The sequence below is a fragment of the Gastrolobium bilobum genome, unplaced genomic scaffold, assembly GCF_033153095.1.
Source record: "Gastrolobium bilobum isolate Gb01-03AN ecotype WA unplaced genomic scaffold, APGP_CSIRO_Gbil_v1 utg8041, whole genome shotgun sequence".
Classification (NCBI taxonomy): Eukaryota; Viridiplantae; Streptophyta; class Magnoliopsida; order Fabales; family Fabaceae; genus Gastrolobium; species Gastrolobium bilobum.
In genome coordinates, this window is record NW_026897652.1 from 956,758 (window position 1) to 1,019,918 (window position 63,161).

The 63,161-nt window shown below is 34.4% G+C and overlaps 6 protein-coding genes, 2 long non-coding RNA genes and 1 other non-coding gene across 14 annotated transcripts; 2 read left to right on the forward strand and 7 right to left on the reverse strand.

The window, feature by feature from the left end:
- Positions 1–4,729: 4,729 nt before the first annotated feature.
- On the reverse strand, positions 4,730–5,919 carry LOC133309083 (mitochondrial uncoupling protein 5-like). Its single transcript, XM_061509825.1, has one exon. The coding sequence runs from the start codon at positions 5,712–5,714 to the stop codon at positions 4,740–4,742; it is 975 nt and encodes a 324-aa protein (XP_061365809.1). The 5' UTR covers positions 5,715–5,919; the 3' UTR covers positions 4,730–4,739.
- Positions 5,920–8,287: 2,368 nt separating this feature from the next.
- LOC133309033 (putative clathrin assembly protein At4g40080) lies at positions 8,288–9,625 on the reverse strand. The gene has a single exon (XM_061509773.1). It carries the CDS (start codon positions 9,417–9,419, stop codon positions 8,418–8,420), a length of 1,002 nt encoding a protein of 333 aa, XP_061365757.1. The 5' UTR covers positions 9,420–9,625; the 3' UTR covers positions 8,288–8,417.
- Positions 9,626–15,328: 5,703 nt separating this feature from the next.
- Positions 15,329–16,006, forward strand: LOC133309076 (protein MIZU-KUSSEI 1). Its single transcript, XM_061509812.1, has one exon. It carries the CDS (start codon positions 15,329–15,331, stop codon positions 16,004–16,006), a length of 678 nt encoding a protein of 225 aa, XP_061365796.1.
- A 3,458-nt stretch (positions 16,007–19,464) lies between these two features.
- On the forward strand, positions 19,465–27,147 carry LOC133309011 (uncharacterized). 2 transcript variants are annotated; one of them, XM_061509752.1, is made up of 8 exons: positions 19,465–19,684; positions 19,831–19,947; positions 20,588–20,814; positions 20,906–21,117; positions 21,244–21,346; positions 23,975–24,345; positions 25,037–25,523; positions 25,824–27,147. In XM_061509752.1, exons 1-8 carry the CDS (start codon positions 19,525–19,527, stop codon positions 26,982–26,984), a joined length of 2,838 nt encoding a protein of 945 aa, XP_061365736.1. In that variant the 5' UTR covers positions 19,465–19,524; the 3' UTR covers positions 26,985–27,147. The 2 variants fall into 2 exon arrangements, with proteins under 2 accessions (XP_061365736.1, XP_061365737.1); XM_061509753.1 differs by lacking the exons at positions 19,465–19,684; positions 19,831–19,947 and having other exon boundaries at positions 20,626–20,814; positions 20,914–21,117; positions 25,037–25,553.
- On the reverse strand, positions 25,227–28,399 carry LOC133309013 (uncharacterized). Its single transcript, XR_009751258.1, has 3 exons — positions 28,253–28,399; positions 27,208–27,308; positions 25,227–25,343 (listed from the first exon to the last, which is right to left on the reverse strand). It is a non-coding gene; the product is annotated as an uncharacterized LOC133309013 (long non-coding RNA).
- Positions 28,400–30,094: 1,695 nt separating this feature from the next.
- On the reverse strand, positions 30,095–30,166 carry TRNAQ-UUG (transfer RNA glutamine (anticodon UUG)). The gene has a single exon. It is a non-coding gene; the product is annotated as a tRNA-Gln (tRNA).
- Positions 30,167–36,303: 6,137 nt separating this feature from the next.
- On the reverse strand, positions 36,304–37,464 carry LOC133309077 (F-box/kelch-repeat protein At3g23880-like). The gene has a single exon (XM_061509814.1). The coding sequence runs from the start codon at positions 37,462–37,464 to the stop codon at positions 36,304–36,306; it is 1,161 nt and encodes a 386-aa protein (XP_061365798.1).
- Positions 37,465–38,085: 621 nt separating this feature from the next.
- Positions 38,086–40,048, reverse strand: LOC133309017 (E3 ubiquitin-protein ligase RING1-like). The gene has a single exon (XM_061509760.1). The coding sequence runs from the start codon at positions 39,825–39,827 to the stop codon at positions 38,715–38,717; it is 1,113 nt and encodes a 370-aa protein (XP_061365744.1). The 5' UTR covers positions 39,828–40,048; the 3' UTR covers positions 38,086–38,714.
- Positions 40,049–42,248: 2,200 nt separating this feature from the next.
- Positions 42,249–46,429, reverse strand: LOC133309027 (uncharacterized). 5 transcript variants are annotated; one of them, XR_009751262.1, is made up of 9 exons: positions 46,087–46,429; positions 44,799–45,820; positions 44,301–44,348; positions 43,998–44,076; positions 43,816–43,875; positions 43,414–43,535; positions 43,081–43,248; positions 42,578–42,759; positions 42,249–42,441 (listed from the first exon to the last, which is right to left on the reverse strand). It is a non-coding gene; the product is annotated as an uncharacterized LOC133309027 (long non-coding RNA). The 5 variants fall into 5 exon arrangements; XR_009751261.1 differs by having other exon boundaries at positions 43,998–44,348; XR_009751263.1 differs by having other exon boundaries at positions 43,816–44,348; positions 46,248–46,429.
- Between the last annotated feature and the right edge of the window lie 16,732 nt (positions 46,430–63,161).

Below are 63,161 nucleotides of genomic sequence, written 5' to 3' on the forward strand. Positions count from 1 at the left end.
AGCTACATCCAGACTAAGGCCGATCGTTCCACTATTATCAAGATTTCAACTGGTGCTTGAAGAAACTATTTTACAAGTGAACTTTTACAAGAGCTGTGATCTACCTGATCACCCTTACCCTTAACCTAAACCCTAGGATCACTTCCCTTGAACCAAACCTCAATTGAAATTTTACAAGGCTTTGATCAACCTCTTGATCACTCTTAACCTATACCATAAGATCACTCAAATTGAATCAATCATAGCAGAACTACCTGCCCAAATTTAGAATTACAAAAGAAATCAAAAGAAAAAAGATGAAGAAAAGAAGAATATATTGAGCTCTCTCTCAAGATATGCAAAATATATCCTACTTAGTGTTTAATCTTTGAATCTAAAGATTCTGAGGTGTTTCTTTGTAAAAACATGTTTCTCTCTTTATTATCCAAAAAGAATTTTGAAAGGTATTTATATACTTTTTCTCAAAATCAAATCCTAAAAAAAAATCTCTAGATTTATGCACTAGTTTAAGAAAATTTTCTAAAATATCTTTTTGAAAATAAAATCAAAATCTTCAAATTAAATTTCCAAAATTAGATAAAATCAAATCAAATCATTCAAAAAAGGAAATCAATCTCAAATCAAAAATCAAATCTAATCAATTGTTTTTTTAAAAAATTAATCTCAAATTAACTTTTTCTTTTTCAAATTAAATCAAATCTTTCAAAAAATAATAATCTCAAATTAATTTTTTCTCTTTCAAATCAAAAACCAAACCAAACCAAATCTTTTAAAAACATTAATATCAAATTAACTTTTTCTTTTTTAAATCAAAAACCAAACCAAATCTTTCAAAAAATCTATTTGGATTAAAAATAAAACTTTTAAATCTTCTTTCAAATCAAATCTTCTAAATGCAACCTTGAGAGATATTACTCAATAAAATCAATTCTCAACATTCCTAAGACTCTAATTAACATTACAAGCAATATACTCTTGAATCTTTCTTCACTTGAAAACTTTGACTTTGATGTGGACTTTGCACATTTAAATTACTTATTCACTTTTGCATGTTGCATTGATCTTCTAACTTTATTTAGGACTTGTTGCACTATCTTCTAATTTTTGCATCCATGTTGAGCTTGTTGGTGCTTTGTAATCATCAAAACTTAAAATATATAAGCTTGGAAACCTATGGTTCAACAAAAACATTATCTTCCCTCATTAAGTCATCATAGCCGAAGATTACCAGAGAATGGGATCAATGGAATTTCAAGCTTTCGTACAAAGTCTTGTTAGTTTCCAACAAAAAACAACCAATTAACAAATTTCCCATTTAAGACATATTATATATAATCATACAAGCATAATTTTCAGCCCAAAAATTCAGCAATGAAACCAAGAATCAAAGGGTGAAACTAACCTTTTAAATTGTTGTTTCTTAACACAAATGCACTCAAACCATCAAAGGATCACTTCCTACAAGTTAAACCATGAAAATAACCCATGTTTTTTTCCTGCAATAGTGACAATGGCAACGGTCTTTGAGGAGGGAAATGTCTCCAAAAACAGCCACCCAAGAGGAATCAATGGATGAGTTATGTTCCTAAGACCTAGGACTTCAACTTTGGTGAAATAGCTTTTGCGTGAAAATGGCTAGAAAATGAAGCTACAAGCTCTTCTCACTCTCCAAGGGCTGGTCGGCTTGAAAAGTAATGAAGGAGAAGAAGATCGCATGGGAGGAAGAGAGAAATGTGTTGACCAAAAAGTGGGTTCAAAATTATCTCTTAAGTGAATATCTAATATTTGTCTCTCACTATTACAATAATTCCTATTTAGTCTTATAAATTAGCCCACTTAAAACTTAACTTAATAAATATAACATTTTTAGTCCTAATATGACTTGTTTGACATAAATTGAATTTTTTTCATTTTTGAATTTTACCGATAAATTTCACTGAAGTGCAATTTATCCTGTAAAATCACTATTCACACTTTTTTTTAAAAAGTACCGGAATACTCTAAAACACATACTTAACTCAATTTTATCATTCATATTCATAAAATAAATCCTTAACTACTCATTTAGTAGGTTAGAGTTGTTATAATTGTTAGGGGTGTTAACATAGGTCATGACACACGGGGCGACCCGCGACATGACAAGAAAAATCGTGTTCAGGTTGACCCGCAAAAAAAATCGTGTCGTGTTCGTGTTGGGAAAAATGACACGTAAAAAATTCGTATCGTGTTCGTGTTGATCTATTCGTGTTCGTGTTGACCCATATTTTTTTTAATTATTTTATTTTTTATTTTTTTATTTCGACCCATTTTTTAATTTTTTTTTTGTCAATTACCGTTTTGACTCCTATTTTGCATGTTATTCGTGTCGTGTCGTGTCAACCCGCAAAAATTTCGTGTCGTGTTAGTGTTGAAGATTTTGACACGAATAAAAATTTGTGTCGTGTTCGTATTGATATATTCGTGTCGTGTCAAATACGTGTCGTGTCAACTCGTTTTGACACCCCTAATAATTGTCTTGCATTAGAGTCTATAAATAGGACGAGGAGTGCTGCTCTGCTTTGGCTTTTTGACCTAACAAATGCATTTTTTGAAATATTCCACTTTTTTAGTTCTTTAGTCAAATGTAATACTGGACTAATGTCGAAAGACGCGCATCAAGTGTCTGCACCTGAAGTCGCGCACAAAGTAGGTGGCATATGACAAAGATTGACTGTGACGCGCTATAAACACACCTAATCAGATTGAACGGACTTAAACGCGCACTTGGGTCTCACACGTCTCTACTGAGATGCGTACTTGATACTGGCGTGTCTTGATTGGACTGACATGAGACACACACTTCGTACTGTTATGTCTTGACAGGACTGACATGAGACGCGCATTTGGTACCAACATGTCTTGACTGGACTGACACGAAACAGGCACGTGTCAGGTGCGTGACTATATGTGTAGACCCTAATGATAGTCTTCCTGCTTTAATTCGGTAATACGTTTGACCAAAAAATTAAATAGAAAAATTATTTCGAAAAACACATTTGTAAGGCCAAAAAGCCTCGTTTTCTGCCAATGTCTAAGATGATATTCACTTACCTATTAAGAATGTTTATTGTTTTGTTTGGCACATATAAAAGTCTTACTCCTGAAAATTAACACATTTTATTGGCACATCATTGTTGGTCTCATCCATGATGTCGAAATAAGAAAATATCATTATGAGACGACTTGCATATGAGGCTAAAGGAATCAAAAGATGAATTATCGAGCTAGAAATACATTTTACAAACGAATATATTACGTCATTTATAACTTAATTATTTATCAATAATATATATAGATTAGTTAATGGATTAATAACTTATTAGTGTTAACAAATTATTAGTCTGTTAATAAATGTTTATATATTTTTAATTAATAATTAACCAGGTCAAAAATGGCACATACAAATTAACCCCAAATCTGTTGAATTTTTCTTTTAACAATTATTATGTACTTTAATATCATTGCCTTCATGTACTATACATGTGGCAAACAGTGGAACGAATCCTACCTTGCAAATTGGCAAACGCAGAGTCCACCCCGATCAAGACGTAACAACTTAGTCTGAATCGGTCAATTTATTTTAAATAATCACTGGGTTAGCATAAAACTGGTTGTATCCTTTATGATAAGGGGAAACAACAATCATAATCAAACACGCGTGGCACCAAAGAAAAAGTTTACTGAGATTAAACTCTCATTTTAGTTTTTTTTAGAGACATTCATGAAAATTGAACACATAACTTAATACAAATTATTTAAATTCCTTATCACAAGACCAACCCTAATGACTTAAACTCTCATTTTAGTATAGGTGTTACTAGTTAACAAAAAATAAAGAATATTACATAAGTATTAAAAACATGTTTTTTGATCAATTTAGTTCTTAATGCTATTAATATGACACATATTTCAAGCATTTATACAGTAGTTTTTATTTTTTTTTAGATTAATATCACTTATAGAATATTATAAAAAATTAAATTAAATATGTACTAGTACAATTAGGGATCCATGAAGAATAATCATGGAGAAATTTTTTTCCATGGCATGACTGGAAAAAGGGTCCGCACTTCCAGAGTCAAAAACTGAACGTTTTCGCGGAAGAGACGCAGAAACATCACCAACTAGACGAAGACCGAGACAACCATTTGAAGTTTAAACACTCAACAATAAGGAATTGGTACAAGTAGATCAGCTACGGAGAAATCCGTGGCGGAAATTTCAAAAAGTGGCTTTTTCGGATGATGTAAAGTTGTAAACGACTCGCGTCAACTACATCTTGATTTGGGATATTCAATTATTCATATCCCATTTTATGACCTTTGTAATTTTGTTTTATTGTTGTATTAATATTACTATATTAGATTAGATAACATTGGAAGAATGATCATATTGCCGGCAAAAATTTACTTGATTCTCATGTCTGAAATTTTTTTTGTCAAAATGCCATCTCACAATCTTGCTGGTCTGACAAGCGGGAATGGACTGGACACGTGTCAGCGTCTGAATGATCAACTATTTTCGCTGAGATGCCCAACTAGAATGACAGAATGCTGACACGTGGCAAAAGTACAGGCATGATATTGTCAAAAACATTAACTAAAAAAATCCCCAAATAAATTTTTTTTTGAAGAATTTGAAGGTCTTATTAGTATCATAACTTGTTCGTCATCATCAAATGAATAAATAATGAATGTGGATCAAAATTCCTTGAACAGCTTCCTGACTTGTTCAAGGGTGACAAAGAGGACAACAGTAAAAGGCCCCTGCCTTGACATTGTAGGGATGAATCCCTTGTAAAGGGCCATGGGCCCTTCAGCCCTAACGGTCTTGATTGCGCAATCCAAAGCCCCATTATAGGGTGGCGTTTCCCCTGCCACCACCTTCATGTTCATAACCCTAGTTTTTATCACATCCACGGGGTTCGAAGCCACCGACGCCACAAACCCCGCCGCGAAGCTCGCCGCTACGTGGGTCCCAAGCCCATCCTTAATCCACCCTTTCTCAAGAATGGTCTCCTTGAACTGGTCGTACGAAGCCAACTGAGAAGCCGTTACGATCATGGCGCGGTTCACCGTAAGCCCTGACCCGCGCCACAGGCTAACAATTCCCTCCTGATTCGACATGCTCCGTATTGCGTTGAACACGCTCTTGTAATTGCGCCGCTCACCCGCCGGGAGACGACCGTCGGCTTGCATTCGGACCATGGCCACGTCGGCGGGGTTCCCGACGGCTGCGCCGATCCCTCCGGCGACAAGACCGGCAGCTATCTTTCGGGAGAGAGGCATGGTTCCGAGTTCGGGATCGGTCCACTTTTGCTTGATGACGTCGTATAGACCCATGCGGGTTGTTGAATAGAGCGTCTGGCGGAGCACGGTGGCGGATACGCCGGAGAATAGAGCGGCGATGCCCTCAGACTGGACAATACGCATTCCGACGGAGATGGGTCCAGGAATGGTCGATGATGAGATGGGAGGAGGAGGAGGAGGAAGAATTGGAGAGTGTGAGTGAAAGGCAAAAGCTGGGCGTAGATTTTGCATTGGGTTGGGGTTTACAGAGAGTGAGAGATTCTCTCCCTGTAGCTGCATGCGAACTTTGATGAGGTCGAGTGGGTGTGTGGTGGACCCCGCAATTATGGAGGCAACACCACCTTCCAAAAATCCTTTGAGACCCATCGTTATGTTATGAATTATGATATATGATATAATGATGATGCAAATTGGATTTTCAAAAACACACAGACACTGAACACTGTGGTTACGTTTTAGTGAGGAATGAAGAAGGGATTGGGAAGCATTTTATAGTGAGTGAGTGTTTGTGAACAAGGGAGGGAAGGGTCAAAGAGTGAAGAGGGGAAATTCCAGGATCATGAGAAGAAACGCGCCGGCACAGGGTGGACACCTTCAAGGGAAATAGGGTAAGGTGTTTCTTTTACACCCTTAATGGGACTTTTGGGGGGGACGCATCACGCTTTAATACAACTAACTAGGGCAGGGTGTTCTTCTCCCCTCGTTATGTTCTTCTGCACTTAATTTTCAACTAAGGGAGGTCTTAAGTCTTAACTCTTTCATTTTTTATTATTTATTTTCATTTGGCAAAGCATGATATGATAGTTTTTTTTTTAATTATTTTATTTTAGAATAATATGAAAAATATATTATTATATTTTAGAATTAATTTTACCATAAATATCTAACATAGGAATTATTCAATCATTAAAGTTTTTAGACTGTAAAATGAAGGTGTTTCAGTTCAGTGGTTCACTTTGACGCCAATCATTTAGGACTGTTTTAAATAAATTCGAAAATTCTTCCTAGCTTCTTGGAGGGGCCTTTTTCCCTTTTTTAACAAAATAAAAAATAAATCGGGGTACATTAGCCACGGAAGAAACGAGTAAGTCTACATATATGTCATATATTAAACACACAAAAAACGACCAAAGTTTTAGATGGCTCTTTAAATTTTGTTTATGTGATTCAAATTTTGTTATTTAATTTAATATTAATAAAATTGTATATAAAATAGAGAAACACAAGTAAATTTTAACATGAAAATTTTTCTCCAATACGAAAAAGTAAAATCCACCGGACATTAGTTTAGAATCAAATGTCCACTGCGCGAATAATGGGTTACAAAAAGATCTAATTTTATCAATAATAATAGTACTTTCAAACCTTTCTGCAATGGTGATATTCAATTAAACTTTTCAATAGAAGTCTCACTCTTCTAATTTGGCCTGTGTGGATGGATCGGTGACCGACTCTAACCCATAATACTTTTAACCCGTATGAATTTTTATTATTGAGATTGATTTAGTTTTGCGAATTTTTTGGCCCTACTTCATATCAGCTGCTAAGGCCTAATGGGGTTGACCCAATTTACAGTTGTGTTCACATTTATGATCCATCCAACTGTCTCGGCGAGAAGAGCTCTCCTAATACGCGGCAACTAAACTGCTACACCCTACAGCCAATCGAATTAACTTTTATTTTATTTTAGCCATACAAATAAGTCTTGATTTGACCAATTGATGAAGGTTTTTTTGTTTTATTCAATGACACACAGATATAGATAGATACATACAAAAAGAGAAGACAAAGTAAGGAATTTTGATACAATTTTTTTAAAAAATAATTGCATTCTGCAATCCTTATGGTTGTTTTAATCGGAAAAAGTGGTAAAATTCTCAACAATGTCTTATAAAGGGGAAAAAAAAAGGATAATAAGAAGAATCATGATGCACATCACTAGCCAAATGCTTGGTCATCATGCGTTTTACCCTCTTCATATAGTGCCAAACTAATTTCGAATGAGAATTCTTTTGCTTTTGAGTGTGCTTATTTTTGGTTCAACTTCAATATTGTGAGTTATGGATTTCAGAAGAACACAACCCAACATGTTGATGCATTTTCAAACTAATTTTTAGGAATGTACACGAGTTAGTTAGAGAAAAAAAATTAAACCAATCAAAATGGATTGATTTGTTTTGGTGTAATTTGGATTTATAATTTTTTTTAATCAAACCCGAATTGAATCAACCCAATATTTTTTTTTTCACAATCATGGGCTTTGAAATTTATTGGTTCACGAGACCAAGTTTTGGGTCATTTACCTAAATATTTTGGATAACGTCCGGTTGCCTTGCACATATATATTCTTTTGTAATGCGTAACGAATGCCCTCGCCCTTTCGGCCTTTTATGGACTATCTTCTGGACTAGGCTTCTGCTACTAAAACCTGGTATCCACTAAACTAACTTAGCAGCATTTGCACTCACTTTTGCTGATTTGAATTATGTGTTCCTATTTTCAAGTGGGTGTAGTCTTTATTATAGTAGGATTGAAAATATTCTCCCGCTAAAGGATTATGGTGGGTGGCATTTTCTCTATATTGCCTTTTTATTTCTTAGGCCTTACTATAGATAACATGAGCCAAGTGGTGCCAAAGTTTTTATTTATTTTTAAACATTTCGAGGGCAGTGCTGAAGGTGTTTATTAATATTGGTTGGTGGTGAAATGCGTGGACCCCGAAAGTAATGTCGTGTGGTTTCCCTGATTAATTAAACGTGTTGGTATATCTTAGTGTATCATTTGCTATGCAGAAACGAGCTGGCATCTGCAGAGTCTAGCTGCTTCTTCCAATGCTTTTTCTATGTAAAAGTTTCCTTTCTACTTTTCATTTCCAGTAGATTCCTTTTTTTTTTCTTTCTACGCACAAATCATACAAGTTGTTCAACACTAAGAATTAATGCAAGACTTCTTATTTATATGCAATCCTACTTAGAAAAAAAAACTGTCCCTGTATGATCATAGTATAGCACAAGAAAAGGATAAATATATTGGGTATGCAAGTATGCTGTATTTACAGTACATAAAATGTTACAATAACCGTCCCGAGGGAAACCGGAGCAAATCTTGGGAATTCAGAACTCGACCCGAAAACCGATCTGACTCGCTCACCATGTGTTTTCTGACCGCCTTTTGCACCTTTCCTTCTTCCTTGTACACCTCAATCCCAGCCTTGTCCTTCACTTCTTTCGCTGAATCCCACAATCTCAGTGACTGTTCCACTTCCAACATCATCATAATAATCATCATCATAATCCTCTCTTTGCACTCCTCCAACCTCTTCATACAACAAACCAATTCAATCGCCTCTCCAAAATTCAAGCAACCCAATCTCTCCTCAAACTCACTCACTCGAACAGATAACTCTGTTTCTATCACAACCCAATCCTCACCCACCAAATTCACAATCTCATCCACCAACTTGTTCCCGTTGTTGGACACATCAGGATCTGGTCTTTTGCAAATTCCCTCAACCAGAGTCACCAGAGAATCAAACTCCGTTAACAAATCCGCGTTCGTAAGACCCGAAACTCTCTCTCCTCTGTCCGATGGAGAGTTTCCTAGGAAGAAACCTAGAATCCTGCAAGTACAGAGGAGTTGCTCGATGTGTTGTGCGAACCATCGGACCCAGGACGAGAGTTCCCACGATACGGGGTTGCTGTTGTGTCGGAAGTTGGAGAGGTTGAGGTAGTTTCTGCCGCCGGTGGAAGGGTACACGGAGAGCTGGTCCTGAAGGATGAAGCTCCCGTGCTTGATGATGTGGTGGACGGCGATTAAGCATTTGAGGGCCACGGCGGAGCTGTTGGTGCCCTGGAGCCTGTCCATGAGTACTTCCACGACGGCGGAGGCGGTGGCGCGTGAGCCATCTCCTGAGGAGAGGAGTGTGGAGAGGTGCTTGTGTGTGGGTGGGGTGAAGGAGTCGTGGCTGGTGGCGCGTAAGAGGGAGAGAGTGGTGCGTTTGGAGAGTAACGCAGCTTTGCTCTGAGAAGCTTTGTCCTTAATTATGCCTATTAGGTTTGTGAGTTTAGTCATTTTTACGTGTGTCTCTGTGCTTCCAGTTGAAACCCAAACCAAACACCAACTTAAGAGACACAGAGACACAGTCACCACTCCCGCATGCTGTTTGAAATTTCCTACAATAAAAAGTAGAAAGGGAGCCCCAATGTACTGTTTTCTTGACCTGGTGGGGCCTGATTATGAAAACCTATTGCTGTCTTTGCCACGATGGTGATCTTAAATTTATTACATTTTTATGCATATTCACATTTGCGTATTTTCAACACATCAAATCAGATACATACAAAACTGTTGATAATTGTTTGTATATTATGAAGTTGAAAAGTCACACAATTATGTATTATTGTATTGCTTTTATATTGAAATTTATAAATTTAACCAAATGGAAGATGATTAAAAAATGTAAAGAAGATAAGAAACGTTTGACCTAGTAGAAGTAGTTATATTCTGAAACAAGTCTATTAATCTTGGACTGGTAAACGAGTATACGCGGCACGATTGATTGTCCATACGCTAATAAATGAAGACGACCAACACGGATCCGCTCTTATTTAGACATTGAAAGAATACAAATCAAAGAGTTTATAAATCGTGTGTACCGAAAATAAAAATAAAAATAAGAATAGATCATAATCAATTGAGATATTGTCAAATGAATACAGTGGGCCCTAAAAAAAACAGGTAAACATCAGTTTCAAAAAAAAATTGTGTCATTTTAAGTGAGAGAAATAGATAGATAAATGAGAAAAGAGTGGACAAAAAATATAAAGGTGTGGGTTCCACCTCTTTGTGAGAGTGAAATAATATAAGTTGTGTCATTTAATAGGACAAACACTTTTTCTTATTATTAATGCGACATTTAGGGATATTGACCGTATTGTCCTTTTTGTGAAAATAATATACATGAATGTCATATATTTGAAAAAATATATCACATTATCACGACATCATAGTCGCTAAGGTATTCAGCTACTATTGACCGAACACGTGGCACTATCTCAGTGTCTGGAAAAGCCTAGGAGGCCTGATTGCCCAAAATAGCTATATTATGTAGCGACTTTGAGTTGGGTAAGACACTTGTCACTAGGGATGAAAGTGGGCTGGGCTGAGCCAAGCTTTGCTCTGAAAAGCCCAAGCCTACGCCAAAAAATTTCAATGTGGCCTGGCTCAAGCCTAGTACGAGTCTAACTGTTAGCCTGACTTGACTCATTTATAAAAAAAACAAATGGGCTGGCCTAGTCCGTTAGCCTGTTAATTTTTAACTTCCAAGCAGAACTATGAAACATCTTTACAAAATATTCAAATTCTGCTGCTAAACCAAAATTCATAATTTCAACATCCAAACAAAATCATGAATCACAACAAAACTCATACAATCTGTATTTAAGTCACTTTCAAAAGCAAAATGCTCAAACTAAATAACATATATTTCACCAAATTCAACAAACAAATTCATACTATATAAATTAAAATAACTACATGAATCCAACAAACACATCATGATGCTTATAGTAAGTATAATCTCTCCCAAAAACCTTTTAATATATTCATATATACAATCTAATATGCTAAGATGTTGGTTCCTCCTACATAAGAAATAAAGTCAGATTTCTATTAAAATATAATCAAATATAATTAAGTTATAAATAATTGCAATTGATTAAATTTATATCTTTTGTTTTTTCTTCAAGGCATACTTATTATATTTTATTTATTTAAAATAAATAGTACAATATAGGCCGGCCTGTAGGCTTATAGGCCAGACCTTGTGAAAGTGAGCCTACGACCTTTTTATTAAACAAGCTTTTTTAAGGTCCAAACCCGGCCTATTTTACGAAATATACTAGGTCAGGTCTAACCTGACGTTGGCCGAGCCTGTAGGCCGGCCCGGCCTAGTTTCACCCATTCTTGTCACTCATTTGATCAAAATGGCCATGATATGTAGCGACTATGGTATACTGATGATTCAAAGTCGCTGGGTAAGGAAACTAATTTGGTCACTGATAGGCAGCTACTTTGGTCTTATAAAGCAACTCACTATCATACCAAAATTGTTCTGTTATGTCTGTGTTATTTTTTAAATTTTATATATTTTTTACATTAATTTAAAATAAAAAATATAATATTAAGTATCATATAATTTACTGTAACTAATTCATCTAAGAAAAATAATTCATATCAAATAATGTCACAACACGAAATAATGTGACAGGTAGGATTATTAGGATATGTGAGAAATTTAAATATCATTTATCCCCCATTTGCACATTATTACATTTAAGAAATAATGTGACAACATGTACATCATTACATAATAATATAATTTTTTTCATTGCATAAGTTAAATTTATAAAGAAAAGCATGTGAGAAATCTTTTGTCATAAATAATTAATTTGTTCATCAGTTTGAGTTTTTCCTTTCTCTTTTTTTCAATCACTAAATGTTCAAATTTTATTATAATTAATTGCAAACAAATGATAAAACGAATCAATGGGAGTCAATTTGCATTGCTTTTGATAAATATTTCGTGGTTATTAATTATCATTCAAAAATCATTAAAGACCTCCAGAGTAGCAAGCCGTTGGTTTGAATATTAAAATGTAAAGGACATACCTTAAAAAACCCTTACGGAGTAACCGCTACTTGATAATTGTCACAACCAAAATATAGGTTGTAAGATAAATCCTTATTTTTGGGGTATCTGCCAACTCTCCAACTTTTCTGGTAGTGATGGTAGCTATCACCATAGCATTTGAATATTGGTGGTTACGAAAGTCGTTGCCATTAATTTTATCCACATTGGGATTCAAAATGCAAGTGGGATGGTCACTATTGCCTGAAAAATACTCCTTGTGTCACTTTTATAATCACGCCTTCTATATTCAATTCACATCCCTTGTTTTGTTTTACTCGCTAGTGGGCAGTGGGCACTGAAGTTGTGAGCTTGTGATACATGTAGCTCAACGGCGATCTACGCTGGACTAGGCTTTGTTGGAGTCGTTCTCTGGTTCATCCTTGATCCATCCGTGGGAATGTAAATAAATATTATTATGTCATCTTTAGACTAATTTAAACTTTTGTTACCCCCATGTTATTATGTGCACACTTAAGTAAGATTATTTTGGACCTAGGCTTATTTTGCTATGTTGAGATAATTTTGTTAAATCTTAGATGACATTTATAGAGAATGTTGCTATATATGCCCATTTTATTGGAAATTGCTTGTGATCACACCTTTTGGCATGCGATTGTGGAGATCATTTTCCATACGACCATAGTAGGTACCTTTTCCATTCAACAACTAACATTTGAATAAAATAAAAAATATCATATTCATTCATGGATTTCTATTGGCTGATCGCACCAAATAAACGGTGCAAGGGTAGTACACTAAATATTTCTGCCATTGTGATGTAATTCTTCTTTCATCTATGTCACATGTTATACTCGATTCGACCAATATATAGTTAAAAGTGCTTGTTCATAATCAACATTCTCTGTGGTCACATTTATTTAGAATAAAATTTTATTAAAAACAATAGTCTACATTGCCTAAATACTGGAGATTGTTAAATTTTAATAAAGTCATAAATATACTAAAATCAAGATTAATTGAATAACAAATATTGCGACACATTTTGATTTCGCCTAAATAGAAATCACGAATGTTATTGGGCCTCTAAGACTTCTTTCATGTGGGTTGTGGTGTTAAGCCTTGTGTGTAGGCTCAAAGTAATTTAGCCCATGTTATAGACACCAGGAGAACTCCATGTCCCTTACTACCATGTAGCGTAGGTGTCCTATTGATATTAGTACATTACAGAGAGTAGAACATCATAGATTAGAAGCAGATCCTCTTGTCGCCTACGCAAAGAGAGACGACCAATTTTGTTTTCTTATTGTTTGTGATTTTATTTCCAGAAAGAAATGGATTTATCACCAATTTCTTACAGAGGTAACCAAACCGAAACCTCTAATTTAATCATGTTACTATATACGCCATTAAATGAGTTGAAAATATTCTCCCTCGTATGTAAGAGTGTGTAAAAAAATCAAAAAAACTGAATTGAAATATGAACTGAATTAAGCTGCACTTAAAAAAAAAAATTGGTTTTTAAAATCAGTTCTTGAACATTGGTTTTTAAAAATTGATTTTTACTTTATTACTTTAGTTATTTACTTTTTGTTTTCTCTTATGCATTTTTCTCTCTTATGTTTACTTTATTCTATTTTTCTTTTAAATTTTTTATTGCTTTATTTAAAAAAAATTGTGGTTTTATTTATATTTATAATTTTTTATTTTTTCTCAATATTTTCATACTTTTCATATGGTTTTAGAACTGATTCAAAAATCTGTTTTAAAGATATGCAAAAGAACCACAAAAAATACTACACTTAAAAAATTTAATTTTTAAAATCAATTCTTGAATTGTTTAAAAAACTAGTTCTTAAACTGAAAATAGTTCATGAACCGAACCTTTTTTTTTTTCTCTCTTCTTTTCATTTATTTTTCTTTTTTCCTCTCTATTTCTCTTCTTTTATTTGTTTATTTTCTGTCTTCTTCTTTTTATTTGTTTCTTTATTTAATTTTTTCTTTTTTCTCTTATGTATTTTTTTTTAATATTTATTGATTTTAAAAACTAATTCGGAACTAGTTCTGAACTAAATCGAACTAATTATGAACTATTTTTAAACTGAATTGAACTTATAAATCAATTCAATTCTAAGAACTGAAATGTTTCTTAAATTCAGTTTGATTCGACAAAGAAATCAAACTGAAATGAACCATGCAAACCCCTACTTATATGTAGGTTAATTCTTGTATCTAAATCTTGTTTAGACTATCAATATTGCATCAATCTAAACTGGTTAATTACTTCTAACAATTAGTTAAACGCCTAGTATAAAATAAAACGGGGTCCCTTCTACAAAAGACCAGACATATAAAAAATAAAAGAAGTTTATCCGCGTGTCAGTTTTCAGTAACAGACACGTATTCAAAGGTAAAGCGGAAGACAAGAGTGGAGCAACCAGGCTAGAAAGCTAAAAACATCCACATTTTTTTTTTTTTTTTGCCTTCATACAACACGCTTTGCCCCCACAAAGTGTTCATGAACTAACATGGTTTTATGCATAACAAGACATGAAAATAAGATTTAGTGCTAGTTTGTGGGTCTGCTATAATTTTAATAAGTCCGACATATTGTTTTCCCTTTTATTTTGGTGAAGCAGGTATTCAGAAATTAAAAGCATAAAAAGATGCTCTCGCGTGTGTATATATATTATATAAGAGTTGAACAGTTGTATATGAATTTGGAGTTTTATGGTCCAAAATCTAATGGCCTAATGATTAAATGATGGCGAATTTGTGGGTTATGGCTGTACGGAAATCTCTATCCCATATTTTATGGCTGAAATCAAAAGTTAATCACTCAAAAATAAACCAAAAGAAAAAAGAAAAAAAAGACACCCCAATTATTTGCTTATTAATTATTTTCAGATATGGTTACTCCAGCGCGCTTCAGGTGCTTGCCTCCACAAAAGAAAAGAAACCCAAAAGAATAAAGAAAAGAAATGAGAAAGGAGAGCAAAGAACTATCATCAAAAGCGTGTGCATGAGTTGTTTCAGAATCCTGAAACGGGTTTGCATTTGATTAAACCTTTTAGTTGTCACAGCCCAAAAATATTGAACCTGATTGGTTAATTTCGAACATATATAATCGACACGTACGTTTCTTTGTGATCCATGAATTTGTGGATTTCATTTGAACAAGTGGTGATGAGGTCAACCGTTAATTTTTATTATTATTATTTTTAAGGGACAAGAATATCATCAACTCTATTTATTTATTTATTTGGTTACATCATTAACATATACAGTACTATTTTTAGTTCAAACAAACCCTAAACCATACACAAGAGCTATGGCCACTGGCGTCACCACAGTGGATTGCCAGAGACAAGTTCGATCATGGAGAATGCTACGTTCTCTCATGCAACTACTAATCCCCACTTGCAACTGTGCCACTAATATTATAGAAGACCAAGATGAAATATCAAACAAGTGCCTTCAAAATTCTAAGTATTCTTCACTCATCTTGAACTCCACCACCATTACAGGCACTATATTTGGATATCGCAAAGGAAAGGTTAGTTTTTGTATTCAGGAAAACCCCAACTCCACCAACCCAATTCTCCTCCTAGAACTAGCAGTTCCAACAAGCATTTTAGCTAAGGAAATGAGAGGAGGAACGTTAAGAATCATGCTAGAGAGTAGTGGCAACAACACAGGATATTGCAGCACCCTTTTGTTCACTCCTCTTTGGACTATGTACTGTAATGGTAAAAAGGTAGGGTATGCTGTTAAGAGAAGGCCCTCCAACACTGATTTTGAAGCGCTAAACTTGATGCGTTCTGTTGTTGTGGGCACTGGCGTAATGAACTGTAAGGATTTTGGTAATCAAGAAGATGATCAACTTATGTATCTTAGAGCAAACTTTCAAAGGGTTCGTGGCTCATCTCATTGTGAATCTTTCCATTTGATTGATCCAGAAGGAGACATCGATCAAGAGCTTAGTATATTCTTTTTCAGGTCAATGTAACCTCCTTTTTTTTAACCCTTCTCTTCCCTTTGTTTTTTTGAGCCGTGCTTGATTATTATATATGGTCAACCAGAATAGCATGCATGGCTTTATCCTTTGAACTCTTTCATTTCTTTTTTCTTGTAGTTGTGTTAGTAGGAAATCATGACCAGACTGATAATTTCGGAGAATGTTAAGCCGATAGGCTTTTTTTTTTTTTTAATTTTTATGAATATTATTAACTACTTGAAGTTACTTTTGTTCACTTCCGTTTTGCATAATAAAATGAAGGAGGAGTGTTTGTCTAAAATCTGAATATATAATGCATAGATTTTAATTCTTTTGGCCATAATTATTTGAAGGTAATCACCAATGCAATCCTCGTGCTCTTGATCATGAGTTTTTCCATTCTATTTTTCCCGTGCGTGGAAGCAAAATATAAATTAATTACTTTGTGCTATAATTACCTTGTATAATTAAGGATCGGTATATGTATCCCCTTTAAGCCTGAGCTAACTTTTTAATAGCTGATTTTTAGCTCAGAAGCTATCATATTCTTCTTTTTGAAACACAAGTTATTACTACGTGAACCAAAAGTTAGAAATGTCTCATGTGACTCATGGGTAAAAGGATAAATGGATATAACTTAATGATTGCTGAATGGTAATTTTAATATGCCTTTGGGAAGTTTCATTAACCGGTTTTATAATGCTTATGGATGATGGTTTTAAAGTTTAAAAAAACTTCACTTTGGTCAGTCTCTGCCCGGAATAGATTGATAAACCAAAAACTAAGCTAAGAGATTGATAAAGTTTGAAAAATCAAGAAGGTTTTGTAGATGACACAAATTTTATGTGTACACCAAAAATTAAATAAAATTATAGGTGCTAACATTAAGTCCAAACAGAAAGACAGGCACAACTTCCATTTCATGATAAATTAAATATTGTAAGTTCTGTGTCAACCCTTTCATGCCCAAGAAATGTCTATATATATTAATCAACTCTAATTTCAAAGTTCATATTTGGAAAGTTAGAACACTGGGCATCGTTTTAGAGCAATAAATTGAACACAATAATGAATATCCTATGTTCCACATATGCAGGGATCCAAAAGCTTTTTTACACGTAAATGACAGCTCATAATATTCTCCATGTTACCATTATTGCATAAAAGCAATCTTCGAGAAATTGTATGCATGTTTACAGCTTTAGCAATTCATATTTAAAACTGAAGCCGAAAAGAGTAGAACCCAAGTTTGGAGACAAGTATGATTAATTTATATAATATTTCTATTGTGATTATTAATCTTAAAAGATGTTGATTTAATTTGGAAGGAGATATTGAGAGGTAAGGTGAGTGGAAATATTCTGTAAGAAGCTTTTGTGGGGCATTTTCCTTCTTGAAAATCGGTATCTAATTCTATGAGTTGTTTCTGATTCATTATGTCGTTTGATTGGAAATTACAAATTAGACACACCAGTCACACCACTAGGCCCGTAGAACGATAGTACAGCATTTTAATTAGATGTAATTTTTCACTTCATCATTCCCTGTCTCTAATGTTTCACCAAATCCATAATCGAAAATACCAATAAACAACTATTTCTTTTTAGTTTATTTTGATCAAATGTTAATGTAAAGCTCTTTTAATATTTGGATTATACTGTATGGAGTTCACAGGATGCAATATAAGAATGATGATAAATATTATAGGAAAAAATTCAAAAAACCCCAATGATTTTGCTTATAACTCTTATCCTTTATGTTTATTTTTAACTCACTTATACTCCCTATGATTTTTTTCAAAGGCACTCCACGGGATGCAATATAAGAATGACGATAAATATTATAGGAAAAAGTTCAAAACCCCTATGACTCTTATCCTTTATGTTTATTTTTAACTCACCTATATACTCCCTATGATTTTTTTAACCAAATCAATTCTTAACACAGTTAAAAACTTAATTAATCCTTCCATTTTATTCTTCTTAGAAGTACAGAAAAGATGGATGACAAAAAAAGAAAAAAAAAATAAGACCAAATATGTTAGATATTTATAATATTTAAAATAAAAGTAAAAAAAAAAAGATTATTTAAATCAAAAAGAAGAAAATAGATTAAGGAGAAAAAAATGAAAAAATAACAAGTGACAAAAAAGACTAAAATATTTAAAAATAATTTAAACCAAAAAAAAGGAAATAGACTGAAGACAAAAATAAAATAGAAGAAAAAATAAGATACCTCGTCTTATTTCATCTTCTATTTATGAGAGTTCTTATATAGACATATTTTGTGTTGTATAAAATAGATACCAAATATGAGTGTTGTAAATTTTCAATATATTTCGTCTTATTTTTTTTATTTGTTTTTCCTCAGTTTGTTTTCTTCTATTTTTATTTAGACATATTCGGTTTTATATTTTATTTTATCTTTTTTGTCTTTAGTCTATTTTCTTTTTTTATTTAGATTAGTTTCATTTTTTTTTTTACTTTTAATCTTTTCTATTACAGTTTAAAGTTTCCATCATATTTGGTATTATTTTTTATTTTTTTTGTCCTCGGTCTATTTTTTTCTTTTTGATTTAAACATATTTGATCTTTTTTCTTCTTCTATTTTTAATCTTATTTTTTCTTTTTTTGTAGTTAGTTTACTTTTGTTCTTCTAAGAAGGATAAAATAAGCAGAATAATTTACTTTGTAATGATGTTAAAGATAAGTTTGGATGAAAAAAAACCATATGGGGTAAGTGATTCAAAAAAAAAAAAAAAACATAAGGGGGTAAGTAAATCAAAACAAAACCATAGGGGGTTTTGAATTTTCCCCAATTATTTTAAAAATAAAATTACATAATTTATATTAATTAAATTTATATGTTGATTTTTAGCTTCTTCTTTTTCTTTTTTCTTTTTTTAAAGATATCTTGGGATTAATTTTGTATTAGTTAAGATTAATTTTTATTTTTAGATATAATGGTGGAAGTTCGAAGTTATGACCTTATGCAAATTATTTAACGTCTTACCATTGATTCCATCCTAATGACTTTTGAGATTAAATTCACCTATAAAGTATTTTAATAATATACTCTTGTATGGATTTAGAGAAAATAATTGGCTCAATTGCTGATTATTCAAAGAAGAATGTATACTGAAATTTCAGTAATGCCAAAATAAAATTTTGTGCGTAAATTACTTATAATTGATTCAATCTGATCTAGCATTTTTTTTTTTCCGGAACTGTTTCTTACAGATAAGACAATGAAAGGTAATAATGATGGCTTATGACTTTCCAGGGGGTTATGCTTAACAAACGTAACTACTTTTCTGTGTTTTAGAATGTTGTTGTCCATACACCATATTCCTAAGGGGTCAAACAAGTACTCAACTAACTGTCTTCAGTGGCATGGTAGTTAGAGGCATGGAATATTTCACATTTTGCTCTCTTTACCTTCTGTTCAAATTTCCAACCATTGAACAACATGCTGCTCTTGTGCCCTTCTCATTCATTTATCTCTTGCTCTGCCACTATTTCAATGCTCTTATGGGAAGAACCAAAGTTTCCACCTTATTCTCTGCTAATAACCATTACACGCTTCCTTATTCCAACACCATAAGCCAAACTCTTGTAAACAAGCAAGATACCAAGGAAAATCGATTCCCCTCTTCAGTCCTAGGATTCTTGTGGCGCCTCATCTATGGAAGTATGTTTCAGCAGCATATCTTTGTTCTATACTTCTTCCATTTTCTCCTCCCTATATATACTTCCCTCTAGCTAGTTAGTATTTAAATTTATAGTGTTTTTTTTTTTTTTGGGTGCTCTACTTGTCTGGGATGAATTGAATTGCAGAGAAAGATGATGGGGGCTCACGAACTGAGGAAGAAGAGAAAGTCTACTCTTGGTTATACACCTTGGCCCAGTCTGAGAAAAACTTGGTCTTCGAGTACGTTGGGTCCACTGAAAGAGGCAAGTGTAATTGCATATTCATATTGAAATTTGTGGATAGAAAATGTGTCCTGAATGCATGTTTTGTAAGTTTGTAACCATTCCCATCATTTTGTAAAAAGGAAAAAAAAAAAAAAAAAAAAGTATCTAAACCATGGAGATATAAGCGAAACAACATGAAAACGCTGGGAGTGTATTAGGGGTGAGGGGTTTTGATAAATAAAAAGGCATTCAAAGCATGGTCATTGTAAAATTTTCTTGTTTATTTCCAATCATATTTACAATTGCAGAGCCATAAAATTTTATGAGAAGGGATGAAGGTAAAAAAATTTACAATAATTTAGATAGGATAACACGATAGTGGATTAGTTCATTGTCAAGTTTGAAGAACTCTTCAAGTTTTCTTCGTATCATGAAGAATAATAAAAATGAATACATTTCTCTAATAATGTAATATAAATATTTGCAAAAGCTTGACGGTGGCGATCAGTTGATCACTCCTCCTTATCCTTCCACCACTGCATGTCTGTCTATGTGTTGAGCTATGTACATCTAAACTAGACAGAAGATTCCAGTGTTTTCATTTTCTGGTTAGTAAATTAAACACCACCCTTTAGTTTTTTGCCCCTTCGTATTAAAGGTGTTCTTCAATTCTGTGCAGGCTTAAGTTTCACTGAAGCTGAGAGGAGACTGCGGGAAGATGGCCCAAATGTTCCACTTGAGTATTATTTTCCAAGCTGGTGGCATCTTCTATGGAACGCTCTTTTCCATCCTTTCAATCTCATTGTGATTATTTTATCTGCTCTGTCATTCATTACCAGTGATTATCCAAATGGAAGTATCATGCTCACATTGGTTTTTATCAGTGTCACCCTCCGTTTCTGTCAGGTATTTCTACATTAGTTGGTTGAATTGAATTGAATGAATGAGTATGTCTCTTCCCTTTTCTATAATCTTACACCTTTATTGTGCCTCTTAGGAATACAGCAGCTCAAAAGCAGCAATGAAGCTTTCAGAATTTGTAAGATGCCCAATAAAAGTTCAAAGATGTGCTGGTAGAGTTGTACAGACAGAATTAATAGTTCAAGTTGATCACAGAGATGTAGTTCCCGGTGACATTGTGATTTTTGAACCTGGGGACCTCTTTCCCGGAGATATTAGGTTGTTATCTTCAAAACATCTTGTTGTAAGGTATGTCAACTGGAGAATCTGCTCGTTTTATATATGATAGTGGAGACTTCTATAAGACATTTCCTCCGTCTGTCTTTTCTCTAGCTAACTAATTATCACATGGTGATTTCATGCCTTTTTTAACAGCCAGGCCTCACTAACTGGGGAATCTTGGACAACTGAGAAAACTGCCGATATCAGAGAAGATCACAGCACACCTTTAATAGATTTAAAGAACATCTGCTTTATGGTAACATATAACTCCCTGTCCGTAATTTGTTTTAATAGAAGTTATAGCCTCAGTTTACAAAGTTGCATCTCGTAAAGCCCCAACCAGAGGATTTAAGAGTACATCATGCCAAGAATGATTTGTTGTTAGACTACTAGTATTATGTCATGATTGCTTAGACATCTTTTATTTTTTATTCCTGAAAAATACATGACAACCAGAATTTTTTTATCAGAATGAGTTGTCATTATTATCGACTCTTGGATAGATAAGTGGTTTCTAGCTTGAATTTTGCCAAATTCTAGCTTATTTCTGTCAAAGTTCTTTATGTTGGAGAACACACGAGTGAAGTGGGAAGTCCCACTTGGAGAATTTGGAGGAGGTTGAATGTTTTATAAGCTTGGAAAGGATCAACATCATTGAATTGATTTGTTGGTGAAGTTTAGGGTTTATAAGTTATAATCCATGATTATAGCCCAAACGCAACTCGAAAGCCCAACACTCCTCCAATAACAAGTCCATGCCCAAATGACAAAGTCAATATTTTGTGACTGTGGAGCGTTATTCATTTTTTTCATACTTCATGTTAGTATTGAATCATGAAGTTTATTTTCCTGGCTTTTTGACCATTGTAGCCCTTATGTAATAATTAATTACTAAATTGGCCTTGATTATAAACTATTTCAAAAATTTAACCTCTCCAGAAAACATAACACTAATATGTCCATGATTGACCGTTGACCACCAAGCCTACCCGGGTATCACCCTCCCTACCCGGGTATATTTTGAAATTTTTTACCTACCCGGGTAGAAAGGGGAATACCCGGGTATATTTTTTGAATCTGGGAAAATGTTTGAATTTTTCACCTACCCGTATGGGTTCTGATTCTATTGCTCAAACATTTTTCCAAATTCAAGAAATATACCCGGATATCTTCCTCCCTACTCGGGTAGGTAAAAAATTTCAAAATATACCCGGGTATGCTTGGTGGTCAACGGTCAAACATGGGCAGATTGGTGTTATGTTTTCTGAAGAGGTTAAATTTTTGAAATAGTTTATAATTAAGGTCAATTTGGTAATTAATTATTACATAAGGGCTACAATGGTCAAAAAGCCTTATTTTCCTCCCTAGGAAAAAAGTAAGCTTAACACTGCCATACGGATATTTAAATCTTTAAAGGAGTATGTGATTGTGGTTTAGCTATAAAAAACATTGAAAGCATTGGAATTCAGTCTGAATCCTTCTTCAGGACAGAAACTGCTTATTGTTTAGCTATAAAATTTTTAACTGCATTGGAACTCAGTCTGGATGCTTTTGCAGGACAGAAACTGCAGAACAAATTGATAATGAAGAGGTTAAGGATGAAAACTCTATACTATTAGAACACTAGAATCCAGTGTTTATAAACCCGGACCTGCCCGGCCGGGTCGATTCGAAAATCGATAAACCAATCATATAACCGGTGCAACTTAGTCGATCTTGGTGAAAATCGATGACCCGACCCAGTTCTTAAAAACAAAGAAAACTGTTTCCAAAAGAAAATTCATAAATGATATCATTTTTAAAATTCACAAATGGTTTATTTTCTTTTGAAATATTTGAGTGATTTGTTGCTTGTTAACTTACATAGGTTATCTACCTACAACACTAATATTATCTTGTTTATGCACTACGTAAGGAATTTTGATTTAATTTATAGCTAGAGATGTCTTCTAGTGAACCTGAAGCACCAATATCACAAGTATTATATGTTTGTTTGATCCTTTGTTGGATAATGATGTGTGATTTATTATTTTTTATATTAATTTTTTTGAAATTGGTATTTTTTTTTACAGGTATTTGAGTATGTTTATAGTTTTTTTAATATAAATTATAGATTTATATATACTTACCAAGTCATGCAATTGAACCAGTAACTCCGTACTTCAACCGGATCAATAACCAGATCGGGTTTAATATCATTGTTAGAATCTGCTTGAGGCTAAAGAGACTCTTTTTCGAGTTTAGATGTATACATAGCACATCATACTTCTCTTTTGTTCGGCTAAAAGGGGTTTAATATCTCATAATCAATGACGAGGCATGGAGTATCATTGAATCTGTATATCAAAACAAAGCAACTAAATTGTTTTGATGATAGATGGAAACAAGGAACACCATATTAATCTTGAAATAGGGGTCCAAATAATGTCTCTCTACCTGAGGTTCCATTCTTTCCTAAATTAAATTATTCTTTTCTAAGAGCTGTATGAGTATTTCCATGACATGACTAGCAGTAGAACTAGAAAGTAGAAATTTCTTTCTCTTCTGACAAAGATAATTTATACTGAACATTATACTGAACATTATACAACCACAAGTAGGTTATCTTGTTCTACTGATATCGAAAGTACTTTATATCTTGGATCTTTCTCTTTGCATTAAGAAACCCAAATCACAGTAATACACTAATATTACTGTAATTAACTCATGAGGATCCAAATCCGTGTCTCAGATCATTATTTACTTACTTTAAAACTTTGTAGTTTCCTATATCTTTTAAGATATTGCGGCCTTCAAAATATTAAATTTCCAAACAGAGTTTGTCAGCTTATCAGCTTATTGATGGAGAATTTTTCTGAGAAGTGACTGGTTATGAACAATGCAGGGCACAAACGTGGTATCAGGTACAGGAACAGGCTTAGTTGTTTCAACTGGATCTAATACTTACATGAGCACCATGTTTTCAAAAGTTGGAAAGAGGAAGCCACCAGATGACTTTGAAAGGGGTCTCAGATGGATATTTTACTTGCTTATTTCAGTTATGCTAGTAGTAGTTACAATTATGTTTGTGACAGATTACATGACATCTCTTAATTTGAGCAACAGTGTTCTTTTTGCAATCTCAGTTGCATCTGCCCTCAATCCTCAGATGCTTCCCCTCATTATTAACACTTGCCTTGCAAAAGGAGCACTTGCTATGGCTAAAGACAGATGTATAGTCAAAAGTTTAACAGCTATACGCGAAATGGGATCAATGTAAGTATAAATTCACATTAAAAATCAACTGATTGATGATCTGAGCATTAAACTCATGCAATTTGCACAGATTTGAACCAACCTATCTAAAAATACAAATTCAAGTTTCCATCCTGACCCAGCAACCCCTTTCCCTGTCCCTACCATCAAATGTCAAAGAAAGAATAAAGGGAAATTGAAAACTACAATTCATGATAAGACTAGCATTCATTCTAATTTTTGTCGATTAAGCTCAATCTATCATGACAGAAATATAGAAATCATATATTAGAAACATAATGAATAAAAAAAAACTTGGAGTACTAGTCATTACAATTTTTGAGAGACACTGCATGCCACATGAAAAGGGCTAGTTAATTTCTTAGAACAAATAGAGAAACCAATAATTAGCTCTTTCTCTCTGCATTATCATGATGCTTGGGTCTAAACTGTGTTCTAACTTCTCATCGAATGCCCTAAAATATGAGTGGTGCTAAACTTCTAGGCTGTAAATAATTGAATCTTCCCCTAAGCCCCCAAAAGAACACAGAAATGCACACCAAAGTGAGAAGAAAAGGATTAAACAGCATCACTACCAATAGATGAAAACATAAGGCCCAGAAAGATTGCTAGGAATATTACATTAAGAGGTTTATTTTGTTTTAATTTAACAAATTCTTTTACTATGTACTTATATTTTTTAATGTTGCAGGGATATCCTTTGTATTGACAAGACAGGCACCCTTACAATGAATCGTGCAATCATGGTTAATCATCTTGACTGCAGGGGTTTACCTCAAGAAAAAGTTCTACGCTATGCCTTCCTCAATTCTTACTTTAAGACTGATCAGAAGTATCCTCTGGATGATGCTATTTTGGCATATGTATATACAAATGAATTCAGGTTTCAGCCATCCAAGTGGAGGAAGATAGATGAGATTCCTTTTGACTTCATAAGAAGAAGAGTATCTGTCATCATGGAAACAGAAGACATACGCTCGCAGTTCTTTGGCAGGTTCCTGGTGACAAAAGGAGCACTGTTGGAAGTCATGAGAGTTTGTTCTTTTATTGAAAATTTTGATAAAGATGAAATTTCCACCTTCTCTTCGGATGACTATCAAAGAATCTTAAACCTGTCAGAAGAATTGAGCACTGAAGGGTTAAGGGTTATAGCAGTAGCTATAAGGAAGCTGGAAATGGTGCGCCTTTCTTTGCTCCCTGTTTTAAATGTAAACAGTTTCTCCTTTCTAGATACTTGTCCCATTCCCTTCTTCTTCTGACCTTCTAATTTTTTACTTCTTTCTTTCTTTTCATGCCAATGACTATGATTTTGCATCTAGATAGCTTAATAGAATTAGGATCACTTTTCTGTCTTCTTTAAATTTCTCTCTCCTCATACACAATATAAGTTTACTAAAAAGTCCACATAAGAGAAGAGGGTGTACCTCACTGGCTGTGCCTGGCTCACTTACAATTTCAATTTATATGTGATATTACAGGAGCAAACATGCAAAACAAGTAATGGAAGCAAGAGATTTAACGGGGATTTGGAAAGAGACATGATATTCCTGGGCCTAATAACGTTTTTTGATCCACCCAAGGATTCAGCAAAGCAAGCTTTGTGGCGTTTGGCTGAGAAGGGAGTGAAGGCAAAGGTTTTGACAGGTGATTCGCTCTCCTTGACAACAAGGGTGTGCAGGGAAGTTGGCATAAGGACCACTCATGTAATAACGGGGCCTGAGCTAGAGCAACTTGACCAAGACACTTTCCATGAGACTGTTAAAAGAGCTACGGTGCTAGCTCGTCTCACCCCAACTCAGAAACTCCGAGTGGTGCAATCCTTGCAGACAATTGGAAACCACATTGTTGGGTTCTTGGGAGATGGAGTAAATGATTCACTGGCTCTGGATGCTGCTCATGTAAGCATTTCAGTGGACTCAGGGGTAGCCATTGCCAAAGACATGGCAGATATTATCTTACTTGAGAAAGATCTCAACGTGCTTGTTGCAGGAGTCGAGCATGGTAGACTCACCTTTGGCAACACAATGAAGTATGTAAAGATGTCAGTTATTGCTAACTTGGGAAGTGTCATTTCACTCCTCATAGCAACACTGATCTTCAAGTATGAGCCCTTGACTTCTAGACAGCTTCTTATTCAGAATTTCCTGTACAGTGTGGGACAAATAGCCATCCCTTGGGACAAGATGGATGAAGAGTATGTGAAGACTCCTCAGAAGTGGTCAGAGAGAGGCTTGCCCATGTTCATATTGTGGAATGGCCCAGTGTGCACTCTCTGTGATGTGACAGCACTTTTGTTTCTTTGGTTTTATTACAAGGCTTATTCTGATGTAGATGAGAAATTTTTCCATTCAGCTTGGTTCATTGAAGGTCTCCTCATGCAGACCCTCATTATCCACTTGATGAGGACAGAGAAAATCCCTTTCATACAGGACATTGCCTCTTGGCCTGTGATTTCCTCTACTCTTGTGATATCTGCAATTGGAATTGCATTTACATTTTCACCAATCGGGAAGGTCATGGAATTCACCCTTCTACCCCCCTCATATTTTGGATTTTTAATTGTTCTTTTTCTGGGATATTTTACATTTGGCCAGGTGATTAAGAAACTTTACATAATGGTTTATAAGAGGTGGCTTTGAATATCAAACTTTCATCCCAGTTTTGTTTGCAAGAGATGCTGTAATGAAATTGATATTATTCAGAAACTTTTTGTTTTGCTAGATGAGAGTATACATAATAAGGCAGAGTGACACATCCAACATTGTTGCACTTGCACCCTATAATTTCCAAAACAATAGGAATAGCGAAATTGGGGAAAAAAATATCCAGGAAATAGCTGCATTAAACAGTAGAAAGGAATACCTGACTATGAGTTGTATATTTTCCCTTGCCTCATTAATAAAAGCAGTTTAGAAGAGATAGTAGAACTGCAATCCTGTTGGCCTGATAAAGTTCCAAAGGATCTGCATTGTCAAATCTTTAATAGATTATTGCATAAGCTGTTTTGAAGTATTTCGGATCAATTTGGTAGCCATGCTTGTAATATAAAATTAAAACAATGATCGGAAATGTGGCAGCAGGATGCAATTTAAGACAATGATAAGCAATCATATAACAGTCAAGAATATAGGAAATGGTAAATTATTTTAAAGGCAATTAGAAGTTGAATGATACTTCTAAATATAAATGAGAACACTACTGGGTGGCCATCCTCATGATAGACAAAGTTAGTGTTTCAATCATTTAAAAAAATATTTGTTTGAACAAAATAGAAAACTAGATAATTCGGAATAGAGAAAGCAAGGGCAGTTTATAGCTACATGGTAGAAGGCTTCATTTTCATCATTAACATTACAAAGCAAAACATATTACAAACAAACAGGTATAGTTCATACCAACTCAAAACATGGAACATCATCCATTTGTAACTACAACAGATAAAGGAAAGTTGGTTTGGACCAGAAAATATACAATTAACAATTTTAACTTGTAAATATGTAGAAAGTCTCGGTATCTAATACTCCTTGAGAAATTTCTTTATTACTTCAAGCTTTTCCTTCAGAAAGTCAAATTTAGTTTTGGGAACAACTTGAGCTACGATATTTGCAAGCTTGGCATCATCAAGTTTCTCTGCTTATCTGTTTTATACTTCATATTGATGTGCTTAATTCTTCCATATTGGCTACGATTTTTAGCTATTGCAATGACGGATTCCATTTCTACATAAATCACATTTATCTTCATCTTGTTTTTACCGTCACACCAGAACGATAGAATCTTCCTCAACAAAATGATATACTCAGTTTTAGCTGAGGATTTGGCCATCACTCTTTCGTATTGTTGAATTCCTAGAGAAAATTACGCTACCAAATGAAAATATATAAAAAAAAAAAAAAAAAAAATGTACCTGGCATTACTCTTAAGATAACCATGAATCATGAATGCAATGTCCATTAACTGTCTGCGAGGAATAGATAAAATCCCCATTAAGAGGATTTTTCGCCGGCAACGAGGCAAGTAGGGTTCCTAAAAACCTGATGGAAATTCAAGGCAGATTCCCATGCTCGTAGGGGATTGATGTTCAGTTGGACTCGGGTTTATTTATAACCCTTTCTTATTTTCACAACTAAGTTACTAACTCACTGCGAATCAATCTCACTGTTATATCGATTATGTTGATTCAATAGTTATATTTATTTTCATCTTTGTATGTTCATGATTTCCCAAATTTAATACTTTATATTTATTTTCACCTTTGTATGCTTATGATTTTCCATATTTAATGTTTTCACTTTGAATATGGGGAATCATGACCATACAAAGATGGAAATAAATCATAACCATACAAATGTGAAAATAAAATATAAAATATTAAATTTGAGAAATCATGATCATACAAAGATGAAAATAAATATAACTGTTGGATCAACATAATCGATGTAACGGTAAAATTGATTGGTAGTCACTTGGTAATAACACAACTTAGTTGTCACAATATCCTTCCCATTTCTTTTATTTAATAATTTTACTTTGGATTAAAATTTTGAAATTCTATTTATATTTTATTTTTTTGTAATTGACACTTATAATGGAATATAATAATAAACTTGTTAGACATAATCTTATATTGGAATTAATCATTATCTCTTGATTTTCTCCCTAACATTTCTTCTTTTCTCCGTTGTGTGATTACTCCATACACACCACCTCGCATATGTTGAGAACGTGGTGTATCAGAAATGATGTGAGACCAGTTAATTTGTGGACTAATAAGGCTCCGTGCATACGACCTCATATTTTTGTAAGGTAAATAAATCAGAATGTGGGGTGCAGAGAATAACGAGACAAACTACATAGATGCGAAGTGATGTATAAGATTAAAATTATTATTTATAGATTTTTCACAAAAAAATTACTTTATAGAAAGCTACCTTATATACTCACTTTAGTATAAATGAGACCAGCATAATACAATAGCAAATCACTCCGATTTTGGCCTAGGTTCGTTGGACATGACATGACCGAAGACGGATACCTGAGGATTAATTGCGACAGAGCAACCAAGAAAACATGCGTCGGAGTAAAAAGAAATTATCCGAGGGACCAAAAGTTAATATATTTTTTGATTGATGATTTTATTGAGGAAATAAATTCAAGTATTCAACTTTGGAATCATTACAAATGAAAATAATATTAACTAACTTAATTGGTAGAGACGAGTGAGTCAAGTCAAATACTAGTTGAAATTTATTGCAAATTTTCACTTTAATATCTCGAGAAAAAAATTTGGGACTACCTACCTCGCAACTTCCTTTCATTGGTTCAGCAGTCACAAGAACTTGAAATTAGCTACTCTGGCTAGCCAGTGGACAATCATGTCATCGTCGATCTCTATCCTCTCCTTTTGACTGTCTCTAATTACTATAGCCAATAGGATATTTATTCATGGGAATACAAATCTCATATTACAGAATATTTGTTATCTCGTGTTATAGATATAAAGTATATTTTTTAAAAATAAATAAATATTAACATAAATTTTGATATATAAATATGAGAAATATATTATATCATATAATATGAAAAAAATATACTCCTCTAGTTATATAGAAAAAAGTATATTTATACTATAATAACTTTTGAACGCGTGAGTGTGGGGTGGGGTTGCCTTGTTTGTTTAGCCAACCACTCTATTTTGAACCTTTTTCAGAGTTGATGAGAAAAATGTATGAAGGAAATAAACCAAAAAAGGTCCTACCGGGAGTCGAACCCAGGTCGCTGGATTCAAAGTCCAGAGTGCTAACCACTACACCATAGAACCATTTGCCCTTTATATTTCATGGCTTATAAAAGTACCGGTTAGTTCAGAAGTTGTCCCACAATCATGAGTCTGAAGCAGGCAAAAACTGAAATAAGTTGAGGCTGTGAGCCACATTGCTGTTGAAGTTGAGTGCAAGTGTAGGAAGCAAATGAACATTTTCACTCAAACACTACATTTATTTAATTATTTTCTTCCTTATAATTTAATGATCCTGCATCCTGCTGTTTAAAAGTCGAATGAAACTTTCGGATCTAACTTTTTATAGCAGTAAAAATGTAAAATCAACAAAATGTTTATCTCCTTTAGCCATTTTTGGGAACAAAAAGAAAACGTCAGAAGAGAAAGAGTTAAGAATAATATTATAGTCAGAAAAAACAATAAAGTAAAATATGTCTAATTAAAATCAAAATACATACTTTTCTTACGACTAAACTCCATATTCAATAACACCTTGCTACCCCTGCAACATTCTTGAAGAAAACATGGATCACATGAAATCCAATTGTTTTCAATGGTTCCTCCTCTAAAATGGAGGAGGTTCTTACAAAAGAAATAAAAAATAAAACCTTAGCCCTTCACTTAAAAATATATAATCTAGTGAAAAATATTTGTCCTTTCAAAGGACAAAGAATTGTGTCATTTTAAGTGAAAGAAAAACACAAATTAATATCTTTTTATTTAAAATTTAAATTAAAAAAACACTCATTTTCTCTCCCATAATTTTCATTATTTATGTCTTTCTCTCACTTCAAATAACACATGTCCTTTAAAATACAACCATCAAACCCATAATTCTACCAAACAAATAGGGCTCCTATTTTGAGGAATGTTTGGAGTTTCTTCAAAGGGAAATTATGTGGGATCCACCAGTAAATTTGAGAAAGAAACGAATAAAATACCGAGGAAGCAGTGGGGATCATAATCCATTCGTAAAAATGTTTCATATAAGTTTGAAGCAGGATTAAACAAAAAATGGGGTTGCGAGATGAACATATATAGAATATAAGAGAATAATAATTATATATCACGGCAAGCTCAAGTAGGGGAAAAAAAAACACATGGGGTGAAATAACACAACCTTCTATGTATAGTTATATATTGTTGAGATATATATTCCCACATTAGTTGTATGTGCAACTAATGTGAAGTTTATAAGGCCTTGGACACTCCCACTCTTTGAGCTAGCTTTTGGGGTGGTGTATCCCAATGTTCTTTACATAGAACTCGGTGTTGGAGGCTGTTTGTGAAGGTGTGCCAATTGTTAAATAACGAGAGAGAAGAAAGGAACATTTGAAATAAACTGTATGTATATATTGATATGATGAAGAATGTACAATATATAGACACTCTAATGGGCTAAGCCCAAACCTAATACAAAAGAAATAAGGAAACCCTAATTACATAAGAAATAAGGAAACCCCAATTACAATATATTTCTAACACTCCTCCTCTAGCTGGAGTGTATAGGTCATATGCACCAAGCTTGTTACATATAAACTCTATTCGAGGGCCCCTCAAAGATTTTGTAAACACATCTGCTAATTGCTCATTAGAGGGTACAAAGCTAGTTTTAATTTCACCAACAAGAACCTTTTCTCGAACAAAGTGGCAATCTATTTCTATATGCTTGGTTCTTTCATGAAACACTGGATTTGATGAAATGTGTAGAGCTACTTGATTATCACAAATGAGAGTTGTCTGTCCAGTGTCTCCAAACTTAAGTTCTCTGAGAAGTTGTTTAAGCCAGATGAGCTCGCAAGTAGTAGTCGCCATGCCAGCACCTGATCTGGCAACTACGCTTTGTTTCTTACTTTTCCAGAAAATCAAGTTGCCTCCAACAAAGACACAATACCCAAAAGTAGATCTCCTATCAGTTGGACAACCAGCCCAATCAGCATCACAATACCCAACCACTTTATCATGACCTTTATCTTCATATTCAAGGCCTTTCCCTGGAGATGCCTTGATATACTTAAGAATACGAATGACCGCATTCCAATGTTCTTGACATGTAGAATTGAGAAATTGACTGACAACACTAACTGCAAAGGAAATATCAGGCCGAGTGACTGTGAGGTAGTTCAATTTTCCAACCAATCTTCTATACTTCTCAGGATCTGAAAAGGGCTCCCCTGATTTGGTAGAAGCTTGATACTTGGATCCGTAGGAGTATCAACAGACTTTGAATTTAACAGAGCAGTTTTTTCAAGAATATCCAAAACATATTTCCTCTGAGATATCACAATACCAGCTTTAGATTGGGCCACCTCGATTCCTAAGAAGTATCAAAGTTTTCCAAGATCCTTAGTCTGAAAATGACGACATAAGTGTTGTTTCAATCAAGTGATCCCATGCTGATCATTGCCTGTGATGACAATATCATCCACATATACCACCAGATAAATAGATCCAGAAGCAGAATGACGATAAAAGAGAGAATGATCAGCTACACTCCGAGTCATGCCAAATTGTTGAACAACACTGCCAAATTTACCAAACCAAGCTATTGGAGATTGTTTGAGGCCATAGAGAGACTTACGAAGACGACAAACAAGGCCTGACTCCCCCTGAGTAACAAATCCAGGAGGTTGCTCCATATAAATTTCTTCCTCAAGATCACCATGAAGAAAAGCATTCTTGATATCCAGTTGGTAGAGAGGCCAATGGCTAATAGCAGCCATGGCAATAAAAAGGCGAACAGTAGACATTTTCGTCACAGGAGAAAAAGTATCAATAAAATCCAAGCCAAAGACCTGAGTGAAACCCTTCGCCACCAAGCGAGCTTTAAGACGATCCACTTGACCATCAGGTCCAACCTTAACAGCATAAATCCATCTGCAACCAACCACAGATTTTCCAGAAGGAAGAGGCAGCAGGTCCCATGTGCCATTATGATGAAGAGCACTCATTTTATCAATCATAGCTTGTCTCCATCCCGAATGTGAAAGTGCATCACATATGGTCTTAGGAACAGATATAGAGGACAAAGAGGAAAGGCAAGCAAAATATGATGGAGAAAGACGATAATAACTAATATTGACTGTATACCTGGCCGGAGGGCGAGTATCGCGAGTACCCTTACGAAGAGCAATGGGAAGGTCACTATCCGAAGGTGGGACCAAAGCTGTGGGAGGAGATGCAGTTGAATGTGAGTCCACAGATACATCTAACGAACTATGCTCGATCTCATCAGCAGAAGAGGTAATAGAAGGAGAGTCAGCAACATGGACGGGTAAAGACGGAAGGTAAAGAAGGTCACTTGGGAAGGACGACTGTACAGAATCAGTATCCACAGGAGTAGTAAAGGATTCAAAAAAGGGAACTGATTCAAAAAAGGAGACATCCGCCGAGATAAAGTATCGACATAAAGTGGAAGAGTAGCAACGATAACCCTTATGAGACCGAGGATAACCCAGAAAAACACATTTATGGGACTTGGGAGCTAATTTATCCAAACCTGGACCAAGATGATGAACAAAACACGTAGAACCAAACACATGTGGAGTTAAAGGATATATAAAGCTTGATGGGGAAATAAAATAGAGTGAAGTACCTTATGATTGAGAACACATGATGGCATGCGATTAATGAGATAACATGCAGTAAGTATAGCATCACCCCAGAATGTGTATGGAACATTACCATCAATTAACAAGGCACGAGTGGTTTCAACCAGATGGCGATTCTTGCGCTCGGCTACACCATTTTGTTGAGGTGTATGAGGGCAAGATGTTTGATGAAGAATGCCATGAGATGAAAAGAATTGTTGAAATTGATGAGATAAGTACTCACATGCATTATCACTACGAAAAGTACGAATAGGAATACCAAATTGAGTTTTTATTTCATTATAAAATAACTGAAAAATAGAAAACAACTCAGACCTCTTTTTCATTAAAAATAACCAAGTACATCTGGAATAATCATCAATAAAAGTAACAAAGTACTTAAAACCCAAAGTAGAAGAATGACGACTTGATCCCCAAACATCAGAGTGGACCACAGAAAAAGGAGAAACAGCTTGACGACTAAGACGACTCAGAAACGTACTACGAGTATGTTTCCCAAACTGACAAGACTCACAATTTAAAGTAAAAAGAGATGATAAATGGGGAACCATCTTCTGAAGCTTTGCAAGACTAGGATGGCCCAAACGAGCATGGATAGTAAGAGGAGAATCCACAGTGGAGCAGGCTGAAGAAGAGGGAACTAGTTGATAGAGGCCCTGAGACTCACATCCTTAGTAATCTCCTTCCCCGATCTCCGATCCTGAAAGATGACAGAGGTTTTAGTAAAAGAAACAACACAGTCAATGGATTTGGTCAACCAACTAACAGAAAGTAAGTTAAAAGGAGAATCGGGAACATATAGAACATGATCCAGAGATAAATTAGGTAAAAGAAGAACCGTGCCAACCCCCCTTGATTGGACCAGAGACCCATTAGCCATAGTAATAGTGGGAAAAGAACCTGTAGTACAAAGGGAAGTGAATAAGGACTTATTACCAGAAATGTGATCAGAAGCCCTAGAATCTAGAGTCCAAGGGCCAATAGAGTGCAACTGAGATATGCAGCAAAAGAATTACCATAATTACCAGTGGGAGGAATGGATGCAGTAGGACCTGATGTTTGCTTCTCAGACCACCAAGTCACAAATGCTTTTGCCTTACTCCAAATAGCTTCACAAGTAACAGCAGGTCAAAAAACCTGCTTGATAGACGGATGAAGAGTAGCTTTACTGAGGCTACACAGCTGAGCATCAATCATTTTCCACCGTGTGTGCTCCTTTTCCGCCACAGATTTAGCCTTAGTGGTGAGATGGGATGTATAATTCTGCCCATCCAACCAAAGTCGCAGATCGGAAGACCAAGTATCATAGTTGGAACCATCCAATTTATCCACACTCAACGGAGCAAGGATATAATTTGAAAAAATAGCAAAGTCCGACTTTTTCTCAGCCGGAGTACCAGAGTCATTGGAGACAGGAGGGTCCATAATTAAGAGAAAAAAATAATCAAAAAAGGACAGATCACACAACTAACCGGTAAAAGAGGGATCTGACGTCAACACAAAACGAAGTCCAAACACAGAACCAGGACCAGATCTAGAACCGTCACAGGGAGACGAAGAGAACGCAACTAACCGCGGCCGGAGAGGAGGTCCCATGCGCCGCCACGCGCCGCCTTGGTGGAGGAGAAGACCGGATCTTGCGCGTGAGGGCGCGTGAGAGGTCCGTTGAGGGTGTGGCCGGTTCCGTTGAGTTCGTGCTTCCAAGACGAGCACGTCGGTATACAGTTCGCCGAAAAACGCCACCGGACGGTGGTGGTTGACGTAGACAGAAGCTTTAAACGCGGAAGAAAACGTACTGGAAACTGACAGCACGACAGTTCCGGAAAAAAATAAAATTAAAAGACGATGAACAGTGGATTCAGCGGAAAAAAAAAATTTAAAGTTCCTTAGGCTCTTGATATCATGTTAAATAACGAGAGAGAAGAGAGGAACATTTGAAATAAACTGTATGTATATATTGATATGATGAAGAATGTACAATATATAGACACTCTAATGAGCTAAGCCCAAACCTAATACAAAAGAAATAAGGAAACCCTAATCACATAAGAAATAAGGAAATCCTAATTACAATATAAACTTCACATTAGTTGCACATACAATCAATGTGAGAATATATATCTCAACATTATGGAGAATAAAGACTTATTCAAGTGATTTCACTCAAAAAAAAAAATCTCATCTAATGATAATAATAATCTATCCTAGGTTCACAGACTAGGAAAATAGGGATACAAATTACAAAGAACAATACACCTGTAAAACTTGCTCACTTTTATACAACTAAATAAAATGTAAAAAGTCAGATCAATCTTGGCAATCAACAATGATAACGCCGATGTCCTAGATAATTAAATTTATTAAGTTCATAGCAAGTAGCAATGGCTCTCATGATTCTCCCCATCATTTAACAAATGTTCAATATAACTAAATTAGGAAGGAAAACGAAATTTAAATAAAACATAATCCTAGATTTAATGTGGGACTTGTTCAGATCCTATTATATCCACCTGCATCTTTCAATATCTATATTCAATTTCAGATTTTTCAGCTCCAGCCAGAATTCTCCTACGCCTGATGATTCACCATCTTTTTCCCACACAGAAACATAGCATTGCTTTCTTTTTCAAGCATAAACAAGCTGTATGTGAAGTCAGAAGCACGTAAATGTATGAATCGACTTTTGACCCCAAGATCGCTCATCTCTTGGCTGTTGAGATCATATGAATGCAATGACTTTATTTTTCTACATGAATTATCAACACATGAAAGCAGTACTAAAACTTCAGAACTCATGCTCTGTCCCAATAGCTTTCTAATATTTCCCCTAGATAAAGAAAGACTGTAAATTTTGCTCCATGACTCCTCTCTCTTCATCCATATATTAGTATTATCTCTAGGCTGTTGAGGGTACTCTACAACCGAGAGGCAACCATCGATCACAGTAATGTCCAACTTCCTGTAGGACCAAGCCAACACTTCTGGAAGATCCATCTTGCTGAACTTCTCCTCCACCACATTGAACATCACTATATGGAAGTTACTATGAACTGACATTAAATCCTCGCAGATATTTGTCTCGCAGGCAAGCCAATGCACACTGTCGTGGAAAAATAATTGTTCCCCACAACACTTTTCCGCGGAACGAAATAAATCTTGTTCGAATGGAGTATTAATAAGAACCCTCCAAGCACCTTCGTTGAGAGAATACAACTCCACCTTAAAGCAGCAGCCAGTGTGACCAATATGTACAACCTTGAAATCATTCTTCTTTGAATCAAACCCAAATCCATACCGCAAACCAAAATGCATATTGAAATCATTCTTCTTGGAATCTCCGCATGAGTTACACAATAATGTTTGGGAGATTGGGAGTTGGAGGTGTCTCCGTGTCAGAGGGCTAAAGAGGATGAATTTCATTTTCCAATAGGAAGTGAGGCAAACGAGGCCGTTGACAGCGCCGACAAAGGTGTATAGATCTCTTCTAGGAATTGAAAACGAGGATTCGATATTTGTGGGGGAGCATAGAGAATACTGATAATGTGAGTGCTCGACAAGGAAGAGAGGAGTGGAGAGTGAGCGTGGTTGATACGAGGATGAGAAGCGATGGCTTTTAATCAATAAGTTCCAAGATTTGCATACTGCCATACATTTTCCAATGCTTTTAGGCGGTAAGCGATGGAGGATTTCCTCCACTATATCTTCCGGAACACAACAATGTCCAGACATTGTGAGGCCGCGAGGAATCGATAGGGAACAGAGTGCTCTTTTGTGACAAAACCCTAATAGTATTATATTATTCCTAAGGTACTTTACATGGTATGGTATCAAAGCCTCGTCGCCCTCCACTTTCTTTTGTGACGTTTCTTAGCACGGGCCTGTTGCACTGTCCACTCTTCAAGCCCAATGGGCTCTTGTGTGAGGGGGCATGTTGAGATATATAGTCCCACATTGGTTGTATGTGCAACTAATGTGGAGTTTATAAGGCCTTGGACACTCCCACCCTTTGAGCTAGCTTCTGGGGTGAAGTATCCCAAGGTTCTTTACATGGTATCAGAGCCTCGCCGCCCCTCACTTTCTCTTGTGGCGTTTCTTAGCACCGGTATGCTGGGCATGTTGTATTGTCCACTCTTCAAGCCCAATGGGCTCTCGTGTGAGGGGGCGTGTTGAGTTACATAGTCCCACATTGGTTGTATGTGTAACTAATGTGAAGTTTATAAGGTCTTGGGCACTCCCACCCTTTGAGCTAACTTTTGGGGTGGTGTATCCCAAGGTATAAACCTTGGGCACTCCCACCCTTTGAGCTAGCTTTTGGGGTGGTGTGTATCTCAAGGTTCTTTACATGGTATCAGAGCCTCGCCGCCCCCCACTCCAGATAATTTTCATTATTTATATTTTTTTCTCACTTAAAATGACACAATCTTATATCCTTTAAAATACAACTATCAAACCCATAATTCTACCAGACAAATAGGGCTCCTATTCTGAGGAATGTTTTGAGTTCCTTCAGAGGGCAATTATGTGGGATCCACCAGTAAATTTGAGAAAGAAACGACTAAAATACCGATGAAGCAGTGGGGATCATAATCCATTCGTAAACATGTTCAATATAAGTTTGAAGCAGGATTAAACAAAAAATGGGGTTGCGAGATGAACATATATAGAATATAAGAGAATAATGATTATATATCACGGCAAGCTCAAGTAGAAAAAAAGAAGAAGCACATGGGGTGAAATAACACAACCTTCTATGTATAGTTTTATATTACCCTATTTCTGTTGAAAATATGAAGCATACGGAAAGTCTGAAACATAGGCTGTTTAAAGGGAAGACAAGCAGACATATGTAGAGCACTGCCTTGGAAGTTGGATAAACACTCATCCCCTAGGCATAATCATCATTCATCGATCGTTGAGTTTTAACTTGACCTTGCTAGCACTTGACGATTTAGTGTGCAAATTTCCTTGGTGCTTTTAGTCTACAAGGGAAGAGTGGAACTCTGGCTCCTACAGTGTCTAGAAAATAAAAATTTTGTGTTATGTGAGAAGGATCTTCTAGTTGAGATTGGCCTATTCTGCAATGCAAGTCCAATTGAAGCCACTTTGCAAATGGTTGAACTTCCACTACCCTGCTTAGCAACGGTCATGTCCTTGCTACTTGAATTGATTTTGTCACCAAGTTGGTTCTCTGAGCTCTCTCGATCAGAATTTAAATCTAGCACATCATGAAATATCATTGAAGCAGAAGATGAATCCATAGAAATTGACCTCCTCACAGGTTGTATTTCCTCTTCCACTTCCTCTGAAGAATGGCAATTACTAGAGTCATCATCTCCAATCCTCAGTGTACTACTCTCACTCTCTCCAAAATGATCAAAGTTCTCTACATGGGCCTCTTGGTTCTGATTCTGACCAGAAACGTTTACGTTTGAATCAGGCTCATCAGTGACTCTCACCTCTGCACCACAACCAGCATCATGAACCACAGGTGCACGGCACAAGGGACAATTTTTATGAGATCTCAACCATGTATCAATGCAAGGGATGTGAAAAGCGTGGCTACACTTGGGCAAGAGTCTGAGACTCTCTTCTTGTTGAAACTCACCTAGGCAAACTGAACACTCTGTCCCATCTATTAGTCCTTCCTCTTTTCTGTACTTGAAAACTGTGACGGAATCTATGACTGATTGGTTGAGACCCACCGTGCGGATGAACCATATGGGGTGGTTAATGACTTGTCCCTCGTTATCATCATCATCATCATCTGAAACTGGAGAATCTCCATTTACATCGAACAATATAGGTGTGTTTCTTTGGTTGTGTCTCCTTGAATAATAGCTCCTTTGGATTATGGACAAGGTGCAAAGAAACATAACCAAACCAACCAAGCAAGCCATGACAATCATAGCGACTCGAAGTAAAACGGGATGGCTATGCACATGGGCATGGCTATGATAAAATTCAAGGGAAGGTAAATGGGGTAATACCAGAGGCAGTGCAACTGGTGATTCATGAGGGGAAGGTGTTGGGTTTCCATGGTACTGATACTGATACTGATACTGATGCAGTAGTTTTCTATGATGAAAAGCCATTGAGGAAACAGAGTAAGAAACAGAAAAGGTGTTAAGGGAAACTGAAAGTGTTAAGGGGGGGAAGATTCCACCAAGATAAGAGGAAACATGGAAAATGTTAAGATTGTTTTTCCACCATAAACTGTGCCCTGATTAGATGGTAAAATGAGAATTTTGGGCATGTTTCTGGCTTCTGTCACGATTCAATTTCATTCTTTTTCCATTAGAATGTGAAGTGAACGTACCTGGTTGCTTCTTTTCCATGTTTTGGATTCAAGTCAAAATAAAATAGACTTTTGATGGAGCGTTTCCGCGTTAACTTTATTGAAGGTGGGGCGTTATGAGATTCCTATGTGATAATATCTCTTTTTATATTAAACACGTAAATTTCTTAATTAAAATTTACTTATTTAACTTTATTCTTTTATATTTAATCTTTTTACTTCACTCTCAGTTTTCTTATTCTTTATTATCTATTAGTTATAAATAAAATCATCTGTATAAATTTGCTTAATCAATTATATATTTATTTGCTCTTTTCTTATTTATCTGCGCGCTCAATTAAATATTACTTTTTCATTTATAAGATTATATAGTTATTAGATATATTAAGTGTTAAACATTGTTGAGTAATTCATTTTTATATATTAAAAATTAAAGTACCCTCTCTTGAAAATAGAGTATGTGTTAGGCTATTATAACTCTCTTAAAAAATAACAAATTTTATTTTTAAAATTTAAATTCTTTTAAATAAATTATCTATATCAATTTATATTTTATATTTTAAATTTTTGTCTAAATTAATTATGGATATATTTCTTATAGTTTTAAACTTTTTAAAAATATTTTGTTAATTTATATTTTAAAATTTTGCTTAAATTTGAAAATACTCATATATATAATACATGAGTTCCAGTTATGATTTATTCTGGGTCATGAATCACGCAGCTCCCTGCCATCATCACTGTCACCTCATGTAAATTGATAGCTTTGAACTTATTTTTTCCCAAAAAGACTAGAGTAAATTTACATGTATTTTCTGTGTTCTACGAATACATATTTATTTAAAATAACAAATGATATAGCAATTCACTGAATTTAAAGTAAGTTTGACTTTGAAATATTTCGGAACTCATGTAATTGTGACGATGACGAAAAGGATAACATGTAAAACTATCTACTGTTTACCAAAAATAAAAATAAAAATACCTACTTAGTGGTTAATGGGACTGCTCGAAAGTACATAAGAAATCCATCCTTATTCCTTTCATTTTCCTAATCGAATGCTGTAACTATAGAAACCTAATCGATTCCTTGCGTACGTAAGTGGAGAACAATTGTCATTTCTCTTTTTTATTGGGGCTTCATTAGATTAGAACAATTTTTTCTAATGAAAAGTAAGTTTTATTTCGGTCTTCTGAAGAATTGGAAAACAAGAAAAATATCAACAACAACAAAAAAGAAGGGAAATTGGAGTGTTAATTTCCTTCTCTTTATGACCAATCCACCTTATATGACGGTTTTTTTTCCTCGCTATATAATTATTGGAGGTTATGTTACCGTTACATATTTTGAATTTTAAATTTAATTTAGAGTATTATGTTTTGATTTAGAATTTAATATAATTTAAAGCAGATATTTTGAATTTAATTTAGAGTATTACATCTTGATTTAGAATTTAAAATAATTTAGAGCTGATAGGATTTGTGCATTTTAAATTTAGAATTCAATGTAATAGGAGTTGATTGCATTTTGTATTTTATAAGGAGCTAATTGTATTTTATTATAAGAGTTACAATTTTATGAGTTGGTTACATATTGTTGCCAATTTAAATTTATTTGTAATTTGTAATTCTGACCCTATTTATGGGCAATATTTCAATGAAATGATAACACTACAGCAAATTCGCGTTTTAGCGGCGGTTTCTTTTAATATTAGCGGCGGTTTGAACCGCCGCCAAAATATTTGGTGGCCTTTTAAAAACTGACGTAGAAATTGGCGCCACTAAATATTTCAACGTCGGTTTTACACAACCGACGGAATAACTGACGTTGAAAACAAATCCAACGTTATATATTCTTAACCGACGTTAAAATAAAATATTTTAATAAAATTTAATTTTTTAAGCGGCGGTTTTGAACCGCCGCAATTCTGTAATACTGTTTTCTTGTGCGGATATTTGCTGTTGTTTTTGTATTTGCTATTGCTGCTTTTTTTTTTGAATAATTATTTACTGCTGTTTTATCTTATAATTATTTATATCATTACAAAAAACATATTATTGATTGACCGAATATTTAAATTTTTGAATCTATTATCATTAAATTTATACATAATTAAATGTAATTCAAGATAAATACAAATAGTGTAACAAATGCAAAATGTCTCACCATTAAAAATTAATAGATTCAAATACATGATAAAACAAAATAAATGTGCTTTGCAAATTTAATATAAATGGAATCAAAGTATTAATAATACTACAAATGTTGAAACCTGAGTAATCTTGCAAATCAAACCTAAATGGAATCAACGTGCCAATAAAACTACAAAAGTTTAAACCTAAGTAATCTATTAGCACTGATGAGTTGCAGAATGTGAAGAAGGTTGATCACGAGGATTGAACTTTGTTGCCTGCATTAAAAACAAATGAATAACATTTTTAGTAAATGCATTAAAAAATTATATAATGTTTATTAAGAAAAATAATAACTTACTTGATTATTAATAACATTAGTTAGTTCAGTAGGTAGAGAGGTATATAAATTACCTCTTAAGTGTATAAATCCCAAGAGAGAGCACTTTGATTATTTCCCTATGATGACCTTCTTCCCTTCGATACAGCCTCGCTATTATCAAAATCAGCTTCTGTTTCTTTGATCAATCCAACATGCACCAATGACCTGAATTTTAGACTTTGTGAGTGTCTTTGATAGATACAAGACCGAGAGCCTGTTTGACAAACAAAAAAATTTAAGTTAAAACTAAACGTAAAAAATAAAGTTAAAAGCTATTTAATAATTATATAAAATTATTCTTAAGATTTTGAAGGAAGGAAGATGAAATAATTTATTATTGGGATAAATGATAAAATTCATAAATAAAAATTTAGAATAAAGATATAATTGAAAAATAAATATGAGAACTCCAAAAAGCTTATATACATATTAAAAAAAATCTCCCTAGAGTAACTTTTAGCTTTTAACATTTTTCTTCATCACAAAAAAAATCTCCTTCCATGATACGAGCTTTTTAGAAATTAAAAAAAACTACCAAACATGCCCTGAGAAGAGAACTTGAGAAGCCCGAATGTGCCCACCCATTAAGGTCCACCACAATTTCTAGCCAGAGACCTTTCGGCTCCTTAATGTAACCTCCATTATCCATACACAAGTACCATACAAGTTGCATAAAACTCCTCAGCTTCCAGACGAACTTTGACTACACAATACAGAAGAACTTAAAAGATGTCATATATGCAGTGCAGTACACACAAAAGCAAAATCTATAACAACCAACCATGTCTCATCAACTTAAAAGTAATAGCACGTTCCAAATCGAACAATTTTGAGCCCCAACATTTCTAAAAAAAATAACACAACCAACCTTTGAATATTTTATGAATGTGGAATGTATTAGGCAAGGGAAGGCCATACAGGTACTGCAGATGGTGTAGCTGGCCAAGTTCTGGGCCCAGAGATCCAGAAACGTTAGAATTGCCCAAGTCACTGAAATTCAAAGGTTAGACAACTGATTAGAATGCCCAAACCCAATTACTGTAATAATAAAAAAAAACGCAAAAAAGTAAATATAAAAAATTGAAATAGCAGAAATAAAAGAACGAAATAAAAAGAATAATGTTTCTATTGGAGATAATTTTCTGAGTATTTCTAAATTTAAAATAATTTAACCATTATTCTTATAGAAATTTTTTTTTGGTAGAGATTCTTTTAGTATTTTAATTGTTGAAGAATTAAAATAACAAAATTTTAATAATAAATTACTTACCTGGTACGTGAGCTGACACACCGGAATAGGTTGGTGTTCTTTAATGCTTATTTTTTGTCACTGAAACGAAAAAATAAAGAAAGCCCAAAATAAGTAATTATTTTTCCTTGATTTATACGGTCTTCTTTTTTAGGAAATCCTTGAGCCAATTGATTCCGAGATAGTGAATTCAGTTTCTCTACCTTGGCAAGGTCGGAATTAGATTGGAGATACATGTAATTCTCCAAAATCGCTGATATAATCTATTCCAAAATCCACCCACTCAACAAGCAACAAAAAAGAAATTAAATAGATTGACAAAAAAAAGTGTAGCTTCAAGTGTAAACTAACCTCAAAATTCAAAACCCAAGTTGTGGTTCAAAATTTGGAAAAAATAAAGAAATCATAAAAACTAAACTTCAATGTCCAATGCAACCCTTAGTTGTATGTCACTGTTGGTATCAATCAACAGGTTAAAGGAACAAAAGTCTGGAAATAATACTCACTTTGTCAAAATCCAGCGAAAGATGTGAGTGCTCCCCCATGAACTTCACCTGGTAAAAAAAAAAACATAGGGGGAAAGAGCAAAAGGCATCAAGGGTAGGTACCAGACATTCAAGGGCAATTGATAAAAGGTACTGTGGTAGGAACACAGTAACTGCTAACCAGTTCAAATGATTTAACTATCTTGCTTTTACAATTGTTTTGGAAAATAAAGCTTCTAGCCTTCTAAAGCTTAAATTGCTACAAACTATCATTTTCAGTCTTTATTTCTTTTGGCACATACCATTTTCACTCTTTAATTTTGGTAAATTTAAATCCACTCTTTGAATTACCACAACTTAATTTATTAATAACATTCTACTGAATTAAAAAAGTTGGAAATCACTATATTTTATAAAGAAATAACATATAAAAGAGAAGTACCTATATTTTATGAACTTGTTGGAATGCATAAGTAAATTCTGCAAGAAGTAACAAATGAACCAGAGAAAGAGCATTACCATATAGGATAGAACTTGTAGTCCAGTAGAACGTAGAAGCAGAGCTCGTTCATCATCTCCCACTTCTTGAGCCAATTGACAAAGTTTCGGGATAAAAACCTTCAAGTTGAACATGTATGTACTATCTGTCTACTTTTAACTCACCAGGTCAATATCACTAAAGGCAAAATGCAATACGTATACAGTAGCAAGACTTATAATGTAGACTGCAACGTTAAATATAAATCAGTTCATCTGCTTTGAAGGGGGTGGTAAATCACTCACAGAACATGCACCAGCCAACCCTACAGTGATTTTGACACTAACAAGTCAGAAAGGTATAATAATCAAATACCCAGCAATCTATAAATTCTACAAGAGTATTGCAACCTAAGATTCGCATTTCATCTGCTAGAGTTTGCTCTAGAAGAGTCTGAATGATCCCTAATAAACTATTGGCAAAAAGTGGCATGCAAGAATAAGAAGCATCATTTGAATATTAATACTTAGTGAAATAAAAAGCAGCATCATTTGAATATTAATACTTAGTAAAATAAAAAGCAGCATCCAACATAATGAGCGCAATTCCAACTCAGTCTCTTGTCTATACAAAACAACATAGAGTTTATAACATTCCACTGCAAAATAAAGGACCTAACAGAAGGGGAATACAAAAAATTAAGAGGTGGGAAACAAAGCCTAAATTAGAGGGCATTTCATAAAACCTATCCAATTACTACACAAATTCATTCCTCAGTATTTAAAGGTAAAGAATAAATGAAAGAGAAATCAGACACTGTGCATAAGGTTGGACAATCAAAACTGAAAACTCAAACAGTGAAGTGGGTTTTGTAACACTTGAAAAAATGGCTAAAGGAGGATTTGCACAGCTCTCCTACAGAAATCAGCTTTTAGGAAACTACTTTCCTTGCCTCTGTTTTTACTCTTTTGGATTATCTTTGTTGAGGAATTCTTATTCTCCAATCTTTTCCTCGTGCATGCAAAGCCACATCAATGCCCACCCGATGAAACTATGCCTCCTCCTGAAACGAAACCTCTATGTAAATCCTAGAACTGATTCTGCCAAATGCGAGAAAGATTATGTTGATGGAATAAATTAGCGATTATTCCAGAAAAAAATCAAAAAAGAAAATTAAAATTAGAAGCACCTATTATATTCTTACACCATGTAAATTTTGGGGTGAATCAAAGTGACTTCAATTCAAGGAAACATATTCGAATTGAGAATTTGGAGAAAAACAACTAATCAAGTGGAAGAACACAAAATTAGAGCTACAAAGAAAAATACCTTCATCATCAACAATACCTACAAATAACAATTACTGAGCTGCAAACTTTCAGAATGAAGATAAGGAATTAACTTAGGGTTTCTGGCGTGGGAGATTTCGATTTGAATTAGCTTCTATGCAAAATCGCAAACCTACTGAGGATTGGGTAGGAAGTTCTTACGTAGCAATAACATTGGTGAGAGTTACCCCAAACAAAACCATTTTCCCTTCTTTGAGGTCCAAAATATCTCGCTGGCTTGTGAATGAGACAAAAAAATATCGCAAGCGAAATGATTGTAAGGGATTGGAATGTTGAGATTTTGGATAAATGTGAAGCGTAAGAGTTATGGAAAGAGAGAGGGAAAGGGGTGGGGTGATTTTGGAAGCGCACGTAACAAGAAAAAGTCACTTTAAATTTATCGATTAAAATGCAGGCGGTTATATTAACCCGACGTTAGTAAACAGCCACGAAAATGCGAATTTGCTGTAGTGAAAGGGGATGGATATTGTAATAAATACGGGTGTAAATAGATTAGGCTAGGGGAGACTTTGACTTAAATAAGTCAGATCTGTGTAAAAAAATTTATGTCTGGCCTAGTCTATTAGCTTGTATAGACCCCAAATCACACGCCTGGTCTGACCTATATTTAAAAAATAAAAGACTAAGCCTAGGCATGTTAGCCTGTTTAAGCATATTAAACATTCAACAATTAAAAAAATATCTAAAATAATATTACTTTATTATTCAAAATTATAAAAATAATAATTTTATTTATTTTATTTAAAATAAATAATATGATATAGGTCGTCCTGTAGGCTTATAGACCGATATATACAAAAAAGTCTATGACTTGCTTTCTAAATAAGCTTTTTTAAAAGTCTAGACCTATTCTATTTGACTATTTGGAATAAGCTAAATCTGGCCTAATATAGGCTAAGTCGTAGGCCCCTGACCTAGCTCATTTACACCCTTAGTAATAACCAACTAGTGTTATTATCAATGTTACTATCGATCAATTTTACAGTTAGATCGTTTATATTGATCCAACGGTTGTATTTATTTCCATCTTCGTATGGTTATGATTCCCTATATTTAATATTTTATATTTATTTTCACCTTTGTATGATTATGATTTCCCATATTTAATGATTTCACATTAAATACAAGGAATCATAACCATACAAAGATGGAAATAAATATAACCATTGGATCAACATAATCGATCTAACACTAAAACTGATTGGTAGTAACATTAATTGGTTGTTACAATATTACTTCAAATAAAAAAAAGAGTATAGATACCAATTTTTATCTATGATATTCTAAACTTGTCCGGTTGTCCCAAGCAAATTCACTACTAATTCTAACTTTTCTTTTCTTCGCGTCAAAGATCAAGTTTTAGATTCAATGAATGAGGTAAGCAATGTATCATACAACTTCTTGCTCGACAATCATTGAAACTATATGAACTACATCAAACAAGAATGATACTGATGAGGTAACATTTAATCCCTTCACTTCCACTGTCATATAATTACAGATATAGTAAACAAAATAGAGTAAAAGCAAATTGTACCACACAAAAATCATGATTAGGCCTACACCCTAGTAAAAGAAAATTAGATATCTCAACTTTTAATAGAGAAAATAATTTTTGAGAAAGTCATTTTTTGTATAAAAGAGTCTTAATTGGATAATAAATAAATTGGTCAAAATATATAAAAAAATATTTAAAAATATAGTCAACATCATCTTATCAAGAATAAAATTATCTCTCAATTGCAGCCTTGAAGAAGAGGAAGGCAGTCCTCCTCTTAGCTTCTTAAAATCCAAAGGGTTTGGTTTAAATGGTGCATGCTTGATTTCGTTTAAGTAAGGTCTTGAGTTTAAGTTGTCCTTAAGAAAGCGAAAAATTTCCTTTGAAAAATCTAGCTCCATAACGTGGATATTCTCGGTTCAAATATAATTGCTTTCCATGAAGGATACTTGTTTATCCAAAAAAATTTAAGCTTCTTGACAAGACGAGTCTTCTACGTAGAGGTGGCAAACCCCCTGCCATAAAATAAACTTAACGGTTAAGATTTAGTTATAAGAGATTGTAAATATAATCTCCTTGATATATATATATGGCAAAAATATTTCACAAATTGTTGGACGTCCAACTAGTATTCCTTATCGTTGATTCTCATTTATTCCCCACATTTAATGTTTTTATCTACCTATGTATGGTTATGATTCCTAGCTGGACGTCCAGCAACTTGAGAAATGATAACATATATATACATATATATATATATATATATGAGATATGTTATTCTACCTACTCTTATTTTGCTTACATTTGCATATCTCTTTCAATATCGTTAGAATACAATATCATCCAACAGTGGAGATTTACGATATAAAATAAACTCTTTTATCCATTTCTCTTTACCATTGTCTCTCGCTCTTTCTCTCTCCTCCCCTTTCTCTCTCTTCAATGACGCTTCGGCATAAAAAAAAGGTGCAAATTTTTTTCTCAATTCATCCAACCCAGCTATTGTTATGAGCATTTACATAAAAAATAAAAATTGGGCGTCAAGAAGAAACAAACCCAGATGCCTTATGTTATGGAACCAAGTAGGCCTGTTGTTGAACGTAACATACAGAGAACAGAGATCGGTGAAAAACAAGATAAGAAGAAGGAGATAAGTTGATTTGATTTCAAATTTCAACAGCAAAGTGGAAATGTTATGGTAATTGTGGATTAATTCAAAGGAAAGGATTATTCGTGGTTTTCGTTTTTTTGTTGTGGTATTTTTATGGTTTCTGTCGTGTTCAATTATATCAAACTCAAGAAAATTTGAAAATTATACTCATCTAACAGAACTATCATGCCATTAATCATTGCATGATTTTAGATTTAAATATAAATTCAAGTTGTAAATTACGCAAATCGATAGAGAGAAAAAGTGTGGGAGGCAGTGAGTAGAATGAAAGGAGAAAATAGTTTATTTTATTCTATAAATCTTCACTGTTGGATGAGATTGTAATCTAACGGTGTTGAGAGAGGTAGGCAAAATAAGAGTAGGCAGAATAACGTATCCCTATATATATGTACACACACATATATTTATATGTAAAATCATATTTAAAGTTGTTGTATGTGCAACAATGACAGGTGTATGATTATGATTCCCCATATTTAATGCTTTCATCTTTTGTATAATTATAGTTTTCCACATTAAATGCTTTAACCTATATATATGAAATTTTTTTCAGAAAAATCGAACATATACATATATATATATATATATATATAGGATTTATTGTTTGTCATGTCATACGACCTAAGATTCTGTCGAGTCACCTAAAATCTATATCATTTTGAGTGGGAGAAAAAAAAATTGTATCTTTCTTTATAGAGCATAACTTTTTTAAGTTTCCCCGTCATCAAGAACTTCTTTATAGAGCACAAAGGAGAAGGATTGAGACGCACGACATCCTTAGGACATTCGAGCAATTTCTGAAATTGAACCTCTTTGTCTTCGCTTTCTTCTTCAAAATCATATATGGTGTGGGCGTGGGATGCAATGGTTGTGCTGATTAAAGGATCATATGATGATTTAGCTATGAGAGCAGTGAATCTGGCAGAGAGATCTTCTCCCAAAACAGATTTCAGGTCATGATCTTGAGGAGAAGGAAGAGGAGAATCACTTTTCATTTTAAGGGCATGGAATCGACGCTCGAGATCCAGATGGAGATCACTATGCTTTTCAGTAGAAGGAGAAGCACAAGCTATGTGGGAATTGAGGGAGAGAACGCGAATGACACAAATTTTTTTTCTCCCGCCCAAATCGACGACTTAGATTTTAGGTGACTAGACAAAATGTGAAGTATTGTGATATAACAAACAATAAACTCATATATGTAGATCAATCTCATGAGAAATATTATACTTAGTGCGATTTTAGGCTTACTATTCTTATTGGTTACTATGGGATCAATTTGGAATCAACATCAGTTACTTTTTCTTATTTTTTAACTGTTCAATTCAAATTGATCCAACTATACCAACAAGGTAGTAAGAGTAGTAAGTATAACCGCCCTTAATCGTATATATAAATATGAAAAAATGTTTCTGTTTTTGCTGCAGAAAAAATTTCTCTGCCACATTCAGATAAAAGTAGTGCGTCCCACTAATCTTTTCCCTTTACAATAGGCCCCACTCGCTTTTATGGGAGTGTGACAAATAAATTTTTTCTGTAACAAAAGCAAAAATATTAAACCGTATATATATATATATATATATATATATTTACGGCAGATAATGTAGACAAGTTATCTACATTAAGCCCAAAATAACATCATTTTTGGACGGAAATCAAAGATTTTTTGTAATTATAATTTATTTCAGGAATATAATAGTCTTTCTTATTATAATTTTTTAATTTTTCAACCCAAAACGGCATCGTTTTGGGAGTAAATGTGGATAACTTAAATATATTCACTATATAAATATTAAAGCCATATATATATATATAATAAACATTTTTAAATTAAAAAATATTTTAAAAAACACAAACAAACATACTAGTTAAAGATAGTTAAACATACTAGATTGAGAGTGTTTGGTATAAGTTTTTTGGTTGAAATGTTGGGAAACTGGGGTGGAAATTTCTTCCTCCCATGTTTGGTATAAGTAAAAGTGAAAATACTCACACGATGCTTTTTTCTCCATCATTTTATTTTTAACTACACATCCCTAAAAAATAATACCATCCTACCCATGGTAATTTAGGGATGTTCGCGGTATGGATTGAATCAGTTTTGGAAGTAAAAATCATTTGATTCAATCCCTTCGGTTTAATCATGTAATCATCCATTCGGTTTGAATTTTTTTTTCAAATCCGATCTGATCCAATCCAATTTTATTCAGTTTGGATGAGATCGATTTTCGGTTTTTGGAAAAGTCTAAGATTTGTATGATGATTATTTTGCAAATAACTCATCTTTTATATGTATCGGCTTTGTAAAGTTTGTATGATGATTATATTGCAATCTAGAAGCATTCTACAACAAAAAGTTAAACTATGATCTTTTACTTTCAACAAAAAGTTTATAATATGGTTCCCTGAGATACGAAGTAACCCAAATTTTCATCCTATAAAGGAGCTGTTGTACAACAATAACCTATGTAATAAAAATATATTATGTATCTTACAAAAAAAAAAAAGCATAACATAGATAAGCACAATCTGCTTTCTCCAACATGATGGGTTAATGGATCTTGGATTTAGAACTTTGCTGTATGATTTTTGGGCTATGATTGAGGAAAGACCCAAGTAGGTAGATGGTAAGGTTGGAGAATAATTGGATCGGTTTGGATTGGATCAGTTTTCACCAACCCTTCAAAAAACCGATCCAATCCAATTAAATTTTGCGGGCTTTTTTCGATTTTCGGTTAATTCGGTTTTCGGTTAGGTCACCACAATTTGAATCGGTTTGGATCGGTTGATGAACACCTCTCCGTGGTATTGTTTTCTTCCCAAGACTGAGAAACGCGTAACAACATTTTGAGACGAAAATGCCTTAATAAAATGAACATTTGATGACTGACAAGAATTCAATATTCAAAATAATTGATAATTTTGTTATTTCGGTTCAGATTTCTATCAATATTTTACAATCAAACAAAACATAGGATCAGTGAAATCAACTCAACATTCCCGAGAAAATTTTGACCTACCACACACTTTTTCATAACTTATCCGAAAAAATAAAATAAAAAAGATCTCATTATATTCTCTAATTTTTTTTTTTCGATAAAAAAAAAAAAAATCTGCTCTGCCAACTCCCACGGTGAATCGGACCGCAGCTCTTTCAACAGGCTATAGAAATAATATCGAGTCGATGTTTAAAGTTCTTTTGTTCGAGCTCAATTTAGGGAATCACCACTATGTGTATTATAAACAATGGGGTTCACTTTACTCCATCTCCTATCTACCTGGAAATCTGAAAAGGGCAAGGTCGGTAGTTATGGCAGGGCATTATGGAATGGCCACCCACGTTATAAGCCATTGCCAATTCCAAATCTCTTTCGTTTTATCTTTCTTGAACGGCATTTGCAGTTTCTGAGGTACGAGTTTTACTACATTTATATTCCTGGATGCCAAGTGTGATGTTTGTAAAGTTGTCTTGATTCCTAATAACTTTCATAGCATATTCAACCTACGTTTTAGGTTTTGTCAATCGCTGTACTACTATGTTAATCAATGATTCATACTTTGTGTAACATTTTATCATTCTCTTTTGGAGACATGTTTCTCCATTTTGGGATGCATAATACTGCATTTTGATATCTAACCATAATTTTGTATTTTAGCTCAACTTTTATGCAAATTTTTCAGGCTGAAATTTCTGGCATTTCTAATTAATTTCTGATCTTTCTTTTATTTTATTTTTTATTTTTATTTTTATTTTTATTTTTTCTCTGTGAGCTCAGGCTCACTGAGACACTTATTTGTATTAGAAACGGCATAAGCTCAAGCTTACATAGATACTTGTTAATTGTTATAGAGGTCATGTCTTTTCTTATATGGAAAACAACAACCATTGCATACGTATGCCATGAAACTGCTGTCCTATTCTGCAGTGGAGTTAAGCCTGCTTGGTCCATTGTGGTGAAGTACTTTCAATTGTAGTGTTGAGGAGATCTGAAAACTATCAAAAGTTGTATCAATATTTAGGCATGTAATTTATGAGTCCTGTCTGGGTGTTGTTGCAAAATGTTATCCCAGTGACTGAACATTTCATGTGGCTCCGATCGAAAATAGAAATCTATTATGAGAAAATACACTACTTTTCTTGATCTTTAAATGAAGTCTGTTTCAGCTTCATTGTTTGTTTGCATTCATATCCTATCGATGGTTCAGTTACAGGCATGCGTTGGGGCAATGAGAAAAACAGTTGAGTAGGATAAAAAGAAAAAGCTATGCATCAGATGCTGTAACATTCTTCAGAAGTAATTTTCTATCATTTTTTGCTGATTGACCTGGATGCATATATGGGCTGTGAGATTTTAGTGAAGCATAGTATCCTGTCTAGCATTATTTGAGACCTGAAATTAGGATTAAAATATGTAGTTTTATCTGCTAACATATTTGATGATGCAGAATATCTCCTGAATTAGCAATAGAAAAAAGGGCAGTCCAAATGTGGAGGGTAAAATTTATGCAGCTTTACCTGTTAGTAGGGGTGCTGTTTCAGCAACTAGAACTTATAACCTCTACTAGGTCAGGAGGTAGCAACCTTATGGTTAAAATCAGCAATTCAAATAAAAAATGTATTGTATGGTATGATAAATTTTTTAACATTGTCCTATAAATTTAGTGTTGTTTACAGCATTAAGTACACTACTAGACTACGCAATTGAGTCGTCTAAATTCTCCTCTGTATCACTAATATCTAATATTTGTAAATAATTCATGGAAAAGTAATCATATAAGAAACGTGTGAAATTTTGTATTTTTTTTTTCTTGTGTTGTGTTATGTATATGACCTATTGCTAAGTAACTGATTGAGTAAAAGATGACTCAGTGTATAGGTAGGAGTTTTTGGGTTGGTGGAATGGTATAGAATGGTTCATAAAGGAATATAAAGGGAAGGACAAAATGAATAGAACAAAATAAATTTTTGTTTGTTTGGAATTTTGGATGATTAATGAGGGAAACAAAGGAATGGTGATTTGTAAAGAATGAGTTTGAAATTTAAGTATAACATCCATATAAGAAGAGGATCATGGTTGAAGGAAAGAAAAGTAGGTGTCTTAGACTTAGTACTTAGTCTAATGGTTTACATATCTCGTGAATTATACATTCTCCATTTCATAAATGGGTCATAAGGGCTATAGGTAATGGATTCATTTCTTCTTTTTATGTTCATTGATTTGGTTTGCAGTATGGGGTGAGAACAATCCTTGTACACAACCTTATCCTTGTATAATTGCAAAGAAGCTATTTCCCGTATTTGAAATCTGTGATCTTTTAATCATGAAGAAACAACTTTGAAGACATCAATTCATATAAAACTTCCTTTGTTTTCTTTTAGTTCAATTTATTAGTAATGGGATAACCGGATAACTGCTCTGACTCTTGCAAACTTGAGTCTCAATATTGTTTGAATTATACTGTTGTGGCTTCAGCAGTTCATATTATTTTATTAACTTCCTGATTTTCGTTAATAATCTACTGTGATGATGATGTTATCATGTTATTTTGTCTATCGTCAAATAGTTGTGAGGAATGTATCATGTATGGACTCATTTGGGAGACAAGTTTAAACTTGAACAAGAAATATTCATATAGAACTGTTAGCTTTTCCCCCTTCCGATATTTCTTCCTTTCTTTAGCTTGTGTTTTTGCAACGAATTTTTGGTCTTATGATGATGATTTAAGGCTTAATGAGTTGACAGTTACTTCTTATGTGAGCAGGAGATAGTCTTAGACGCAGAGTAGTATCAATTCTCTTTCAGCCAAAAATTGTAGGTGTGCCGTAGTGTTTGAGGTGATCATTTGGTTATCTATGTATCCAAATTGAACGGTTTATCAACCAAACGCTGTCTATTTTAGTGATGGAAGAAAGAGAAAAAAGAAATAATACAAAATGGAAAAGGAAGCCCTCGTCAAGATCCTGTTTCCCCCTAACTTTTTTTAATATTTGGATAGCACTCACAAGTCAGAAAAGAGAACAAAAAAGAAAGCTGCCTACCACTAGGGGTTATGCGCTGTCAGACAAACCCTCTCACCCAATCAAGTCTTTTTCTTCTTTTTCCATCTACATTACTTTCTTGTTTGTTTTTCTCTCGTTGTTTCGTCGTTTTATATCCTTGTTAGATTCTATACACAGCAGCTGGTAGGCCCTAAGAGGAAGAGCTGCCAAAACATAAAGGTCTCTCTCTTTCTTACTTTCAAAAGCATTGGAACTGATGTAATAAACACTTTTGTAAAAGCCATGTGATTGTCTGATTGATCGTTGATTGGTTTGGCGGGATTCAGATTTTTGCTAATTTGTTGTTAGCTTTGCTTGGCCCCCCCCTAAATTTCGGATTCATGCCCTTGCGAACTCAAGTTGCCTTCTCTTTCCATGCTACGCCAAATCATTTCACTCCAGCTTAACCTTATGCTTCCTTATCTATGTTCTTGATTATGTACGTGGTTGGGCTATAGGTTGTGGGTCCTAAGTTTGCTGTCTGTCTTACAGAACAGGCGAGACTCATGGCGGCCGAAGATTTTGCTAGGACTATTGATTACGGACATTAGTCAGGTTTGGATTTTGTCGAGTGTGAATACAGCCTTTACAGCGTTGAAAATCATGCAGCCTAGAAATTTATTTTCTCTATTAATCGGTTCTAGCTTTTGGTTCCTAGACAAATCTTAAATTAGATACTGTCTTTATAGAACCATTACTTGCAAGTCTTTTCAGATTTTGGCTCTTCTTCTACCTAATTGAACACTTGTTTCCACGTATCCTCAAATTTTTGGCAGCAGTCTTTTTTTTTTTGGTAAGCAGCAGAATTTTAACTTTGGGTGCAACTTGGCATGCTCTTTGACCCATTTGGGGGTTTTTTCCTGTGTTTTTCACCTATTTGGTATTGGGTGGGATATTTTATCATTGGAGGCAATGTTGAAAAAATTGGATCGGCCTGGCCGGGTCACCCAGAAATCGGTAAATCGATCATATGATCGGTCTAAATTTCATGTTGGATCGGCCAAGTAATAGAATCAGTGCGACCCGACTTGTTTTTGAGGAAACCGGTGACTCGACCCTATTCATAAAAAAAAAATTCCAAAAATAAATAAATTCATAAAGGATATTATTTTTAAAAAGTTGGCTTGTTTTCTTTTGAAATATTTGAGTGATTTGTTTCTTATTGACTTATATATGTTATGTACTTAAAACACTAATAATATCTTGGTTATGCATTATGCAAGGAATTTTGATTTAATTTATAGACCTAGAGATGTCGTCTACTGAACCCTGAAACACCAGTATCACAAGCATGTTTGTTTGATCCTTTAGTGGATAATGATGTGTGATTTATTATTTTTCATATTAAAATTTTGGAATAGGTATTATTTTTTTTACAGATATTTGAGTATGTTTGTAGCTTTTTTAATATAAATTATAGATTTACATATACTTATCAGATCATACGGTTAAACAAGTGACCAACTGGTTAAATCAGTGATTCAGTACCTTGATTGGGTCAATGACCGGTTGGGTTAAATAACATTGGCTGGAGGACGTTTGGTTCCACTGAGGGTCCTAATAGGTTTGAGTACTGCCCCCTACCTCGAGTGGAACCTTTTTTTTTTTCTCCAACCAGTTCTACCCTAAACACTGAAGATGAATCGACGGGAATCGTCTAGGTATTTGTACGAATAGGTATAATCCGTCCAATCGAAAAAACCTTAAAAATAAAAGAATTCGCGATAATAACTATAAGTATACTATGTTAAGAGAAAAAAATTCATTAGTTTAGGATCACCAACGATTGAGTTGTCCCTTTGGAAAATTTGGGACATAAATGAAAATATAAATGAAAGAAAGGAGTAAGTGGAAGAAATTTTTTCACATTTCCATAAAAGAATCACACAATTATTGATTGTTCTGGATCACGAAAAATTTCCTCGTTGAGAAGAGTAAAGGGCACCATACTTGAATCAACAATACTTGTTGGTCTTAACCTGAAAATTGCTTTTCAAAAGCTACCACTCACCAATGACTAAACAGCTCCCAATAGACCACACTTACACTGATATTGAAGTCGCAGCCATCTCGAAGGACACGTGTACACACTAGAGGCAGATTTTTATTTTTATTTCTTTTTAAAAAATAAATTCACCAGGCGAAACTGTTTTGAAAAAATAAAAATAAAATAGGTTTTGCTTGGGAGGGGACAGCACTCAATTTTTTATTTTTTTTTAATATAGCAATAGTATTGAACTCGGTATTCCTTTTTCAAAAATAGGAAAAGAAATTATTTTTACCCAATCTTTTGTTCACATTTTTCTTTAAGTCCCATGTTTTTTTTTCATTTTAACATGAATGTAGACACTATAGTAATACCCAAAAACTTTACTGGTACTCGAACCTATCGAGACTGTCGTGGAACCATCGCCCCCCAACGGTAAAATATTCTTACCCAATATCAAATAGGTGTATTGCACTGTCAAATACCCCCAAATTGGTTAAACAACCCAACATGGCTAAGCAACATGATAAGCATTTGGTTTAGCCTCTCATAGGTTAATGGAAAAATTGTTTACATCGCTTTTTTCAATTTTGGTTTTGGAGGCAATTATTAGTCCGCTGAAAGTGAGACTCCCATTACTCTATCTTCAATTTTATGGATTTCGTTAAGAAATGTTTTTAAGGATATTAGTGATGGACAATTTAATTTTTTTTCTCTTTTAATATATATATTTTTAATGTTTTACATAAATTAATTATGAATATATTTCTTATATTTTTAAATGTTTTTTCTGTTAATGTATACTTCCAAACTTAAAACATTTGTACGATGCACGAAATATTTTGTAATTAAGAAGATTCTCATTTTATAAATGCCCTCTTTTTTATTCACATTTCAGGGTTCTTTTGCAACTTATACGGGAGAATTCTTGATGACCAAAACGGGAAGTTGAACTTGATGTAGAAGTCTGATTTGTGGGATATCCATTAAAAAAATATTAGGAAAAAAGAGAGCCTTATGCAGATGTTTTATTGTGCAAATCAGCAACACTAATAATTATGTCCCATTTCCAAATGACCTCTTCGAAAACTTGTTAATAATCAATCTAGGATAGAGTTCATGGGCTCATGACTTGTCATTATATAAATAAAAATGACTTGAAAGCTGTTTCAGAGTTATTATGGGTGTGCATGACAACCATTCTATTCTCTAGCACTGTTTTTGAAAAGAAACAATTCTTTTCTATTTTTGTGCCTTGGAACAGTTTCTGAGAAAAAAATGTGTTTGATAACATGTTGTTTTTTTATTCTGAGAATGAGAATTGTGTTTGATAACACAACAAATAATATGATAAAAAAAATTCCTATTAAATATAAAAAAATTCGGATCATCACTTTCCTTTCCATAAGGTGTGGTTGTGGTGGTGGCGGCGGCGGCGGCGGCGGCGGTACGGTAGTGGTAGTGGCAGTGACGTGGTGAAGATATTGGTGGTGGTTGTTACGGCAGTGGTTGCGACAATAGCGGTGAGGATGGTGTTGGTAGAGGTGACGACAGTGGCTGCAACAATGGTGGTGGGTATAGTGGTTGGTGGCGGCAACAATGGAAGTAGTGGCATGGTGGTGGTGGTGGCTGTGGCTGTGGTAGTGGCGGTAGTGGTAGGTGACAGTGGTGGTGGCGACAATGGTGTGGTGATGGTAGTGGCGGTGGTGGTGTAATGGTGGCGATGGTGAAGGTAATGGCTATGACGCTGGTGGTGGTGGTTGGTGGTGGCGGCGGCGACGACGACGGTGGTGGTGAGGTAGTGTCTACGAGAATGTGGTGGTGGTTGGTGACAATGGCGGTGGTGATAGTAGTCGTGGCGTCGTGGTGGTGGTAATGATGGTGATGATGGCGGTGATGACAGTGGTTGTGATGATGGTGGTGGTGGTTGGTGGCAGTAGTGGTGATGATGGGGGTGACGGTGACAGTGATAGTGGTGGTGGTGGTGACGGTGGCATGAAGGTAGTGATAGGTGGAGGTGGTGGTAATGGTGGCGGTGACATCGTGGTGGTGAGGGGTGGTGACGACGGCACTAGTGGTACGATGGGGGCGGCGACGATGGTCGCTGCAGTCGTGTCGGGATGATGGTGATGGTAGAGGTGGAGAGGGAATGAGAAAGATAAGTGTTTCTCATTTTGTGCCCGGGAAGAAAAAAGCTAAAAAAAATTTATTCTTTTTTCTGTTCCTCAGCACAAAAATTAAACTGGTTCATCCCGGGAACAAAAAAATAAACCAGTTTTACCAAACGAGTTTCCTATCCATTTCTGTTTCCGGGAACAGAAATTAAAAAAGAATTGATTCCGAGAAGGTCGTCATGCACACCCTATATCTGGAGTTTCCCTAAATCATAGGTCAACAAAACATATTGCTTCTGAAGCGGAGCTCTTCCTATTACACATGAAAAGAGATAGGATTAGAGATAAGATTAGTTAAATAACAGTTTCTGTTATTTCTATTAACAGTTTCTGTTATTAGTTATTTTCTCTTGCTTAGTTTCTTTATTTTCATTTTCTATATAAACACACTTGTATATAGATTCAAAGCAACTATTCAATATACAGATTACATATTTCCTTTGTTCAATTTTCCTTCTCTGTTATCTTTGTATGATGGTATCAGAGCTCCATTGAGCTCTGATATTTCGTTCTTATTTCATTTCTTTACTATGACAAACCAGGGCAATCTTGGGGATTTCTTGACAAATCCTGGAAACCCTTTTTACTTGCATCCAAGTGAAAACCCAGCATTGGTGTTAGTTTCTCCAGTTCTCAATGGCAAGAATTATCACACCTGGGTTAGAGGAATGCGTATGGCACTTTCATCCAAGAACAAACTTGGATTCGTTAATGGAAACATAGTTGTTCCAAATGAAGCAGACCCAGTTTTTCCTGCATGGGACACATGCAATACAATGGTTTTATCTTGGATACACCATTCAATATGTGATTCTATAGCACAATGGATAATGTGGATTGAAAAGGCAGCTGATGCATGGAGAGATTTAAAAGAAAGATTTGCTCAATATGATATCTTCAGAATTGCTGAACTTCAAGAAAATATTTTTAAATTGGAGCAAGGAGATAGGTCAGTTTCAGATTTCTTTACCCAATTAAAAGTTTTATCGGATGAGCTTGATAACTTGCAACCTTTACCTGCATGTAATTGTGGAGCCACTGCAAGAATTCAAGCTAATAGAGATCGTGATCAAGTAATACGATTTCTTAAAGGTCTTAATGATCAATATTCCCATGTACGTTCACAAATAATGCTCATAGATCCATTACCAAATATGAATAGAGCATTCTCTCTTGTTACTCAACAAGAAAGACAAATTCGTAGTCCAGATGCTATAGAATCGCAGGTCTTTGCTAATGTTTTTCAGCAGAATTCTTCTCAACCAAATTCTTTTTATCCCAATTCGCGTGGTGGATTCAATAATAGAGGAAGAGGCAGGGGATTTTTTGGTAGAGGAAGAAGTAATGCTGGCAAGGTCTGCACTCATTGTGGTAAATCAACCACACAATTGAAACCTGTTATTTGAAACATGGTTTCCCACCTGGGTTCAGAAATAAAAATCAACACAGTGCCAATGTTGCCGGCTTTGACATTTCTACAGAACATGATGAGGTAGAAAATGTTCAAGAAGTGCAAGAAAGTGTGACTTTCACAAAGGATCAATATAGCACTCTACTGGATCTTATTCAACAGTCTAAGATTGGGAACAACAATTCCACTCACAACAATTCTGTTCATAGCTCAAATCTGGTTTCCATTTTTAACACAGACACTACTGAATCAGGTAATGCTCTTAACCAGTGGGTTGTAGATACTGGAGCCACTGATTACATTAGCCATAATCTTTCTCTTTTTACTTCCAGAAAGAGCATAAAGCCTATACCAATAAATCTGCCAAATGGTAATTGTATCTTTTCTTCCCAAGTTGGTACTGTTCAATTGACTGAAACACTTATTTTGAAAAATGTTTTATATGTACCAGAATTTAAAGTCAATTTGATATCCATTTCCCAACTTTCTCAAAATCTAAATTGTCTTGTTATTTTTAACAGTGTGTTTTGTTTCATAAAACAGGCACATACCAAGAGGACGATTGGTTTAGCTAAGCGGATAAATGGATTATATTTCTTTCAACAACCATCTTCCTGCAATGTCATCAATACAGATTCCTATAATTCTCTTTTATGGCACATGAGACTTGGTCATACTTCTCATTCTATTGTACAAACAATGTCTTCTTTGTTTCCTTACATTACTTGTAATAAGATCTCTCCATGTGATGTATGTCAATTTTCAAAACAAAGAAAGCTTTCTTTTTCTTTAAGTACCTCTAATTCTAATCATTCTTTTATATTGTACATGCTGACATATGGGGGCCATTTGCCACTCCATCTATTCATGTTTTCAAATATTTTCTAACTTTTGTGGATGATTATTCACGGTTTACATGGATCACATTGATGCAAGATAAATCAGAAACTCGAAAACATATTCAAAATTTTGCTGCCTTAGTTAAAAATCAATTTGGGACATCTATTAAATGCTTTCGAACTGACAATGGTTCAGAATTCTTAATGTCTCAATTCTATAGTGAAAATGGTATTTTGCATAAACCTCTTGTGTTGAAACACCCCAACAAAATGGGGTAGTAGAAAGAAAACATCAACACATATTAAATGTTGCAAGAGCATTACTTTTTCAATCCAAAATACCTATTGAATTATGGAGTTATTCTATTACTCATGCAGTTCACATCTAGGTAGCACGGACACCCAAATATTTTGAAAATTTGCGTGTCCGACACGTGTCCGACACGGACACATTCTGACACGCTCGAACACGCGTCCGACACGCGGTCAATATTTGGGGACACGCGGTCAACTCTCTGACACGTTTCGACACGTTTTTTCGACACACAGTCAACTTTTTTCGACACGCGGTCAACGCTTGGACACGCTCGGACACGTTTTTTTTTAAATCTTAATTTTATATTGTTAACTAAATATAAAAGAAATTATTTATAAATTGATTTTTTTCTATTATGAAATTTGACATGAAAAATTAACAAAGTATGAAAAATTATTTATATTTATATTTATATTTATGTTATGAAATTTAAATATTTGATTGGTTATATGACTTATTATGGACTCTTATATGTATTAAATATAAATTATATTATATATATTAAAAAATTTATTTAATATCAAAACGTATCCCAACGTGTCCAAATATGACATTTTTTAGAATTAACGTGTCGGCGTGTCGTGTCGTGTCCCGTGTCCGTGCATCATTGGTTCACATCATAAATAGATTGGTTTCTCCTCATCTGCATAACAAAACTCCATATGAACTTCTATATGATTTTTCTCCTACTTTCTTACATCTTAAAGTTTTTGGATGTTTAGCTTATGCAACCACATTATCAAATCATAGAACCAAATTTTCCAGTCGCGCTCACAAAGTTGTCTTTCTTGGATATAAAGAAGGTACCAAAGGTTATCTTCTTTTTTATATAAACACCAGATCTATTTTTGTATCTCGTAATGTCATATTTTTTGAATCTGTTTTTCCTCTACATTCTTCTGTCAATACATCTCCAAATAATGAGATATGTAAACCAATTCATACTGGTAATGTTGATTATGAATCAATTCCCATTTGTCAAGAAACACTTCCCCATTTATTTCAGCCCGCTAATCCAACTACTTCCGCACCAACCTCTGATAATCATGTCCCCAATATTTCTCCTAGAAAATCTAATCGTGTCAGACAACAACCAAGATATCTGAATGATTATCATGTCAATTTATCTGCTAATGCAAACATCAATCTGACTCAAGGTAACAGATCCAATGTTGTTTATCCTTTATGTCCTGTTATATCTTACAAATCTTGCTCAGTTGCTCACCTTCCTATAGAAGTTTCTGTTTAAACAGTAGCTCTCAGACAGAACCCAAAACCTATAATCAAGCAATCGAGCATGAATGCTGGAAAAAGGCTATGAATGCTGAGATTTCTGCACTTGAACAGAATGGTACATGGTCAATTGTTGATCTCCCACTTGGCAAAGAACCCATTGGATGCAAATGGGTATACAAAGTGAAATACAAGGCTGATGGTACTATTGAAAGACACAAAGCCAGATTAGTAGCAAAAGGTTATACACAATTGGAAGGTGTTGATTATTTTGAAACCTTCTCTCCAGCTGCTAAAATCACAACTATTCGAGTAGTTCTCTCTCTTGCAGCTACAAATGGCTGGCACTTAGAACAATTATATGTAAATAATGCATTTTTGCATGG

Bases quoted from the DNA above. Each gene is read 5' to 3' on its own strand.
- LOC133309083 (XM_061509825.1), bottom strand. From the start codon at position 5,714: ATGGGTCTCAAAGGATTTTTGGAAGGTGGTGTTGCCTCCATAATTGCG.
- LOC133309033 (XM_061509773.1), bottom strand. From the start codon at position 9,419: ATGACTAAACTCACAAACCTAATAGGCATAATTAAGGACAAAGCTTCT.
- LOC133309076 (XM_061509812.1), top strand. From the start codon at position 15,329: ATGGCCACTGGCGTCACCACAGTGGATTGCCAGAGACAAGTTCGATCA.
- LOC133309011 (XM_061509752.1), top strand. From the start codon at position 19,525: ATGGGAAGAACCAAAGTTTCCACCTTATTCTCTGCTAATAACCATTAC. The intron at 20,815-20,905 runs GTATTTCTACAT...TGTGCCTCTTAG, and splicing joins TCACCCTCCGTTTCTGTCAG to GAATACAGCAGCTCAAAAGC. The intron at 21,347-23,974 runs GTAACATATAAC...TGAACAATGCAG, and splicing joins TAAAGAACATCTGCTTTATG to GGCACAAACGTGGTATCAGG.
- LOC133309077 (XM_061509814.1), bottom strand. From the start codon at position 37,464: ATGTCTGGACATTGTTGTGTTCCGGAAGATATAGTGGAGGAAATCCTC.
- LOC133309017 (XM_061509760.1), bottom strand. From the start codon at position 39,827: ATGGCTTTTCATCATAGAAAACTACTGCATCAGTATCAGTATCAGTAT.